The sequence below is a fragment of the Lutjanus erythropterus genome, chromosome 14 (genome assembly GCF_056507025.1).
Source record: "Lutjanus erythropterus isolate fLutEry1 chromosome 14, fLutEry1.hap2, whole genome shotgun sequence".
Taxonomy (NCBI): Eukaryota; Metazoa; Chordata; class Actinopteri; order Lutjaniformes; family Lutjanidae; genus Lutjanus; species Lutjanus erythropterus.
In genome coordinates, this window is record NC_139330.1 from 35,123,051 (window position 1) to 35,195,139 (window position 72,089).

At 39.1% G+C, this 72,089-nt stretch overlaps 1 protein-coding gene across 1 annotated transcript; it reads right to left on the minus strand.

Annotated features, from left to right (window-relative positions):
* Positions 1-15,598: 15,598 nt before the first annotated feature.
* Positions 15,599-54,383, minus strand: slc2a15a (solute carrier family 2 member 15a). The gene is made up of 12 exons (XM_084736222.1): positions 54,155-54,383; positions 46,796-46,894; positions 38,282-38,442; positions 36,625-36,749; positions 34,594-34,739; positions 33,060-33,192; positions 31,522-31,709; positions 22,038-22,148; positions 21,193-21,294; positions 20,547-20,622; positions 17,091-17,218; positions 15,599-16,203 (listed from the first exon to the last, which is right to left on the minus strand). Exons 1-12 carry the CDS (start codon positions 54,197-54,199, stop codon positions 15,955-15,957), a joined length of 1,563 nt encoding a protein of 520 aa, XP_084592348.1. The 5' UTR covers positions 54,200-54,383; the 3' UTR covers positions 15,599-15,954.
* Positions 54,384-72,089: the final 17,706 nt, after the last annotated feature.

The window sequence follows — 72,089 nt, forward strand, 5'->3', positions numbered from 1 at the left end:
TTTAGACAGACATTTCTTCGAGCTAATTGCACTAAATCTGATTCTCAACCATATGAATCATATGTGCAAATCAGCTTACTGTCAGATGACTGAAAAAATAAAGCCTGACAAAAATTATTCAAGCCTAAAAAATACAGTCCTTGAATTTGAACTTGTGTTGCTAGTTTAAATTTTAGATGTAATGGTAGAGCTATAATGTGCTAAGTCCATGTTCCATTGTTTTACCATGTGAGGAAAAAGTTAACGCCAGCTTCCTAGTTTTCCTAGTTTCTTTGAAACTGGGTGCAGTTCTTCATTGTAAACCCACCTGTGATGTAGTATAAAGAGTGATAAAGAGTGGTTGGATGGATGGGTCAATCAAACACAGGAATCTGACCCAAAAGGCTGGGGGTCATGTCCTGTGTGAAACCAAAAGTTGTTATTATCTAAAGTTTATGAAGTTTTCTAAAGTTACGTAACATTATGTGCATCACGTGACTTACAAGTCTGACTTACTTTAACAATGCGTCATGCCCCCTGGAAGAGTGCCAAACTTTGAAACCAATTGCACCTAGTGGTCAACTGTGTAATGACAACATCACGTGATGCTCTACAGCTAAAAAACACCTTTTCTCCATAGATTTACAAGTGAAAGAAGTATCTATAAAATGGTGGTGGATACATTTGTCACAACCTCAGTGAAGTGACTTTTAGTCCAATAACATTTGGAAAGTCTTGCAGAGCAGCACAATCATTTAATCCCATTCAAGTTAGTGGAAAACAGGAAGTTTTCCCTTCTGCTGAAGGAAGACTCTCATTTTCTCTATGGGCCACACAATACAGAAGCATATGTGGAAGCACCAATTCAGCAGTTGGCTTCATGAGCCACAGACCATGTCTCATAGGAATGAGCAGAGGCCCACCTCCAGCACTGTGACCAGTTCTTCCATTGGTTAAAAGGGCTTTCTGGCAGTGTCTCGTACAGAGGATTAAGAATATTGTGTGCATAAGATTTCTGACAGCTCTCTTCAAGAAGTGGGCTGCACAATATGGAAGTATATGTGGAAGCTCCGACATGGAAGCCACAGAGTTTTTCTAAACCTACCAAGTAGTTTTGGTGCATAAACATAACCAAACTGCAACAATTTCCTAACATTAATCACATGATAACAAGGTTTTCTTGCAGCGCCTCACACTAAAGACACTAAAGGGTACCTTTAGTGTGAACAACCTGGTGAAATGGATGCTAAGCAATCATTGCTGGCAGTTACAGGTAAATACAATCTCATGTGATCTCTAATATAGCTGTTTCAGCTAATCAAAAAGGTGTGACTGTTTGTATCTGGTTTCACTTGTTATGAACTGCCAGAAACACAGTTGTGAAAAGAGCTATCAGGTTTCCTATTCCCACTTCCACCTCTGTTTCCATTAGCATGTACACTTTCTTTTGTGTTTGATACTTGCTGCTTGATATAAGCACCAGTATTTATGATATTAACTTGCTACGTTTCCCCACTTGCCATTTTCAGTGTACCAGTTAATTTTAGACAGGAAAATGGCTGATTATTTTTTATTTTTAAGGCCTCCAAAGCAGCTCTGCTTGAGAGATGCTCGAGCATCTTACAATGAAACCAAAAAGGCCATGATTAATGTGAAGCAGCATAGTTTCTCCCTGCATCAGCATGAAAGAAACATACCATCGGCATATTGATGAAATATCTGCATGTCTGCTCTCAGCACCACTATGGTTTTGTTTATTGCTGAATCAAAGACTTGACTGAGACGTCATATCAGATGTGAATACACAAGATGTCTGCAGATGCAGACTGACTCAACCAGTCTGCAGGATGACCCTACTGAAGGTACTACACTGTTCATGGATTAGAGTGGTGGTGCATACATTTTGAAAGAAATGATTACAGTCTACTTTGTATTTTTTTTTCTCAACTGAGAATTTTGCTATGCTGTTATCATTTGCTTCACAAACTTATCATAATACTATACAGACACTGGCAAAGAATGTCAAGTCCTAGTCATGACAGCAAGGTGTCTAAAGCTATGGTCAGGTCTGATGCACTGGATGCTGCTTGGCCTGCTTCCCACATCTGATGTTACACACTTTTCACAGGCAACTTAGTTCAGTTCAGTTCAATTTTAATTGTATAGCACCATATCGTAATGTAACGTATCGTAACGTAACGTAACGTAACGTAACGTAACGTAAAAAATACTTAATTACTGTACTTACGTAGATTTTTCAGGTATCTGCAAGAGTATTTCCTTTTCTTAAAACTTGTTACTTTTACCCCCTACATTTGAATACATACATCTGTACTTTCGACTCCTACATTTTCAAAACAGGCTCATTACTTCAGTTTTAATGCAAGACAAAAACAATGTAAAAAGGCGTAACAAGACAATAAAACACAAAAATGATACAAAAGACGTAACAAGACAGAAATGACATAAACGACGTAACAAGACTAAAACAATGTCATAATACATAACAAGACGTGAAATAAAATAAATATAGCACAACAAAACAAGACAAAAATGACGCAACATGACATAATACAAAAACAGCGTAAAAAGGCATAACGATGAAAACAACATAAAAGACTTAACAAGACGAAAACAGCATAAAAGTTTCCACAAGGTGAGTATGTTGTAACAAGATTTAACAAGATGAACATGACATAATGGATATAACAAGACAAAAAGAATGTAGCAATACATAACAAGAACACAATAACACAAAGGCTGTAACAAGATGAAGTAGAAGGTGCAACAAGACGCTAACGACATAACAAGACAGCAACAGTATAAATGACATAAGAAGACAAAAATCATGTACATACATGCATAACATGCATAACACGACCAAAAAAACATAAAATGTAGCAAGATGAATGTAAAGAGATGAAAATTATGCAATAATACATAACTAACCAAAAAAACAACAACAACCAAACAAGACATAACAACATGAAAACGATGTAACAAGACAAAAATTATGTAGAAGGTGCAACAAGAAGAAGATTATGTAAAATATGATACAAGATGAAAACAACATAAAAGATATAAGATAAATTAGATGAAGAGGGAGACTCAATCTTGGACGAAAGGTGAGGTCCAGTTAGCTTTGCACAGAAGCAGTCAGTAGAGATGTCGAGAGAACTTTTTACTTTTATACCTTGAGTACATTTCAGAGCCTGTACTTTTTCACTTTTACTACAGTAAAGAAGTTGAATTAGTACTTATACTTTTACCAGAGTTTTTAAAACAAGTATCTGAACTTCTACTTGAGTAAGGAATGTGTGTATTTTTGCCACCTTTGGCAGGTCAAGGCCATACTCAATAGTTCCCACCAAGAGTGAGCACTGAGGCAACTGTGGCAAGGAAAAACTTCCTTCCTGCAGAAACCTCGAACAGAACCAGACTGTGTTTTAATGGTGAGCGGCCATCTGCCGGAACCAGAGAGAGAGAGAAGGAGGGAGGGCGGGAGGAAAGACAGAATACAGTAGCACAATACACCTCACACAGAGGCGACAAGTGTTCAGTAAAAGGTTTAAGACAGGCTCCAGGGCTAAAAGTTGACCTAGGTCAACCTCACAGATCAGATCTGTGTCTTCCGGGCCAGGTCCAGAATGTGGCCGCTGCTGAAATCACAGGTTACAGATGGTCAGTTTGTGCTCGGCTCTACGTGGACCGAGCTCCACCCAGAGAGGGTGGAAAACACCTCTGACCACAGCTCCCGTGGCCAAGCACAGTCAAACCCAGGCGTTATCACCTTGGCTGCGCCCTCTGACAAACCAAAATGTTTCTGTGAAACCTCAATTAATTCACACACTGTAGGACTCCTGTAAACCTGAAAATCTTTTTTGGAAGCTTGTGGAAATAATGTTGTCCTCATGATTATTTGCTAGTTAATGTGTTCTAGGAGTTAAGCTGTCATGAAGTGCTGCAGATAATTGATTTGGTTCGTCCACTTCCCCTCAACCTGATTGGACTACATCCATTCCAGTCAGTGGTTTCCAGTTTCCCAGTATGACCTGCATCCTGGCTTAAAACACAACAATGCTTTGCAGCTGTCATACATTCTAGTTTCCCGAGTGAACTATCAGTGGAGAAAATTGATACCTCTTTTTTTTTCATGCCTCTCTCTGCCTGGAGAGTGAACAGGCAGATTCCTGACATCACTTCCAGTCTAGCCGCTGTTTTGCTGGCTTGTGTAATTAAAATCAATCTGTCACTCAGGGTTTCATCTCTCCGTCTGAAAAAGGGAAACTATACATACAATTTTCATGATAAGAGAATATCAACAACTGAGCTGCTTTGAAGCTAGGGAAGTGGATCAGGGCCCCATTGAAAATTGTTAACTTCAGAATTCTGACTTTATTCAACTTTGATCTTAAGAACTCTGAGTTTAAACTGAACTGAACTGAACTTCATTCTCTGAATGATGAGATTAACCTCAGAATTCTGAAAATCAATTCAACTTTGATCTTATAAGTTTTTCTCAAAATCCTGACTATATGTCAGTCTGACTTGATGTCAGAATTCAGATTTTAATAACAGAATTCTGACTTTAAGAATTCTGATTTAGATGTCAGAATCCTTATGTTATTCAGCTTTAATCTCAGATATTCTGACTTTAAACTCAGAATTCATACTTTATTCAGCTTTAATCTCAGAATTCCAACTTTATTCGACTTTATTCTCAGAATTCTGTCTCCAGTCTCAGAATTCTGACTTTATTTGATTTTCGAATACATTCAAGTACATTGTTTCATTCAGAGTGTGACGTAAAACACACACACTGATCCAAACTACTTTGAAACCCATCTGATCATCAAAGCCCAGTTACAACTTAGTCCTTTCTGGACAATTAGTTCCAACATGCACTTGTGGTAACCTAACCACTATTAACACCCCATCAAACTGCTATTGAGCTTCACGAAACCCAAAGAGCTGATTGTGTTTTTACACCCTGGCTCAAGTCACAGCTCGGCCAATCATTGGAGCATCTGGAGAAGCTGCTATTGTTGTGTTTCGTGTATTAGTGACCATAAAGAGTCTTCATAGGGCCCAATAGACCCACTGTGGGATCCCAAGGACCAAACACAGGGGCCACAACTGGGAAACAGTTGTATTGTTATTCGTAGAGGCAGACACTCTCCCTTTTGAGCGCTGTTGGGGGATCCAGCATTACAGGTAGTTGCGAACTGTCGCTACTTGTTGAGATGAGGACACGCTACACAATGAGCTGCTGCTGGGTACAATGACTTCAAATAGGTTTCAAGGTAAACTGCCCTCTGCACAACAGAAGAAGAAGCCACAGACACTGAGGGCCACCTTGCGTATTGAGCCGCGTATTGGTGATTTGTTGCTTTTGGGGTTTTGAGAGTCGTAAATGAACTGAGTAATAACATGTCTGTGTCACGTTTGCCAGTGAAAGGACGGTGAATGGAGGAGGGCCCGGGTGATGTTGTTGTGACCCCGCAGAGCAATAATGCTGTGATCAAACAGAGGGAAGGTGCACGAGAGCCAGGGCCCACGCTGACTCAGGGTCTGCACAGACTCACAGTCTGACTGAAGCTGTTATTACACATACTGTACATCTCTATTCCACCTGCTATTCTCTACTAGTCCTGTATGATGAAGAGACAGACAGGTTTGAATGCATCACTGGTGTCCTCTAGTGGCACTTTGCGTAAAGTGCAGTCCAGGACAAACTCAAAAACCTCGAAAATCTGCCCTGATCTGCCCTTTAAACTGCAGCAACAAAAACTTGGGCACAAGGAACAACATCCAACATCTGTTTTTGTAAAGCTCATTTGATTTGCAGATGATGTTTCTGTCATCTCTAATTTTGCAAAGAAAGTGACTTGTTCCTTTTAGTAATACATTCACTGTTCCATATACAAGAACTAATATAGAACAAATACATACAGTCACTGACTTATATTTAAATTGTTAAGAGCTGTTGAGAGCATGTGATTCAACACTGTAACTGTAACAAAAAAAGCTTGCACTAGTGTCCTTGAAGGACAAAAATATCAGTGTTAAAAATGTCACAAAAATATTCTTTGTTGGGGATTTATCACAGTCTAGAACATGTCAGCAGGGGCGCCGCCAGGGGGGGAAAAGTTAGGACGATTCTAAGGGCCCAGGCCTGACAGGGGGCCCTTTGAGGGCTATCAATATTATTTTAATAGTATTATCTATCTAATCTTTCAGGGAGCCCAGGGATTTCTGGCAGCGTCCCTGCATGTCAGTGAATAGAAACAAGACTGATTTTTATTCATTTTATGTATTTTTGTGCAGTTTCAGATTTAAAAAGAAACTTGCATTTGGGTTGTTGGAGGACAAACTGTCTCCTCTCTAAAACTGCTATAAAACATTCTAAATTCAGCCCTGTATAAAAAGAATACATCAGGATTTCAGAAGAAATTGAAATATTATTTCTGACTGACCTCTAGTTTAAGCTTGTTTTAGAGATATGAATGTCAGAAGTTCTGTTTAAATTGAATAGAACTTTTAGAGTTTCTGTTTGTGGCTTATTTCACCTGTTTTTTGATCACAGGGATGAATTTTGTATCTTCAGATCATTTCATCTTTTGTGTAATGTGTTGAAACATGAATGATGTTTAAGTGATTCTTTATGAAAACAGCTTTCACTGCTTTAATCTGGGAATGTTACCATGTTAATAAAGTGCTTCACCACATGCACCTCAGTTTAGTTAGGACACTATTAAATGGTTAATTATTAACCTTTGACCCTGACAATAGCCTTACATTTCCACTTTCCACACACACACAGACATACACACACACACTGCTCATCCACATCAAAGCCAGCAGGTGGAAAAACGCCCTAACACATCCACATTGAGGAATGAAAGGCTGCAATCAACATGTGAGTGTCTTTAATGATGTGGGAGAATAAACATGTGAGCGGAGGAGCGGTCGACAGAAACCAGCTCAGCTCTGGAAACTGCAAGGATGCTTATTGGCCCTCCACGTTAGCATTCAAGCTTCTGTGGCCATGTCTGTAGCCCTGGGGCAAGGCAGTGGTGATTAGCATTAAAACAGGCCTGGGACCCCCCCACCCCCCCCAATGCAACAAAGTTATTTGTGCACTGACATGTTTTTTTCTACTTTTAAAACTTTATTTTATTTTGTTTTGTTTGTTTTTTATTTCAAGCATCATATTTCACTACATTTCAAGTCACATCCATTACACTGTGAAGACAAAAGTGAGATGAAACAAGAGGAAGGTTTGTAACAATGCATTCTGTAATACCTCAACAAAATCGTATACATTTTTACATTATAATCTAATGACACCCAAATTTTGTAATAATCTGTTGCATTTTGTAATAAAAAGCCTGAACCAAAATTATAATTAAATTTCTCCATATTTTATAGTCCTATACATCTAAGGCCCAGCAGTTCTCTGTGGTGGACATGACACTGAGGCCTTTATTTCCAACACCATGCATGAAGTTTATTTGAGTCCTCATGTCCTTTAAAAAGCTGGTCCTGGGCTTTCTGGTGATGCAACGCTTGTGGGCGTGGCCAGCAGAGCATGTCTGACTATTTTTGGTAGTCAGGGAATTAAGAGATGAAACTTATAAAGACATATTGTTCTTGTCTTCATTGTTTATTTATATGTCAGTCTTAACTATAGAGGATTTTATAATTTCATGTCAATTTTAAGCCTTTTGATAAACACATTTGAACTTATGTTTTTTGTGGGGGACAGGAAGACGTGCTGCTTCTCATTTTCAACCATTTTCTACACTTTTGGTTGGTTTTATTACATAATCAAGGTAGTGAGGGATATTTTAAAAATGTATTCCAATATAGTTACTGATTACCTGTTAAAATGTAGTTGGTAACCTAATCCAAGTATCACAATAGTAAAGTAATGTAACTTGATTTTGGATCACTACTACTTATCATTGGACAACATATGGAACAGGTCAGTGTAATATAATGCTTTATGCTGGGCTGTGTAATGGGAAGAATCTGGCAATATGATATGTATCATGATACAGGGGTTATCATTCAATATATTGTGATACAATCACGATATACTGTGATAAGATGATATATTATTTCTTTTTAAATTTAATTTTAGGAAAATTATAATAGCACGAAGAGCACACCACCATATGCATAAAATCTTAGTTTTACTTTTTTATGCAATCGGAACAGTGAAATAGACAACAACACTGCTATCTAGTGGTTGTGGTGTTAAACACAACAGAAAGTCAACCACTGCCATGCATCACAATATCATGATACAGCCACTTAAGAATCAATACACAAAACATAATCTCACGATAATCAAGTGGTTCAATATTTTCTTATACCCTTACTTTTATGTTTCTTGTTTGTCTAGACATTTCTCCCTCTGTTCAGCACAAAATCACATCTAGTTTAACAGCAGTAATTATGCACATGTAAATGTATTTATGTTGATATGATTTTCACACTTCACACTCACTTCAAGTAACTCACCATGAACTTGTGCATATTATTCTTTATTTTAAAATCCTGATAAATAACATAATCCATTTTTACCATTTGTATTTGTAATCTCGTTACATCTTTTTTTCTGTAATTGTAATTTTGTAATAACCACAATATATAATAAAGTGTTACAAAATGTGTGGAAATGTATTACTTATTGTGTCAATAATGAAGTTAAAACATATAAGTCAGGATATTATGTAATGTGGTGTTACAACCAGCAGCTTCATCAGAGAAGAAGCTGTTAGTGAGTCTGCGGCTGCAGGGGGGCAGAGCTGCACAGAGGAGATGCTCTGCACTCAGCTGGAAAATATACATGTTCAGTGTGGATGTTAACTGGCTAAAAAGTGGTTGCAGAAAAATGCACATAGCAGCAAAATGATCAGCATTGTACCCTAGCATATTTAACAAAAGGTTGCATCATTTAATGCACCAACCGTGGAGCACGCTTAGTGATCCAAATCAAACACACACTGTTGAGTGACCAGCAGGTGCATGCTGGGTCTAAATACTAATGCTGAAATGCTCATGGTTGATCCTCCAGCAGTGACTTCCATGTTCACTGGTGGAACATTTACCTTTAGTGAGGTGTGTGTGAGGCCTTTCTGCTGACAGTAATCCCTGATGTGACCGCAGAGTCTCATTCAGCTCAGCTCAGCTCAGTTTTGAGTGTATTAGGACAGTGAGGCAGAGTGGACTGGTTATAGGCTTATATTAGCTTTCAAAATCCTCTATTGCTTCTTTACTGCAGCATCAGCATGTCCAGTCACAGCACTCGCCAGAGAAGAGAGGTAAAACTACAGATACAAGAGCAGAACAGAACAGAGGGGAACTCTGCACACTGGCAGCTGCATTAAATAATTCACATTTTGTATGAAATAAGAAGGATTTATCCTAAATCTTTGACACTTAAAACATAAATAAAATGATCAAGCAGAAGTTGAAGTGACTGCAGCTTCACTGACTCTCAGAGGATCCTCAGTCTGGTGTGTTTGTTGTGAGGGGGAGAACACGGCCACAGAGCTGCTGGTGTGGCAGCACGGTGCTAAAGCATCAACAATAGGCTGAGCACATCGTAAGACACTCAGAAACACTTACAGCCTCTAACAGACAAGTGCCACATCTGCCAGGTATCTGCCAGAGCAGTTACACACCCAGTAGTAAAGGATTTATACGACATGAACCCACAAATCAAACCACTGAATGCTAACCAAAATGCATGCATTCAAATTGGAAACATTAAGTTAACATCATAATGGATTCTTTGCTTTGTGCATTTCCCCAGCATCAAATCAGATACATACAAATATCTGGAAACCTGATTTCACAGCCAGATATCAATGTCCAAGAACTATTGTGTCAAGGATCACTGTCAAGTCCAACTGCTTTTGATTTATGCAGATGATCTTTTTTTAAAAAAAATGCCTTTAATTTATAGGACAGCTGAAGATATGACATCGAGGGAGGAGAGAGAGTCGGGGAGTGACATGCAACAAAGGGCTGCAGGCGGGAGTTGAACTCATGGTCGCTGCTGTTGCCTGATTCAAATGATCAGCTGATCATCAAGCCTCTGCAGAAGCCTGATAACAACCTGATCATTTGAATCAGGTGTGTTGGAGCAGGTAAACATCTAAAACATGCAGGACAGTGAGCCTTGAGGACCAGGGTTGGGAAACACTGCTGTAGAGGACACACAGCCTCAGAACAAGGGGTGAACGCTCTACTGGTTACTCCTGGTTTCTCAGTTTCCCTACCAAAGGCTGTCTTGTTGCAGGATGTTTTGCCACTCAGTCCGACTGAGGGGGCATGTCCCACTTGTTCAGAGGCCAATGCAGATGCCAGCGTACCTTCTCATCCCAGATGAAAGGAGTAGATAGCCTGACGGTCTGTGATGAAGCTGCAAAACTAAATAATTCCTCCACAAGATGGAGTAACACTACTGAAGCATGAGTGAGCATTTTTGCTGAACACATTCTGCAGTGTAATGTTGTTAATTGTGCTATTTTTGTGTCTCCATCTTATTCTTTTTCTGTGATGTATCCCATCTCCATGTTACTGTAGCCCTGTCTTCTTCCTCTGTGCTTTAATTAGAGCAGCTGTGAGTGTCTGTGGTGGAGCTGCTGCTGCGCCATCATCCATCTAGTTTTATTACTCAGTGACGCTGTCTGCACTCTGTCAGAGGCCTTGTTCCATGATAACAGACATTTGTCTCTGTCCACTGCCTCCCTGCTCTAATGCTATCAGCACCACTGACAGCAGCTTGGCAAGGAAAACACACACACACACACACACACACACACACACACACACACACACACACACACACACACACACACACACAGGCTTGTATGTCCACAGGGGAACACACTGCAATAAAGATCACCAGAATGCTTATTAGGGACACAGGCACTGCCATTAATTACAATCCAGGGACGGGAGGTGGCGTGTGTGTGTGTGTGTGTGTGTGTGTGTGTGTGTGTGTCAGAGAGAGAGAGAGAGGAGGCAACATGGACCACAGACAGATGAAATGTTTTGTTCTAAATTACTCAGATTGTAACTTCATCATCCAGATCATATCTGTAACACATCAAGAGCATCTTGAGCACTTTTAAGGGTGCGTTCACATGCAACCAGGCAGTAGGCACGTCCCACATCATTACAAGGCAACACACAGTTCTTATGGGAATGGTTGAGTTTTTTTTTTTTTTTTTCGATCGCACATTTTCCAAAATCCATCCATCCAAACTCTTTTCTCATTCGGACTCCAACACCTGAAAAACACTGTAGATCTGCAGCATGTTTTTCCATTTCTAACACACTGCTTTCAAAATGGTTACAAAAAATATTCAAAACAGAATGAAATATATAAATATCTAGTAAATCTTAGAATATTTACAGTAAAATGAAATAATCATTCCAGACACAGCTGGTTGCATTTTCAGTTGAAAGTCTACCCAGGTGTCGTGTTTCATTACCAAACAGACAAAAGAGGATGATGGTACACAATAACATAACAGTGATGTCATTATATTTCCTTTTTTTGCTAATTATGATTTGACAATTATAAAGAGTTAAATATATATATATATATATATATATTAAACCAGTTGTTTTTCACAAGAAAATTGCTATATGCAAAAATGAAATGACTATATTTAAAGATAAAATTACTTATTTTTATTTTTTATATTTATACTTACTACTTAATTATATTAATGATAAAACTGACAGGAAAGAGATGCCACTGAAGGGAACTGCTGCATTTCTGGTTCAGTCTTCTTACATATACTTTAGTACAGTGTACTCTTAAAAGGCTTTATTTCATTATAATACTGATTTTTGAGGTAGGGATTTAACTATATCCTTTATCAGAGTGGCTTTATATCCGCCCTCGCCTCACACCGATTCATTTTGAAGGAGCAAAGGCCAATAGGAAGACTTCTACTTTGCTGATGCGCCAGTGGTTGAACTTTATCAGTCAGTCATTCAGTCACTGACACAATTTGTAGGGCTGGTCCAGCCGAAAATGTTAGCTGACAGAAACGGTGATCAGCTCAGTCTGTACAGTCGGCTTACATTCCTCTAGATAACTCAGTTTAATGACTTTATTATAATTGCATTACTCTTCAGCCCCTGACCCTCTGTCATCTGATTAGAACTGTAATCCTGTGGCTGATCTGACTCATCTGTAATTTTAGGTAGAAAAAATTAATTAAGAAAACAGTGAAGCATCTGATCTCGAGCTGTGTGTGTGTGTGTGTGTGTGTGTGTGTGTGTGTGTGTGTGTGTGTGTGAGTGTGGAAAAAAAACGCCCTCATTAATCAAGTGTGTCTCAGTAAGACAGGACAAGACACTCCCCTTTTTGACCACTGAGGGTCAGAAGTGAGTTAGGGTTGGTGCTTGTCAATTGATGAGATATCATTGGCTGGGAAGAGTTAATCAGAATGTAATTGTGATTGTCTATTATTAGCTGATACAATATATGAGTCATCAGCTACTTCTTCTATATTATACAAACAAATGATAAAATAACCTTAATTATAGCATTACTAATAATTAATAAACATCATTAATCATTATTACATTGTTTGTTAACAGTGAAATAATTACTAACTAAAGTTTAATTAGATATCAATTAAGAATTTTTAAATGATGGTTATTATAAAGTATTATCTAGAGACCTCTGCCTCAACATCACCATGAACTTTGATTTTTCTTTTGAACTCTGTGGAGAATCAAGCTGTTGTAGAAATGATGTGAATCAAGCACAAGTCAACTAAAAGAGTTCCATGAAACAGTCCATCATTTAAATTTCTAACATCCAAAACAAGCTGTGAAGTAAATATTTTGTTTTCTGACAGATATTTGAGGATGAAAGCTGTCAGTTCATAGTTTTCTCATTAAAGGAGCTTGATGCTGGAGGCAGTCATTAAAACACACAGTGATGCAGGTTTAAATTATTATTTCATTTATGTAGTTGTCTTTCAACAATTCAAAAATGCTTTTACATATTTCCATAAATCAGACAAACTGGATTTTTGCTCTTTGTACAAAAAACGTTGCAGCTCACTTCACTGCTCAGCTCAGATAGTACAGAGAATCTGATACAGTCTGTAAAATGACTGTGTATGAAGAGCTGGTAGAGGGACTTACAAGTGATACAATATTAACAAGTAATAAAACTTTACAATAAAAGGATGACATGCATAAATATTGGGACGTCACATCATAGAAGATTTTTAGTGCAATATACAGAAGATTAAAAAACGTAAATGGTTAATTTCAGTCACACAAGCTGCTCTACGTCCACATTTTGTTGAGTTGTTTGTTGTATAACATGTTTTATTTACTGTCGCCACACCGACATATGAGACGCTCATCTATACAACTGAAGCACAGCCTGCGTCCAAACAATAGAAACAGGTATGTGATGGCCTGCAGCTAGCAGTGCCTTGTACTACAAACACTACAAAAAGTGACATGGCATTTTTTATTAAAGTGCCATAATAGACACCCCACCCCCACCCCCAACCCCTTAATGCTGACTCATTAAGTGTCTGCTGATGAAAAGCTGCGGTTCATAACCCCTGAATATCATGGTGGACTTCAAGGAAAACTGTTTATTATTTGTTTATTATGAATTGAATTTGATTTTTTCAGTTCTGACCATCTGTGGTGTTATTCTTACTACTCAGTATTATTACCACTCAAACTGTGCGCCTTAAACATCCATTACACCTCGATTCCACTGGGCATGTTGTGCCTGTGACACAGTTTTGATCTGTCTTCTATAGAGCTTCATGTCCCACCAGCAGTGTTTCAGGAGCAGAATGTTTTACCTGCTTGATTTTGTTGACTTGCTCAGATCAGATTTTGCTGATTTGGCAATTCTTCCTTGATTTTTGCGCTTTTCTGTCTATTTTTACAATCGGGAGCCTGCACTGAGTCTTTTATTTTGAAAATTGATCTTTATGCGATTCCTGTGACTTTCTGCCCGCACTGATCTGTGCAGCTTAGAGTGTCATCCGTCAAAAACAGACTCGGTGGATGTTCTCCACTGAGCAGAGTGGAGAGCCACTTTTGTGACATGCTGAGGTGCCTCTGGTGGAGCCACAGGTTTAGTCTAGAATGGCTGTGATCAGCTCCAGGGGCTGCAGTCAAACAGTCAGAAGCTGTTAAAGCAGTTAGCTTCCTAGCTATGTAGAAGATGGTGTCATTCTTAATCCCGCCATGGTTTTTTACCCAAATGATCCATTTTTAGTGAGGTCTTCATGTTCTGAGATCTTGACAGTCACCTTGATGAGTGCACTGTTACTAAAGTTTTTCTCATTTGCTTTGGCTCAATTCTCAAATGAGAATTATGTTTTTCAAAGCAGTGAGCACAAATCTCTGAACAATTACTTTGTTGTTCACATCATACTTTCTCATTCATTCAAGCAAAGTGCACGTCTTTGCACATGTGTGCAGAAGAGTCAGTACATTTGTCTATAATTTGCACAATAACCACTTTCACTGATCAAAACTGATGAGCTGATTCTCTGTGAAACAGTCAGACAAATTCTAAACATTCTTTCATCATATGAGCTGTCACATGCAAAATGATACATTCACTTATCAATACCTGTCAAACAGACGTGTATATTCCATAAATATCCACAAAATGTTACGTTTCTAAGTTGGCAAATGACCTCCCAGGTGACATTCATGAACTACAAATCACATGGATGTCATTTTGTAACCAGGTAACCAGGGGTAACCAGGGGTGCGGTTGAGGGAAAACACAAGTAGACTGATCACCTCTTTGAAATGAGGTTGAGATTTTATTTGTCTATTTTCAGATCAACTGGATCAGTTCTAGAAACTACAGTTCTACCTTTTGCAAACATGCAATGTCCCATTAAACAGTTGTGATAATTGCACTTACAGTTTAGAGAGTGTTAAGACTGTTTCGAAAAATAAGACAAAAAGATTGAGATAATCTGTATTACCTCCACCAAGGAGATTATGTTTTAGGTGGCGTTTGCTTGTCTGTTTGTCTGTTTGTCCACAGGAATACAGAAAAACTACTGGCCTGATTTTCATGAAACTTAGTGGACGGGTGTAGCATGGGCCAAGGAAGAACCCATGAAATGTTGGAATGGGTCTGAATTGTAGGTTGGATTTTTTTTCATTTTTGTTAACATTGTGAGATAGTGAATTTGTCCTTGGCCTAGGTCTGCAACTGCCCTTCAGGTTACTGATGAAAACAACGGCTAGAACTACAAAAATAAAAGCCAAGTTGTTGGGAAGCAGAGTTTTCCCATACTTTTCTTGCACAGAGAGCTTGTTTTGATAGGTTATTAAAACATAATTCTGATTCATTACAATTTAGGTCTCATAGTCAGCAGTTTGTCCATCAGTCCTAACAGTTATGACAGTATTGTGCTCAGATCTGGGAACATAAATCTGTACAAACAAATTAACTAACAGTTCATTTTGATTATTGAAACCATGTTATTTGGATGTCAAACTGAAAATGAGAGCACCTTAAATGTTGATAATAATCCCTCATTGAGCATGAATACTCATACTCGTGTGTGTGTGTGTGTGTGTGTGTGTGTGTGTGTGTGTACAACAGTACAGTACATGTAGCAGGGATAGTTTTTTTAACAGGTTTGTTTCCAACTTGTCAGATGGTCCCAGATCTCAACTTATTGGCAAATACAATGTTATTAGTACTGATAAGAAGAACTGCCAAACCTGTGGAAGTGCGACCAAACTTAACTGGAACTTTCCTTTAATGATAACAGACTGAAGCAGTGTGATCCAAGTAAAAAGTTGCTGAGTGCAGCTGAGGTGGTGTTTGGTCAATGTGTGCACATCAGAACAGCAGAACGGAGCAGAGGAAGTACTGGATGGATGGTTTTTCAGTCCAAGTGAGAACCTGATGCTCAGTTAAGAAGAACAGCTGTCGAACTCCAATGAAGCATGTTCAACACCACCATATCCGTTCATCTTCTTCAGTTTCAGCTGGTCTGCGTGGATCAGGCCCTGGGTCTCCAGGACCGCCTCCTTCTTAGAGAACATCCGGCTGATCTCCATGAAGGTCTTGTTTTTGGTCTCTGGGATCACGGCGTAGACGTAGAAGGCCACGGATAGACAGATGCTGGCAAACACCAAGTAGCAGTATGACCCTGCTGACATCTGATGGTCAGATGCGGCAGGTGGACGGACGATCATTGGGAGGATGGAGAAATGAAGATGGAAAATTAAGATTACAACCAACTAACACCATGCTTGTTCTCTAGAACTCATATCAGTCTGCAAATAGTCATGACACAAGTAATGGAAGGGTGAAGAATTCCTCCTGTTCTAGGTTAACAGAGAGTGGACATGATGCAGCGTGAGGTTAGATCAACAACCAAACATCATGCCAACCTTTCTGATTTTCCCAGAAAATTCATGGCTTTCATTGCCTTCTTCCATTTTTTACCTCTACAGCTCTGAAAGTCTACCATTTTAACCTGGAAAACAAAACAATACAATACTAATTCTTCATAATGTATCTATGGCTTACGTCTGCTATGATTTGCAAAACTCACATGAGATTTGTACACATTGTTTGGGTTAAAATCATCACTCACGCAGGTCTGGGGTTTCCTTCTAGACACAACTATGAGTGGAGAGTACTAAGAGAAAGAAAGCAAATTTAAGACATCCTGGAAAAAAGCCAATTCAAAAAGTTTTAAAGGGAAAGAGCACTAATGCACCCTTAGAAAAAAATGTTAGATATCAATAAACATGTTGAGGTCCCATAATGTTTTCCAGGTGGTAAGTGTGAGTTATAGGTCATCTGCTGGTGTCTGTTTGCCTAAAAAATGTGTATGTATTTGTGTACATACTTCTCTGGTTTCCAATCCTCCCTATTTTTGAGGTCTCAAGGACGGCAAGTATGATCCAAGTTGTAATCATCAGTCATGGGAAATGCTCAATATATCCAACTTAAAGAGTCATAATATTAAAAAGCCTGATCATCCCTCATGTTGGTAACATTTAGGATAGAGAAAAACACCATAGTGTATAGTTTTCACCTGTAAGAAGGGGAAGACGAAGCCCACAGTGAAGTTGGACAGCCAGTTGAGTGATCCTCCTACGATATAGGCCGCTGGGCGGTGGGACTGTTTGAACAGCTCTGCTGTAATCAGGAAGGGAACCCCCGCTGGAACCAGATCGATGCAAAGGATATAAAGACATCAATACAAATCATACACATGCTGTTTGTGCTGAGTTCATTGAAAGAGGCATGTGAGTAATTTCGGTTTGGACTTTGATGAAGTGAGACTGTTTGTAAGAGACAGATTAAACAAGAACAGACACAGTGTGCTCAGCAGAGGCTGAGACATCCTAACTGTCCCTCGTACGGATGAAGCTCCAAAAACTCTTGATCCTACATTTGCCACAATGTAACTCATTACAGCCACATCTTTCAAAGTCAACACCTCCCATATGTTAGAAATGTATCGTCTCCCATGACAAACTGGGATAACCCTGCTGACATCACTATGACAACATCAAAGCTATTTTCCCATAGAAGTGCAGAAGTTATGATCCCTGTGTTTTCACATGCTGACTAGTATTCACTATGATGAGTAGTACTAAATACCTTTGAGGTACTGACAGAAATAACCCAAGACCAAGTCGCATTCAAACTTGTTCAGTCAAAAGATACATGCATTCAATCCTATTTGTACCCAGATCTAAAGAAAATTACTATTTGTTGGGTTTTGCATCACAGTCAAAATGTGACGTATGAATAGCCCACTACTGCAGCAGCCACAACAGGGTTGGTGGTTTTACAAAAAAAGGTATCAAATTAAGTACTCTATTGGTATCTGAATCACTTTAAGGACACTAGTATTTGTACTGGTTTCATAGTATTTAAAAAAAAATACCCAGGCCTAATATTGAGTAAACTGATCTTATGTGTAATCTCAATAGTCTTTTTAAATCTGCACAGTAACCAAATGAAAAAAAATCATATTTGTTATCATTTGTTATGCATCTATACATACAGTATGTATGTATTTATAATTATGCAACCTAGTATCACACCAAAGCGTGTAATAGATCCATCAGTCAACTCTGTTTTGCCTCAACAACGTGTGAATTGTCACTTTCATTCCTCTTTTAAGTTAGAAATAATACACAAAATCTGGTCAGACTTTCAAAATAAAGTTTGCTGAGAAACATTTCAGGTGACGATCAGAGTTTGAGAAGGTTTTAGCATCAAAGGTACTTGGTTAGGTTTAGGATACGATGATTTGGGTTGAAATTTAGAAGTGATTTTTGACAGTGATCTGACTTTTGAGAAGCAGTTAAAGAAAGTTGTGCAGTCTTGCTTCTTCCAACTCAGAAATGTATCTAAAATCAAATCATTTCTGTCTTGTGCTGATGTATAGACGGTAATTCATGCTTTTATTTAAAGATACTACAGTGAGTTTTTAACTGGTTATGAAACAGTCTCAATTTAAAACTGATGACTTCATATAACCTACACAAGTTAACAAGACCATCAGCGAGAGGATTGGCTCATTCTCTACAGTTACTCTTAACGTCTGCCACCGGGTCAGATGACTGTGTCTGGGTTTACATTTTGACTGGAGAAGTTACAGTTAGTGGTACGTTAGCCAGTTAAAAAGGAGCAGGAGATTTTATTTAGATAATTTTATTTTTGATGTTATATATTGCATTTATTATAGTGGAAACACTGGCACTTGTGTACAAAGTGACCTCCAAATCAACAAAACATAAAGGTTCTGTGTAGTAGCTTTAATTTCATTTAAACTATTGCAATGTGTTCTATACCTGCTGCAGTCAAAAATCAATCTCAAGTCTCCAGCTTGTTCAGAGTGCTGCAGCCTGAATTTTGACAGGCACTAAAAGAATTAAGTCACACCACTCCAGTCTTAGCACATCTGCACTGACATAGTGGATGGGCAGATCTATTACAGGCTTTGCTGTGAGACTGGGCTCAACTATAATACACATAGTTACACTATAAATTATAAATTACACCACAACAGAGCTTGTGCCTGTGGTCATATTCTGTACAGGTTGATAGTATTAGTTGTGGAATGTTAATTAAACATTATTTTATGTCTCTGCAGCACTTATCAAAAATGCCTTTTTGTAAGATTGAACATCATGTTGCCTCATATGAGGAACTGTTCTTGAGCCATGTGATGGTAGAAGAAGAGTTTTCATACTTTAATTTTAAGCAGTACATTTTGTTTCCACAAATCCTTTTATAAAAAGAAAGTAAAGGAGATGACTCCTAACAAGATATATCTGGGCAGGCATGCAAGATTTTCCTTATATGTAAAATATTATTTATGCTCATGATTTGATTATTTATGTTCATTCATCATCTTTCTCACCAATAATAAAAGGCTAATTAGAGATAAAACAGAATGAGCCGATTGGCTGAGAGCCAGGCCAGCATGTGGACGGGAGGGTCATATATCAAAGAATGCATATTACTAATATTTTATTATTATAGTCTATCATTAAACCTGCATTATTTGTCTCTCTTATACATAGAACATGGGTTTGTCACAACATGCATAATTGCAGAGAGAAAAATAAATAGGCATATTTATCACTTAATGTAAGATGGTGTGGAGAGCAGAGGCAGGTTAAAAAAATAACACAACATCACTTACATTTTTAAGTTTAGAGTGATATGGCTATTTAAAATTGTAAATATTGTTAATCAACTATCAAGATTTTACTATATGAAGCTTAATGGCTTGAAATGGTCTAAGTGTGACAATCTTAGACCCTTCAAAATGTTACAGTCTGACCTGCAGAGGGAGCCATTTAATAAGAGAAAGAACCTCTACAGACTAACCAAGTCAGTACTGTTTATCACCTGGACAGTGGACAGGTCAAACAGAAAGATAAAAATAAAACCATCCCTTGTCATTTGCAGATTACTTACACATATATCCTCTCTTCTGTCTTGTGGTATCTTTTCATGCAGTTAGTATTGGTTCTATTTGCCTACATTTGAAGGTGTCTGTCTCAGACATGTCTGCCTCAACTACAATATAATGAAGAACAACTGAAATAACTTATTTACATTTGAAAAGGCAGAATCAGTGTCCTGATTACTTTGGATCTTCCACAGACACACATTGTGGAGAGTCTATGTTGGAGCTAAAATGATATGACAATTAATTGATTACTGAATTCACAGGAAATTAAAGTTTAACAATGTCTTGTTTACAGTATGGGAGGATATAAGTAGTGTGTAGTCCAAACCTCAACATTGTTAAGAATAAATTAAAATGAGTAAAGTAATTAATTTACCAGCACTTGGCAGATAAAAGGTTAATGTTAGACATTGTGTGTAGAAATACAGGCGATTCCTGTGCTGCACAGCTTGAATTAGGTCTTCATCAGCACAAGGAGTGAACAAGAAAATATGTTGTTTTTTTCTACTTTGTCTGATCCATTCATTTAACATACAGTATAGAGGTACTTGCCTGGACCGATACAGAAGCCAGCGATGATGCCGACCACACAGCAGACACTGATGTAGCGCATGAACGATAAGTGAGTCTGCAGGGAGAAGAAACAGCACAACATGAAGATGAGTCAGTCTGATCACATTTAGTTATTTTCTCTGATCGGAATCAGTGCAAGCTGGGACAATACATCTTTTTCACAACAGATGTATTGATATGAAATAGTATGATAAGCACAGGTGTTACCAATGATACTAATTAAGGTCCTGTTCCATTTAGTGTAGCAGAGCCTTCCCAGTGAGCCAACATGCACAAAAGCAGCACCCAGACTCTGTTTCACCCGAATGGAACGGGACCTTAATTAGCATCACTGACTCGTGCTTACACTATTTCATTTTGAAAAGTTAATGTTTTAAGTATGAAAAAGTCATCACACACAGCTGTGAGGGCAGCAGAATGTTCTTGTTAACCAGAAATGTAATGGGTGCAAATGACCATATGTCATTTTTTCAGATTCAGAGTCATGATGCCACTTTGGATTGCTGAGATGACAGCTTACTTGCTGTCTCTTTTGCCATTTACTCACATCTCCCTGTACTGGAAAGGTGTGGATTACAAGACTTCAAGAGAACACACACACACACACACACACACACACACACACCTGCCAAATGAGGGCTAATGTGATTCCAGCGCTGCAGATGCCCATCACAGTAAAACCCCCGATCATGAGAGGCCTCCTGCCCAGCTTCTCTATGGTAAAACACTGCAGGAGGAGACACACAGCTCATGTCAGACACTGTTACATTAATACACACTACAGATGCAAGAACATGCACCTCAGTGAGCTTTAATGTATCTGGTTTGACTCATTCTTAGGCAAATAAACTTTTTTGCTTTCTTACTGAGAGTGAAACGAGAAGACAGATATTAATCTCATGTCTCTGTGTTAAAGGTGCAGTGTGTCAGATTTATTGGGGGGATTAATTAGCAGAATGTAGCATAAAGGGAACATGTAAGTATGTTTTCATTAGTGTAAAATCATGGACAAAGATTTGGTTTTTCATGTTTTTGTGAATTTTGCTGCCACCATATAGGTTCTCCACCATGCTTGGAAAGGTGAGGTATTTGCAATCTGCAAGCCCACCACTAGATGCCACTAAATCCCACAGACTGGTCCTTTAAATACAGAGCTGTCATTTTTACATTTTTGTTTGTGTATGCATAAAAAATAGATAGTGTGTATTAATTTGTGAGCTTAAGAGGTGTTAGTAGGTGTATTTTTATACCTTGGATACAACCAGGCGAGCAGTTTCCATCTGCTCCCAGTCTTTAAGCTAAGCTAAGATAACCATGTCCTGACTCAAGCTCTGTAACACACAGACATGAGGTTGATATCCATCTTGTTGTCTTATTTCATCTCAATCAATCAATTATAAACAACAATAATAAAAAAAAATAACATCATCAGCCACAGTTCAATTCCAGTTTACTAATTTGCAACTTTACCCCAATAAGTCCAGCGATGATCTCTATGATCCCTGTTCCTGCTGTGGTGTACTGGATCTCTGGTGCTGGGATCCCTGCGTTCTCAAAGATGTTATTGGTGTAAAACCAGATCTGTGAGAGAAAAGATTAAAAGTCATCACGAATTATCAGTGAGGTCAAACCCAATCAATCGGTCTTGATGATGAGAATACAAACATTAATTTGATAGGCAACTTTTTTGGTCTGTCTGCCATGTTATGATGTCATGACATGTTGGGGACTATTACCTAACTTTGTAGCTTCTGTGGCCTCAAAGAATACATGATTCTATCCCATCACTTCCTCCCACTGTACAAAAATGAAGCCAAAATATCCTGCGTATGAACACTGACATCTTGTTCTGGTGACGTCATTTGAAACCTGCACAGCAGTGATCAGCGTTGGAGCTGCGCTTTCAAGGTCCTGCCCATTTAGCTATCTGACTCAAACACGAGCAGAGCTCAGCTGTCAATCATGATGTGAAACACCCTTTTTATAGCATCAGATAACTAATTAAAACCAAACTGATCATAAAAACAAACTGCTGAACATGGATCCTCATGATAAGAACTAACTTAAATGGCAGAAACCATATGAGAAAAAGATTAGTAGATGTTTATGATCGCTGCTGCAGCCAGCCACTAGGGGGTGATCCAGATGTTTAACTTTCACTTTCGGGGAGCTGTCATATCATCCATCTTTATGTTCATGACGCACTGACAGTTTGTTAATCCTGTGGACTTTCCCTCAGAAGAAACTTGTTTTTTTTTGTTTTTTTTTTGTTTTTTTTCAATTTAATTATTTTAAAGTTTAATTTAATAAAAATGTGCTGTATTACTTGTAAATTGCTGACAATCTTGGAGTGAAATAACTGCATTGTAAATATTATCCCAATAATCATCCACAGATACAGTAAATGTTTTGTTTGCAGGGGAACCACAAACAGTCTCTATCACATCATATTGTTCACTGCAGAAGGAACAGATACCTGCTGCCTCTTTAATCTCCATGGCCAGCATTGATGCTGAAATTGGGATAAAAAATTTTTTTTGGTGTGATCATGTCAGCTAGTTGAAAAATGTGGACTATAAGGAAACAGAATGGGAAAGAAAAGGAAAGAGGTTTGCGTGATTTCAGAGAGGTTAACCAAAAGGTTACCACAGTATTACAGGAGAAAGCTGCTCTGAGCTGTTGACCTACTCTGAAGCTGGCTGAACAAGATTGCAGTGTGCTGCTGGATTGGCATCGTCCTACGCACATGGACAACCAGATACAAACCCACAGTACTCGAGGAAATAAAACCTCAGTGCCTCAGTTTGTCAACCCGCCCACCTCTATTTTAAGTTTAAGTGAGTTTAACAGATAAAACATGAGACAAAATGCACATGTGAGTTTTCAACCTTCTGCAAACATCAAGTGACATCCTAATCATCCAGGTGGCGAGCAATGATGTCAGCCACACCATGTGTTTTTTGATATGACTGTTGGGGGGATGAACATCAGACATGCTCCAGATCAGAAACATACCAACTTTAATCTCTGGCCACCACCCAAGGAAGTTACATTTAAGGATTGAAATAATCAGTTGAATTTAAATGTAATTATAACATCTTTCAATTATTCTTTTCTTTGTCATAATTACTATGGCTATCAGAGTATGCTGCCTAACAGCAAATGTAGATATGGGTTGTAATAAACTGCTTGTAAAACCAAAAAAAAAACAAAAACAAAAAAAAACCTCATCAAGCCTCTGCAGAGGCCTGATAACATATTCATAACAAATTTCTAAACTTGCTCAAAAAATCACAACTTTAAACAATGACAAAAATGTGTTTAAAAGCCTTCAAAATCTTCTGGGTCCTTCTAAATCTTCTAAAAATAACAATACCTTTGATATAAATGAAAATGTTGGCTCTTTAAAGTTGTGTCCAAGATTTCCATCAACTCTTTCAGATTTTTTCTTTTTACAAAAACATGATTTAATCAGGCATACAAAGGGTTAGCTATACTCTTTGAACCCCTGTCTCATTTCTTGGTTTAAAAAGGCGGGAATACTGCTCAAGCACTAGTAAACTTTAATTCATTGATAAAATATTGCTATCAGATGTGTCTCAACCATAACACATATACTCTGTATTTCTTCTAAATCAAAGCTAAATAAGAATTATGGTTTAAAAATGTGTATTTTGATTAACATTAACAGAACTCTGAGGAATTTTAAAAAGTAAAATAGCTGTTCACTATGACTATGTTGTGAAATGAAAAAAAAAAAGACTTTTTGACACAAAAACATTTGTCAGCTCCATAAGACTTGAGCCACACTGCATATGACATAGCTACAGTTTAACACAGGACATAACTAACTAGTCACAAGTCACCTTTTGGCTGAAAAGCAGCAGTAAAACATTTCTCCCCATAACGTGACATATGCCTCGAAGAAGAAAACACAATGGTGTAAAAAATAAATGAGGAGGGAGGCAGACATTTAGGACTTGCGGGCTGCACAGGTGGTACAACATCACCACAGAGAGACTGCACACATTTACTCACATTCAATTCTATTCAATTTGAGGCTTTAGGGGGAGCAGGACAGGACAGGAGGTGTATTAACTGGAGACAGCAGACGGTGATGATGGTTAGAGGACCAGGTAGACATGTACACACACACACACACACACACACACACACACACACACACACACACACACACACACACACACAGAGTCCTGCAGTGTGCCAGGAACTGTGCCAAGGCTCGCCAACTGTCACATGCACTTACGACTAAATATCACCTCAAGCATCTGCCACATCACAGTAACCATTACTATCATCATCATCATCATCATCATCATCATCATCATCACCACATCAGTGTACTCAGGAACATCATCGACACAATCATAATTATTGTTTGTCACTGTCATCAGTGTTAATAATATCATCTCCACCACAGTCATTATCAACATGAGGGATGAATGTCAGCAGCATCATCATGAACTATAACCACCACAATCACTGTCGTCTTCGTCATCATCACCATCATTACTGTACTCACTATCATCATTGTTGTTGTTGTCATTAACAAACACAGTAAACAATCTTCATCACCATCACAATCTCTGTTAACACTGTCGTCATGGTCACCGAAATCACCTTCATCCTCATGATCATTCAATTACTGCAATTATTATGATGATAAATAGATATTATCATCCTCAATCTCTTAATTAGTTGTTTTCCTCACCAACATCATTTTCATCACCATCATGGTCATCACATCACCATCACCACTTTTTCTCCTCCACATCATCATCATCACCATCATTATCATCATCATAATGACCATCTTCATCATCGTGATCATCACCATTATTAACATCATCATCATCATCATCATCATAATCCTGCATCATCATTATGGCCATCATCACCACCCTGACCATCATTGTCATCGTCAGCTTCATCACTGTGATCATCATCATCTTTATCATCATGACCATCAACATCAGCATCATCATCATCACCATCCTGACCATCATCTTCATCATCATGATCGTCACCATCATCATCATTCGATTGTAATCATCATGATTATAATCATCGTCATCAACATCATCATAATCATCATCATCATCATCATCATCATAGTTGTCATTGTCAGGTACAGTAATCATCTTACTGGTCACCTCTGTTATGACCATCCTCATTATTATGGTCACCAATATCACCTTCATCCTCATCACTGTCATCATCATCATTGATTGATTCATTTTCATTTTCATGATTTCGTTAAACTGTCATACATCATCCTTCCCACTGTAGTACTGCTGCTTTCATCATTATCACATCACAGTAACCCTCCTCATCCTCAGTGCTGCTCTCAGTATGTGCATGTTTCAGCACTGCTCCACTTTGTTTAGGTAGAGCTAATTAGCAGCTAAAAATACAGCCTGGAGAAGGGTGTGCTAATGAGTTCAGCCCCGGTGCTTACAGTGTGCACTTTCTGGCCCGGCCGCCCCGGTAATCATTTGAATAATTAATGAATCTCCGGGGCAACATTCAGGGGGAGAATTTGGCTAATCGTATCGGTAGAAAAATGATGACATCGGCTTTTGGCTTTATTCACGAGACCACGCGAGGCTTATAAAACAATGAGGGATCATTTAGGCTCATTTTCATCTCAGTGTCTTTGTCTAATAAGCTAGATCAATCAGATGAGGGAGCTGTAGGAACAGGGGGAGTGGTTGAGATGGAGATAAAAAAATTTAGTGAGGGGGATAAAGACAAAACCAACTCAAACCATCTGATGCGGTTTCATCAGGAGTTTGTGCCAGTTTGTGCTGCTTGTCACTGTAGCCTAAAGACTCAATTTACCAGACACCATTTGGCAGCCGACAGCTGATGGTAAGCAAGCAAGGGGGGGTAGAGACAAAACTTGTTTGTTGATATGGTTTTAAAGCAAACACCTGCTCAACCTTGCAATTCCCTCTGGGAGATAACATGACTTTATATAACTGAGGTGTTTTGGCCCCATTGTCAAGGTTCAAGGTTCATTTTTTTAACCTTTCTACAACACAGAGGTGCACCACAAAATTCAAGATGTAGCTCCATTATACTACACAGGCAACAAGCAGCAGTCTCACAGCCTGAGGGAAGAAGTTACTCTTTAGTCTGGAAGTACAGCAGTGGATACTTCTGTATGTCTTGCCAGATGGCAGCAGGGTGAAGAGACTGTGGTTGGGGTAGATGTTGTCTTTTAGTATCTTTTGGAATCTTCACTAATCAGACATATGAATTGTGTACAATAGTACTTGTGTTGTATGTTTTATGTAAATGTATCTTTGTTCTGGAGGCATGTGTGATACACTATGGCAGCCATTCCAAAACTTAAGAATGCCGAGGAAAATCGGAGAATTTTCTGTGGTCCACCCAGACCTTTAATCAGAACTTGGATCAACACACAAGACTAAGAACCTATAGATTTCATATTTCATAAACAGAACAATTAACTTATGTGAACATGGGCACATAGCAAGGTAGTGATAATTGATCCCCATACATTTAACAATCTGTAAACTTGTATATTGTTCCATTTGAACTCTTACAATGATGAGTTAGTCTTGAACTATGATTCTGCCACTGTCAAGATATAAGACATTCTGGTGTTAATATGAGGGGTCACCCAATATTGTGTAAAGCCAGATAAAATAGGTCACGTAAATGAAAAACCACACTTAGGTTGAATCCCACAGCTTTGTTTTATTAGTTCTGGTTACATTTTTTGAATGTTACTATTTAATGCTATATATTTTATAGTAATTTTATAGTAACAAAACTGAAAATTAAAACTTTTTGTTTTATGGGTTAGGCACGGGCCACCTGCAGTACCTTCATGGCCCACCAGGGGGCTGCAGCCAACACTTTGGGCATCACTGCTGTATGGAAACAAATTTGTCTTTTAAAATTTATCTATGAAATCTGTGAGTCCTTGACTGTTTGAAACCTTGTCAGCACGGTAACAAAATATTAAACATCTTTAAAAATCACTTAGAGCCTGACTGATATATGGATTGATTGATACATCGAGACGATATTTGTGGATCACAGCTATTGGTTTTGGCTTATACAGTATCTCACAAAAGTAGGTACACCCCTCACATTTCTGCAAATATTTAATTATATCTTTTCATGGGACAACACAGAACAAATGACACTTTGATACAATGTAAAGTAGTCAGTGTACAGCTTGTATAACAGTGTAAATTTACTGTCCCCTCAAAATAACTCAATAAAATAACTGACATCACAGAGCTGGTGGATGTTAGAGACCTTGCACTCCTCCACCTTCTGTTTGAGGATTTCCCACAGATGCTCAATAGGGTTTAGGTCTGGAGACATGCTTGGCCAGTCCATCACCTTTACACTCAGCTTCTTTAGCAAGGCAGTGATTGTCTTGGAGGTGTGTTTAGGGTTGTTATCTTGTTGGAATACTGGCATGTGGCCCAGTTTCTGAAGGGAGTGAATCATACTCTGCTTCAGTATGTCACAGTACATGTTGGCATTCATGGTTCCCTCAATGAACTGTAGCTCCCCAGTGCTGGCAGCAGTCATGCAGCCTCCAACCATGATACTCTCACCACCATGCTTGACTGTAGGCAAGACACACTTGTCTTTGTACTCCTCACACTGGGTGTTGGCAATCTTCTTATAGCCTTGGCCATCTTTATGTAGAGCAACAATTCTTTTTTTCAGATCCCCAGAGAGTTCTTTGCCATGAGGTGCCATGTTGAACTTCCAGTGACCAGTATGAGAGAGTGAGAGCGATAACACCAAATTTAACAGACCTGCTCCCAATTCACACCTGAGACCCTGTAACACTAACGAGTCACATGATACTGGGGAGGGAAAATGGCTAATTGGGCCCAATTTGGACATTTTCACCTAGGGGTGTACTCACTTTTGTTGCCAGTGGTTTAGACATTAATGGCTCTGTGTTGAGTTATTTTGAGGGTACAGTAAATTTACACTGTTATACAAGCTGTACACTGACTACTTCACATTGTATCACAGTATCATTTCTTCAGTGTTGTCCCATGAAAAGATATAATGAAATATTTGCAGAAATATGAGGGGTGTACTCACTTTTGTGAGATACTGTATACTGTCCAATATGTGCTAATATGAAAACATTCTAATTTTAACAGAATGTAATGCAGATTGTGTTTATTTGTTAGCCTTATAGACTGTAGTTTAGATATATTTTATCTTTAAGTTAGTATAGTATAATATAATGTTAGTATAAAAGTATAATAATATTTGGCTCTATTTGTGTGTGTGTGTGTGTGTGTGTGTGTGTGTGTGTGCGTGTTTTATTTATTTGTAACTATTAAAAATATGAAAGTTTACTGTTTCAGTGCTGTGATATTATTATTGACAATAACGTTTATTGTTATCCTGCCTCCATTACATATCTTTATCACCACTATATTCAGCATAAAGAATACTGGCCAATATATCGATATCAGGATTTTTTTACCCTCTAACATTAACATCATCACTCCCACAAATCCAATAGCTGTCTGACCCTAATATCAGTTAACATCCTTAAATTGCCAACATTCCTGAACTTGTTCAGGACTTCTAAAGAAACTTGAGGACTCGGGACTGGTTGGTCTTATTTGGGATTTGTCTTGGACTGATCAGTCTTCACTTAAGATTTCATAGACACTTGTAGCTTGCTAAACAATGACTTTGTCCTGCCTCTAACAGATGGATGGTTTGAGGAGCGGAGCAGCCATCCCACTGAGTCACATTGCTGGTCACATAGTTCTCAAAACACGCTGTCACTTATCTGGCATCTGTTCAGCCTGCTGTAATGAAATTACCTGCTAAAAATACTCTAGACATTGTTTAGTCAAATATTTTCTATGGATCAAATATTGTGTGTCATGTGAAAGAGGTCGCTCATAGTGACAAACCGACCGATAATTATCCCCGACTCTGCAGGTCTCCTCAGCTCTACAGAGGTTTTTAGCCTATTTTAGCCTATTTTTATTTTTTTTGGTTTTTTCTGGCCAACAAATTACACACAAAGACAAGCAGCTGTTCTGTTTTCAGTGAGAAAGAAGCACTGCATGCCCGGCACCACACACCAGACAAACAGCAACTATCTGGTGAACATATGGAGCACAGAGTGCTGCAGGGATGACTTATTTTTGTGAGCCAACAAAAAGCCAAACAAAAGGCAAAGGGATTTTTCCACTGGATTTTGGATTCATGCAGAAAATTAACTCTGTGGTAAACAAAAGTTTATGATACTCACATATTTTGTTCACACAATCTTCACAAATGATCACCACATCTATGATTTTTGAAGCATGAATCCAATTGGCAGAAGTAAGTGTGGGTATTAAAACAATAGCAAAATCTATTGGCGATAGACATGTCATCACTAACAACAAGAAGATGGTTTAATAAAATGTCCGATAGTTTTAAATCTTAATAGCTGAAAAGTCTTAAAGTTTTAAGTCTTAAATGCACTAAATTCAAACCCTCCATGAAAGCACATGACATATACACCCCAGCTCATAGACAGCCTATCATATCCCATAATAACGCAGCATGCTACGAGTGACATACCAACAGCCAATCATTTAACAGACAGAGTTATTTTTATGTTTTAGGACACTATCCTGCAGCACTCTATTTAGCAGGTAAAGAGTCAGATATTTCCCCTCAGCAGTTGGTAGAGACCAAACCAGAGTTAAAAGACAGTGAATAGTGGACATAAACACATTTAAATTAATGCTGATGTTACTTTGTGTGTAACTGTTTGCTAACAACATAGCCATAATAACTTAATAAGTTCAGATGTGTCATATGTAAAATGTTGTGCTTTTCTCAGCTTTAATGTCATTATCATTTTATAATATTTCATACATCTTACATTTGCTATTTTATCTAATTATTTCAATGTACAAACAATTCTGTGCCCACTGACCCTCTTGCGACTGAAACATTGCTTGATGGGTGCGTGGACATTTAATTAGAGTTTGTCGAATGAACTCCTTGGGAGAGCACCTTAAACTCTGTTTAAAATGTTGAACATTTTACTAAATACTAGTGATAGTGTAAGAGATTTATTTTTGTGAAGATTTATTTTGTAGATTACCTTATTTTTCTCAGGTTCATTATTTAGAATTTACATATTTTAATTGATGGTAACTGAATACTGTATACAGTATACATATTGTATTGATTTCGATCTGGAACTACATAATACGGTGCACCTTGCCTATAATGGTAGTGATGATTAAGACTGGTGGAGTGATACGATTTAACAAGTGATGAGCCACTATTGTTGATAGTATTCAGTTCTCCTACGATTGATTTGGACATTAAAGTAACTGAAGTTACACAGAAGAAGCTGTCCCTATGCGCTTGCTTTACCCACATCCCTGAACTTTTGTAATTGTATAGCTCAGGGCTTAACAATAAGCCTTGCCTGGGGCTAGTAAAATACCATGTCGGGCAAGTAAAACTGGCAACTCAGTTGCCTGACCCGGCAAGTGGTAAAAAAAGAGATAAACTATTAAATGATTTTGATAATCAATCAATCAATTAAGTAATTTTTCATACATAAATAGCAGAAAATTCTGTTTTCAGCCTCTTAAATATGAAGAATTCCTGATTTCCTTCATTTCTTATCATATTAAAGAAATATCTCTGACATTTCATAGACATTGCAGCCCAAGATTAAGTCACTGTTGTTATTTAATAACTACTAATAAATAAAACAATGTGAATAGGGGCAAGGAAAAAGTGTATTTGGGCAAGTAGATTTCTGACCCACTTGTTGAGCCCTGTAGTTAAGGTTAAGAGAAACCTGCCTTACAATATTATCAAAAAAGACATGCTGACCCCCTCTTCTTCTATGTACATTAGTGTGTTGTTAAAGAGTCCTTACAGCATCGATGCCAGACAGCTGCATGCCGATGTTGATGACCACCACGCTGAGCACCTGCCGGCGGACTGAGTCATCCAGCAGCAGGTTCCATACCGACAGGGTCTCCACTGACGACAGGGAGCGCTGCTCCTCCTGCATCTCTTCAATCTCAGCCTGGATGTTACACTTGGCTCTGTACCACTTCAGGGCTGAGAGACAGGACAGGAAGCAGCGAGGTTATAGCACATCATGGAAACATACAAGACATCTGAAGCATAAATCATTACTGGTACAGTAGCTGGTGCATTTGAGGAGATTTAAATTTTATGCTTGGGAAGTCAGACAAGTCAACTAGCCAACCAAGACAACAGTAGTGTGGTTATAGAATTTGTCCTTGCTAAGTATGGTGACATCAGTCAGTCAGAGAGTCAGTCCACCAGCAGAGGTGGGGACTTAAGTAGGACTTAACTCACAAATTTGGGGACTTGCTTGACTAACATTGATAAAAAGATTCAACTTGACTTTGACTTGGCATTTATGACTCATGACTTAACTTGAAGCAGATGACTTGACAGGACTTGAAATATTACATAATGAAATATTTGCATTTTTCTCTGAGAACTTCTGTTTTCTTTTTCAAACATGATTGGGTAATTTCTAGTGCAATGTAGCCTATGCAAACCTGGCAACCTGGTAGGACACAGCAGACAGCAGAGGCCAGGAGAAACATCATGGAGGGAGCTTGTCCAAAAATAATTGTATTTAAGGATGACAATAGTATGCAGAGTCTGTGCTCAAAAATAAGTGACACAACCACCTCAACATCAACTTCATCCATCAATACGAAAGCCTCACACACAGATTCATGAATGTTTTTTTATGAGCTAACTTACTGGCTGGTCAAACATTAGCTAGGAAGCAAACATTAAGTCTCAGCTACATTCAAATTATAGACTTCAAATTGATTGTCTTTTTCATTGATGATATGTCTTCTCAATAAAATCCCAAACTATACAGGCACTAACTTGAAACTGGGGTAAGTCATCAGAATTTGGTATGACTTGACATTTGACTTGCTTGACTTACAGCAGGGACTCGACTTGACTTGCTTGATTCCCACCACAGTAACTTGGGACTTACTTGAGACTTGAGGCTGAAGACTTGTGCATGTGTAACTTACTTCCACCTCTGTCCACCTGTCATCAGCGGCTTTTAATTTGTGGTATGCCACAAGGATTAATTCTTGGTCCCATGTTATTCTTTTTCTATGCTCTGCATATAATTTGTCACACTGATATCTCTGATCATTCCATGAGTATTGACACAACTATATCTCACTTTAAATAGTAATTATTCCTGTGAAGCTGCCACAATGCAATAAAAGCATGCATGTCTCCAAAATATATTACAACTAAACTGTGACTAAACAGAAATTCTTTATCTATTAGGCCAGTTATGCACAATTACCCTGATGCAACTGGCCTATTTTCCCAACATGTTAAACCCAGTATTCTCCTCTTCCTGTAAAGGATGATGTGCAGCAGTGCCACAACACTGACCTGTGATGGTTGCGTGGACGTTGTGCTTTTCAATCAGCAGGTACCTGGGGCTCTCTGGGAACCATGGCAACAGCATCAACTGGATAAAGGTGGGTACCACCACCACTGAAAGAAAAAGGGGCCAATGCTCCTCCTGTAACAGTTACAACATGTCTCATCAGGTCAAAGGATGGCACTGATGACATATTTAGAAGCACAGTGTATAAAGATGGATGATGCATCCCCACTTCCTCCGACTGTATAGAAATGAAGCCAAAATTATGTTGCCTTGGTGATGTCCCCTTCCCCAATACTGAGTCTGATGCCCCTGTACCTGACCAACTTTAACATGAGCAGAACTCAGCTGTTAATAATGACGTGAACCTCCCTACTATAGCATCAAATAACTAATTAAAACTGATGAGAAAAATTAATACTTGAACAATCAGCAGTTTAACAGCTACAGGTAATGCTTCAATTTCCAGGTTCCATAATTTCATGGCAAATAGGTGGTAATTACCGTGTAATATATGTGAGATTTCTTAGAAATTACCTACAGATTTCATGGTTAATTATGTGATAAGTAGCAAATACCATTTCCATGTAGAAGGTGGAATTACCCAGTAATGTGTTTGAAATAGCTCACACATCACCCCCAGATTTCATGGTAAAGTATATGATAATTCAGAAGTGTTTTTTTATGCAAGTAGGTGGTAATTCCCATTTCACACATTTGAACTTTCTTTGAAACAGATTCCAAATTTAATATGTTACTTGGTAATTAGCACCCACTACATGAAAACGGTACTTGTAAAGGAACACGTAATTAATTTCTAAGAAATTTCAAATATATTACTTGGTAATTACCACCGATTTACCATGAAATTATGGGACCTGGAAATTTAAGAGTTACCAAACTACCTAAAATAACAGAAAAAATCTTTGGGAGAAATTTATTTGATGAGTACTTGCTGGTTTTAGTTTGTGTAGCTTGGTGTCTCTTCTGCTGACATGGAGGGGGTGAGGTTTATGACCTGCACTACAGGTGATTTATACAATCAATAATTAGAATACATATCATAATAATACCAATGTAATGCAATTTTATTAAAAAAGAATCAGAATGTTATATGATGGATATACTGTATTGTGGTTGATGAAATTTATTGTGCAGTTAAAGACTACACTAGTTTGTCTACGGGAAGCACATTATGTGAATAAATACTAATGTATGGTGGCCACCTCAGGACATTCCAGGTCACACTTGGGTCAACTTTAATTGTCCAAATGCCAGGATTTTTAGCACACATTTAACATAAACTGTGCATCAGTACTGTTCTTTGGTCACCACGTCCTTGTCTTTTGCATTAATAGTTGATGTTTAAATGACAAAAATATACACAAAATTCCAAGTTGCAAATAATAGAGATGTGTGAGGACCTTGTGAGCTGATTTAGAGCCAAACTGTTGCTCCACACAGTAACCACACAGTCACATGAATTTTGCTACAATCCTCTGAACACCCTGGCCGTTGTTAGAAAGTGCTGTTGACTACCTTTCCTAGAAGCTCGTGCAGGCCGAGGATTTGGGCAGCGAACACTCCGGTGCCAATAAATATACTCGGCACAAGACCCAGGAAGCCTCGCAGGTTCTTTGGTGCTATCTCACCCAGGTACATTGGTACGACACTCAGAGAGATGCCTGCAGAAACAAAAGCAAAGGGGAAGATCTATGTAACAGTGCACTGATTTACTCTGATAAAATGGTATAATTCATCTGTATGTGAACAATCAAACAAAACAAGATGCCTGAAATTAATTCTGAAACAACCAGGGCAGAACATTTCACATTTTCACTCTGTGCACTCTGACATGAAATGCATGTTTTAAATTTAAGTTATTAAGTTAAAGAATATAACATGGCACCAGCCCATCCAACTGGCTGAGTTGCTGAGCTGTTTTAGTGCTAAATGGTTAGTCAGTTAACTCCATAGTTGTTCATCAGAAGATTAATTGCCAATGATTTTGTTAATCAATTAATAACATTTTCATCTATTCAGCAACAATGTCAAATCTTTGCTGGTCTCATCATTCCTAAATGTGAGGATTTGCTACTTGTTAATGAAATATCTTTGGCTTTTAAACTGTAGGTTGGACAAAACAAGTCATTTGAAGAACACATGACATGAGCTCTTGGAAATGTCATTGTTTTCATTTATCTGACATTTTTTAGACTAAGTGATAAATCAAAAGAATAATGCAGATGAATTGATTAAGTGCTCAGTGTCACTGCTTAACTCTGTGTCCCTTTCTTTCATGCCATAATTTCCTCCTCAACTACCAATCTCTCTCTAGTCTTTTGTCTGCACTTGACAATGGTATGTTTTAGTACAACATCCACTGTCCACATCACTTAGTGTTCATCATATGACGTAGGACATACGGAATACAGTACAGACAGAAGTACAGTCAGATTAACATTAACCAGAGTATGAGAGAATGTGATCAAATTCCTGTTTCTATGGAGGGTTTGTATGCATGAAGAAGAGTGCATTTACATGTGCATGAGTATCCTGGTTTTGATCATATTCAGGATATGATGTTCACATGGGACATGAAAAACCTTGTTATTCATATGCTTGTATGTATGATTACAACACTATCCAGGTTTCTGATCTGTGGGTAGTTATGTGATACCAGACAATCACAGATCTTGCAGCATACTGATTGTTGATTTCTAAATACAAAACGGTTGATTGAATGGCTGCTAACAAGCCCAGACTCTTTTTTCTCCCTCTCCTCAGTAGTGAGAACACAACTTAGCCATGTCACTGCTCCAATGTGAGGGGCATCCCTTTGGATTAGTTTTTGTTTCCAACCACTTTTAGCAACAAAAACTGAGAGTTTGTCCTCAGTCTCTACTGAATTAAGCTTTTAGAGACTGGTGTGTAAGTATAGCGGGCACCTGCACTTACTTTCTTGAGTTCTTGCTGTCTCCACCACTCTGTTCTGTGTGCCCAGAAACCAGGATAAGGTGCTTACATGCCACAGTTCAGGAGACCTCCACTTAACATTTCCACATTTCCACACCAAGATATGATGTTTGCATGCACAAATCATAACCAGGACGCTCGTAACCAATTGTACCCAGGTGCATGTACACACACTCCATGTTTCTTCAGATTGACACAATATGATTGCCATATTTTTTATTGGAAACGGTGAATTTTATCTGTAATCATGTGATTCCTGGCACCATAGTTAATGTGCTGCTATAAAAGCCTCCAGTCTTTCCAGCAGATGTTGAACCTGCTGCAGGGATTTGGCCATAAGACCTTTAGTGAGGTCAACACTGGCATTGGGTGATACGGTTTGGCTCACAGTCAGAGGTCCAGTTCATCCCAAAGGTGCTGGATGAGGTTGAGGTCAGTCAAGTTCTCTCACAACAAACTGGGAAAAGTATTTCTTCATGGAACACTGGAGTCTGCCTGCATTTGGTCGGTTAGTTTACATGCCCTGCTCCACTGTATGCAGCAGTATATGTGTGCAGCACAGTGTGCAGTGGATGCAGAGGTGAGTGTGTTTACCTGAGTGAATTCCTGTGATAAAGCGACCAAAGATGACCATCTCAGGTGAATTACAAATCCTGCTGAAGCCCATGAGTGAGCCAGCAATAAACACCAGCACTGATGTCTTTACCACTGTGCCTTTCCTGTAGAAACACATACACACACACACACACACACACACACACACACACACACACAGACAGCAGACATTATGAATCTACATAAAAGCATATGATGCAGAGGTTTATGAAACAGTGAGGACAGCAGCAGTATATGACCCTCCTCTGATATACACACAGTCATAATGATAGACATGTGTGCCTGTGTAAGTCCTGATTAACCATAAAACGCTAACACAGCTCACAAGGTTGGTCATAAGCTGTGATTAGCCATAAAACACTGCTGTGTGGAGAAACTGATCTGCCTGTAAATGGGATTATAAATTGCTGGCTTTTCATTTGCATTTAAATGTCCACTAAAATTCCATGAAATGGTGGAGATGGATGGAGCTTTGAGCTGATTCGAACTGAATATAAAAGAACTTTCCTCTGCACTTTGAGGACTAGTTCACTTCTGAAGGGCAGAGGGGACGAGACGACGCTGGTGCACTCTGAAGGACGACGGGGCACCAGGGGAGGGGGGGGGGTGTTATCTGTAGCTTGGAATACACAGGACAGAGGCATGATTGATAGAAGGCCCTGATCTAGTGCTTTTTGTGCCAGTGTTTAAGTGTGTTTGTGTGTTTCTGTAACTGGATTCCTTATTTCCTCATCTTACATCATGCCACTTAATTTTATTTCACTTAAGTATATGATACATTACATATCTGACCATGTTTACTTTATATGATTTTCAGAAAAGAATATTGTATGTTCTTTGCTGTGACTGTGTATAAGCAGTGTGTGTGTGTGTGTGTGTGTGTGTGTGTGTGTGTGTGTGTGTGTGTGTGTGTGTGTGTTCAGGTGTTCAGGTTGGTGGCAGCACCAGATGCCGCTGAGTGTCTCTCAGGCTGCTATTGCCAACTGGCCACTCTCCACTCACCTGGTTGGACGGTCTTGGGGGGTTATTGGGTGAGGTAGGTGTCAGGACGGAGCAGAAACACTTTCCAAATACAACTCACTCATTCTTGAGAATTGGGACAAACCTGTACTTTGAGGGGGTTTTGATTTTTACTCTTTAATTATGCTGGAAAATATATTTTAAAAGATTAATTAAGCCCCCTATTAAACCTTGTAACGGGCCAACATGTCTGCTTTAATTTTTTTAATTTATAAACTTGCTCTGTGCCAGAAAACAGCCCTGTCCCAGACAGAATTCACAAATTCAAACAATTTGAAAATGTATTAAAGGCCTTCAGAATCTAAAACTAACAAAATCTGCTGAACATAGGTATAGAAATATGCTATTATGATCATCTTTCTCTTAAAATTAGGAAAATGTTGGCTGATGCTATCATACCTTTATTTCACTAACTAAGTGTGAGGTGGGAAGGGCTGAACTTTTTTGGCACTTGAAGTGGGGCATGCCAAAAAAAATAAAAATATTGACCTATAAGGATAACCAGTGTTTGGAGTATATCACAGCCTTAAAACTGCTACTACTACGTTTTAAAGTTTGCGAATGATTGCGTTCATGGTTAAAATAACCCAACACTGACTGCTGACGAATGCCTCACCTGCCGAATCGAGTGACCAGCATGCCCACGATGAGGGAGCCCAGCAGACCTCCAATAGCGAAGACAGACACAGTGAGAGAGTACATGAGGGTCAGGGTCTCCCCGCTGAGTCCTGTTCCATTACGACTCAGCACTGTCTTGTTGTAGAAGTCCTTAATGTACTGAGAGGACAGTAGAAACAGAATGGTCAGAGGAGGAACTGGCAGTGAAAATACAATAATTACAGCTATACCAAAGCTTCGACTTCAGTTTTAAGATGGTGTCATGTCAGACTCATGGTTAAAAGACAGACGTCAGCTGTCGGTAATGACTGTAGGAAATGAACAGCAGTTTCATGTCTCCCTAACAATGTCATGCTTGCACTCTCTTTGCTTTTGACAGACATAATTCAATGGTCATAATTCCCACAGCCTGTGAGCCACTTGTCCCTTAATGATGGACATGGGTCTTTTTTTTTGGCATTTGAATGATTAATCCTGTCATTTTCTTGGGAGGACAGTAATGAAAGAATTAATCACAGAATAATGTGATGTGACGTGAAAAATTTAACTGTAATTCAAATTGATTGCGTGTTGTTCTTGCAAGTTGAAGTAGTCAGAGTATTAGTCTTCTGTTGAAAATGTATATTGGTTCAAGTCAAATTCTAGTAATCTGATTTTTGTTTTTGTCTATTTTTATTAAGTGAGATTTTAGACTAATTCTTGTCATGTATTTTTAACTTGTTGTGTCTTCTACACAGATTCAAGCTGACACTGACAAAAAGACAGGACTGAGAGAGTCATAATTACTAATTTGTTTGCTACTTCAGCACCACAGCACACAACACAGTAATGCTGCTGATATTTCAGATCCATTGTCAGGGCAATAGATTCTCAATTGCACAAACTTCAGCCAGATAAAGGATCAAGACTAGACTAACAACTAACCAACCCCTCCGCCCCTGCACTCTCTCTGATACTGAGGGATAGAAAAGGAGGTTGGCAGTTTAAAAAGGGGGATTCATCATTTTCCTACCAAGGGGGATGGAATCTCCCATCATGCTCTGTCAAATCACCTGCTTCTATGCTTAGTTGTTGTTTTGTAAAGTTACTACTGTTACAGGTGTTACGCAGTGACACATATCACAAGTGGACAGGATCACAGCTCCTTAAAAGCATCTTGGACACCCCCTGGTGGGTGGTTGCAGGACAGGTCATACATCCCGCCTCCCAATGTTAATAGATAGCACATGAGCCAAACTGAAACATCAAAGTACATCTCAAATAAATGTTTCCCAAAGATGGTTAGGTAGTTCTTATCATGCTGATGTTGTTGTTGTTGTTCAAGTGTTCATTTTTTTCTGATCAGTTTGGTTTTAATTGGATATTTGATTATATAAAAATGGGATTTTATGCCGTGATTGACAGCTGAGCTCTGCTTGCCATTGAGTCAGCTGGCTGTGTGGGCGGGAGCATAATACCATGGCTCCAACACTGATCACTACTTTACAGACTCTGGCTCCAAATGATGTCACCAGCACAAGAAGACAGCAATTGCATTTTATTGGATATTTTGGCTTCTCTTTTGGTACAGTGGGATGAAATGAAGTTGCGGCATCCCTCTTCATTTACAGTCGCTGGTGGCTCATGGAAAAGGCAGCTTTTGCTTGTTTGCACAAACAGTGTCCATGTCACTCTGCTCTGCAGTATTATACTGTACTGACTCTCCTCAGCTGGAAGAAAGGTTCTTATTTCACAGTTCACAGTTTACAAGATAGGGTGGGGATAGGTTTAGGTACAGAAAGCACTTAGTAGGAGTTAGGGAAAGATCATGATCACTCTCACAAGATCTTTGGCAGGTCTGGGGTTCCCTTGTAAACACAACCCTGCATACACAGAACTGCTCACTCTCTCTGTGGTTCCTGCTCACCTGCCATAACAGCAGTTACCTGTACTCTCACCTGCAGAGCAGCAAATCATTCAGAAGCTGAATTTTACAGAAATACTCTTTATTGTCTAGGTTTAGTCCCAGTTTATGCCTCTCATCTATTAACATCCATGGGGATCACAGAGATAACAATCAGTTTTGTCTAAAAGATAACTAACTGGTCAACTAACTGCTGTTCTGAACAAATTCCAAGAATCATTAAAGACCCTTCAAACTATCTGGATGAAAAAATATTCTGTGTGATGCATGATATAAAAAGATTTTTAATCCCTTTCCCAAATTGTCCTCTTGTGTCCTATCCAATTATCTTGCAGGCTGCCATCTTTGTTGTAACTGACTGAAAAACATCAGTGCCTCTTTCCATAAATCATGACTCACTCAAGCTTATCCACACACCTTGTTGTGAAGAGTTTCATGTAGGTAGATTCTAACATAGAGATAAAGTATCTCATGATACTGCTCAACCGTTTCAAAGACATTGTTGTTGAGTTTTTCAAATGTATTTTTGGTGCTTTGAGCACCACAAGTCTGCCTTCTCTCCATTATCTTGGAGAGAAGGCAGACATCTCTACAGGTGATATCTCCAGAACTCTTCAACTCACCAAAAACATCAAGATGGATAAATAGCACCACAGGCCAGGGGAAAATTAATATGATTCGCTTTTGGGGTGAGCTGTCCCTTTAAACATAGGGTTAATATTGTGAAATGGTTGCAGTTTGGTTAGGTTCAGGTTCCAGGAGTACTTGGTTACACTGTAAATCTTTGATGTAAATTTACAGTGAAACCTGAGCAGTATTCTGCTGTATTGTTGTCAGACAGTATAATACTGTAAACTGCAAAGCAGCCTGAGAGAAAAATAACCTGAATACAGAACCACACAGACAATACTATTATTTACAAGGATTTACTGTAAAAAGAAAAGTGTGGGAAAATTGAAAAATTGACTGATTAGCTTTGGAGCACATCTGCGAGCCAGTCAGTCTTTGTCACCACAAAGACACAACCACACTACAGCCTGCTCAGCTTCACTGCATTATTAAAGCAACCTTCATTGAGTAATGCGAGTAACCAAATTTATTCTGCCTCAAGAATCAAAATATCAAGGAAATAAAACAATAATATCTGTGAGTCTTTCTCCAATTCAGGTAAATTTTCTGCCATCTAAGTTAGAACAACAAAGCTGTTGAAAATCTTCATATTTGCAGTGTTGTAGCTTGATAAAACTAGCACATGTCAGCATTGTGTCTTGGTTTAGTCTACATCAACATTAAAACAACACTGCTGCTTTTGCTGGAAGATAATTTAACTTTGAGGTAGTAAGTCAACCCCAGTGATTCATGTTTTCCACACTGGCTGGTAACTATGCTGTAAAAAGCATCTAAATAATTTCTCATCAGTAAAGACCAACAAAAATGTTTCTGACTGTTATAGTCTCAAACTACAACTGTAGTATTGTATATGAAGCAATAAAACCGGTCAAACATGCTCTTTTCTTATTTTATCAGATTCAAATTTGAAGTACCTGACTTGTCATACATTGTCATAACACATTCATACAGAAGAGATTGGTTCTACTATTATGTGTTGCACTGGTGACATTTGTATTTTAATAAATATTTTTCTTGTCTGTCATTATTAGTGGCATTCTACATAATAACATTAAATAGAGGATATCACTGTAGATTCAAATATATACTGTAAATATACAGTAATTTACTGAAAAATTTATTCTGTTGTAAATTTGCTAGAATACAGTAATGAACTACACATTTATTACTAGTTATACAAGAGTAAAGAGCAGATGTTTTTACTGTAAGAAACTGTAAAAACTACAGTACTTTGCAGGTGAAGCTACTGCCAGTTAATAATTTACAGTGAAAAGTTTAACAGTATAAGTTTAGGAAAGATCATGGTTTAGGTTAAAATAAGTATTAACATAAAATAGTATATAACATTAAGTCATGTGTCATGTAAGTCACACACATAAACTTAATAACTTCAGTAACCTAAACTTTAAAGTAAGTTTGATGCAGGACCCAGGTGTCCTAGGTAAACATGTTTTTAATTGGCCCATTCATTCATCCCGACCTCCTCCACATGCAAACGTTGTTGCTTTTTATACTCCGTCAGCTGACCTATGACCACTAGAGGTCACCACCTAACAACAGACATAAATATAGGTCATAATAAGCTGCTTGGACAGACGACTTTTTCAACTGTTTTTCTGTTGAGAGCAAGCTGCTGGCGTGTCCATTCCACTGTCTCTGTGTCAAAAAACACATGGACGCTCAGTGTAGTAGCTTTACTGGACATGTCCAGACATGTTTGAGCCAGCAGAGCCAGAGGATGGTGACAGGATGGTATGTGTTTTTCTTCTGTGTCAGGTTGTTGGAACTGAAGTGAGCTGAAGTGAACTGCTGAGCTGATTTGGACTGACAGAGTTGCTGAAGGTACGTTTGTAACTTAAGGTTAATGAGGGTGTTTAGGAACCATAGCTCTGGCACGTCTCCAAGCCATGTTTCCAGTCCGAACAAAAAGTCCTGATTAAGCCAACTCAAATATTTTCAGCAAATGCAACTCTCTCATTGCAATAAGGTAACAAGAACTGAATTAATTAGTATGATGTGGTATAAAGTATATATAGTATATAGTATTAGTATATATAATAAGTATATTCACAATAAGTAAACTCAGTTTCTATAGGGTCCTCACACCGACTTTGGTACTTGGGCCCTAATAAATAAAATATAGATTTTCTTTTTTTAAATTTATTTCTTACTTAAAATATTTGTGTTTTAATTACCTTATTTCCCCATTAATTGAAAATTATGAGTTTAAACGCAAAAAAGAAAATTCTACTGGCACATTTTTATGTTATTACAACCTCTACACCTAATTAAAGGTTTCACTATTTACGACAAATAACTAATTTGAACATTTGGTTTTACGGTGTACATCCAGAACACTTGGTGATGTTACCTGTTTTTGATTAAATGAACAGTGCTTGAATACAGTTTCAGTGACTAAAGGTTTTTTGTTCTAATCCACAGATCAAATTGGAAAACATGTAATACTGAATAACTCATCCCCTCACCTCCAACTGCTAAAGTGAACTTAACACTCCAGATCAGATGCAGAGAACATTTGGTCATTCCCACCTACTTGAGCCAATCAGAGGGCATTCCTTCCTGACAAGAGAGGAAACCTTGTCTTTGTGTCATGTGGCCGAAGTATCCTGCTCACGAGACCAACAACAACACACTCCTTTTTTATCTCTTTCTCTTTTTTCACCCTAACATTTTCAGCTCCCTGTCTAATCAAATCCCAAAGTCTTTTTTTGACCTCAGTCTCATAATCAGTTTACCATGTGATGGCACGAGTTGTTGGACCGGCATCAATTCCCCAAACTGCAGGAGGAAGACGGGAAAAGTTACAGATAAAAGTTAATGGGAACTGTAGTTTATTATGCTAACGAATAAATCATTGTTTTATACAAATTCTGAAAGGCTCAGTTGGACTCAGTAGCTTTTATTATATTTTAAAACTAAATTTTCCCATCTGCTTAAGTTGATTTGAACAGTTGGTTGAATGTCTGCTTAAGTACAATCTCAGGTTCAGTATTAAAACTTAAGGTGGATATTTCAGTCCTGAACAGTAGCCTTCACTGTACACTCATTCTCAGTGACTGGGCCAGAAGCTGCATTCCTTCTGATAAAGTCCAGTATGTCACGCGGTTCACATTCCTCAGAAACAGTAGTTACCTGGATATAACTCCAGTTCTATGAATATGTGCAAAGCCCTGTTGGTAAATACCAGAGATGAAGGGCTTTAGGGAAGTGATGTACTGAACTGCTGACCAAACCACACACCTTCAAGTTTGAAGTCGAACATAAACTGCGTGGAAATTCAAACCGAGTGTGAGACGACACAAAGGTTGAGATAGCAGACAAAGAACTCCCATGAAGTTGTGCCATCACAGCATCATTCACAGGACATAGTGCTAGAGACTGTATAAAACATGGATGTAGTCTCTGTGATGTCACTCAGAGGTTTGCAAACACCATTGTGAAGCTGTCGCCATCTTGGAAGTAGCTGACTCCACTCACTCTCTGTTAATGTGAAAATGGGCAAAGAGGTTGGAGCATGGATGGAGCCGAGGCAGGACAAATGAAGCAGCTACCAAGGGTCTAGCCATCTGTGATGGTGCCCACCTGTCACTCAAAGTGGACATGCCCCTAATTACATAATGTTAATTCTCCATAATTCTCATTAATGAAATCCTTAATGTAAGGTGAGTTATACAGCAATTCACCCACCATCAAGTTGGCATGAATAGTGAACTTAGCTATACACAGCGACAAAAAAGTTTCTTTGTAAAAATGTTTATTTTTGCTGTAAAGTCTAAATAAACATTTTAATATGGGGGGCTTTGAACTGACTTCCTTTTGGAGCCAGAGCAAAGACCCTTACATTCCCTCATCCAGTGTGAAGGGGGAAAATGATCCCCAGTGAACAACTTTTTAGGTTCAATAGAGTCAATAGGATTTGCCCGAGCTTTTCCTGTACCCATCAGGACATGAAACACATGGACATGGACATGTGGGCATGGACTCTGCAGATACAGCCACCACAAACCTCTACTGGATTAGAAGTGATGACTGAAAGTTTTCATTTGGGGAATGTTGCTGACTGTATATTTAAGGCAAATGCAACAACCTTGGGTTCAAAGTTCCTAACTCTTGTCATAACCACAGCTCTACTGACACATAAGCAGCGGGGGGGAATATCATGGAGAGATGCTCTGCCCTCTAGTTGTGAAAAGGAGCTAAAACTGCTGCTGTCTAGGACAAAACACCCTGGCTTGCCTCGTCCAAGGCCTAAAGGGCCTTAGAGACCATCTGCAGATCCTACTAGGAAACAGGTAGAAGGCCATGGTCTGCAAACTTTCCATGATATTACACGGTGGATATCATTTAGATGTCAAAGCTGCCATGGCCAGCTGCGATCACTGCCACGAACACTCCTAAGCCATGACACTTGTCAAACAGAGATCGGTCCTGCTGGAGGCAAGAATGCTGGTCAATGGCACTGTCCTCACATCAATCTGTGACCTACATTCAAAATGTTCCATATGCCCTTGGAATGGTGTAAATTCATGTGTTTCAGTAGAACAGTTGCATTTGCAAGACCTAAGCTGTTCAGTTTCTCCATCTCAGTCAAAGGAATGAGGCAAAGGTGTAGAATAGGGCCACATCCCTGCTTGAAACAGTCCCAAGGGCAGGTCTTGTGCCCCAAACGCAATGAAAGCACCTCATATGACCTGCATCAATTGATGCAATGGAGCACTGCAGGCATCAGATTGGAAATTCCAACAAAACAGAACCAGTTTCAAGCTTTTAGGACACACATAACATCGCACTTTGGTGATGCAACCCTCTGTGACCTTGTGTGGACTGGGGTAGATGTATCACCCATGTGGGAGCCTGGTTGTGTGCTCCTCTGAAGCTGGTAAAGTCAGGGTCGAGGATATTAATGAATGCTTGCGTGGCAGCTGTCGTAGTGCATTGTGAGACCTGTAGTATGAGTGGTGGAAGTGCTATTTACCAACGGGCCGTTCATAATAGACACATGAAATTATCTCGCGGGCCATATATAATTGAATCGTGGGGCAGAGGTTGACAGGTTGTGTTGCAATTTATAAAGCAACAGTTAACTCCTTTAACACTTTTGTATAATAACCAGATTCCAGTTACCAGTTTGATAGCGCCAGCCTAGACTTTCCCATCTGTTTTATTTTCTGCTGGATTATGTGTAAAGTATATCCATAAATCATCACGTCTTTTCTGTCCACCAAGCCCTTGTGCTGATGTTGCCACCATGGTCCATGTGTGACTGGCCCGGTGTGCACTGTGTATGCCCAGCGGTGGCCGTGACCAAACAAGGATGGAAATCAGGTGCATTGCTGATATCTTCAGCATTTGGCAGACAGATTATATGCACAGTTGGAGGAAATGCATTTTGATAGTCCTATAGCCAACCCACTAACATTTCCATCTTGTCTCCTCTCGTCAATGAAAACAACAGATACGTCTCGTCATATTTTTGTCATCAAAGACCTATTTTTAGCTCGTCGCTGTCTCATTTTAGTCATGAAAAAAAAGGTACATTAACGAAATCATTTCGTTATCGTTAACGAAAACAACACTGCTATAAACATCTACTGCTTCTACAAGATTAGTAATGATTTCTTATGACTCATAAACAGACACTAAGTCATGGTGAAAATTCAGCATTAATGTGAACTCTAATTAATGAGAAACGGACATACCAAACAGTTATTCTGATCAGGCATAGGGATTCAAAGGGGGACACTGTGGCTGCAGTGCTCATGTCAAGTGAAACCAGTATTTCAACACATTTCCTTGATCTCAAAGTAAATATATTACAGATTTTTCCTTCAACAATACCAATTAATTAAATTACCAATAATCACATGATATGTAGAAAAACTGGGACTGACTTCTGGGGCCCTTGGGAATCTAGGGTCCCTTGGCAGCTATCCACTTGTGTGTATGTATGTGTCTTACCACAGCAGGAGAGTTGACCACAGCCAGATTGTAGCCATAGAGCATGGAGCTCCCAAAGGAGGTAAGGAATGCCACCGCCAACAAAGAGCCAGTCAGCTGCTGCAGACAGAGGGAGAGAGATGAGTTAGGAAGTGAATGTAGGTTTCATCCAGAGAATGGTGGAAGTGATTCCTTGTTATAAGTAAAACAAATGAGAAAGTGCTGAAGAAATGCTGATGTTTCTCCAAAAGAGGCTAAATTTTGTCCCCTTGAATAAATATTATAACTTTGCTCAAACAGATGTGCATTGGCATTAATGTCACCATGTCCTGTAGAATAACACCCCAACAACAGAGCCCTCTCTCTGGTTGTCTGAGTGTTATATACCACCACTCAGTGTGAAAACAAACTACATGCCCCATACAATTGTTGGTTTATTTATTTTATTATTCATTCATTTGTCTGATTACAGTACTGATAGTGGGGCAATAGTTAGAGGAACAGTTCAACCCATTATTAAAAATAAATTTTTTCCTCTGGCCTGTAGTGCTATTTATCCATCTATACAGTTTTGGTGTGAGCTGCAGAATTGTGGTGATATAGGCCTTACTGCCTCCTCTCCAGTATAATGGAACTAAATGCTAGTAGTCTCAAAGCACCAAAAAATGCATTTGAAAAACTCAACAATGTCTCTCTCCAGAAATCATGACCCAATTGCTCAAAATAATCCACAGATCTTGTTTTGAGCAGTTTCAGGTAGGAACTACTTTCTGTCTGTAATATAATCTATCGGAACTACTTTAGAATCTACTGGAACTACTTTCTTTCAAAAGGAAAGAACTACTTTCTTTCATAGGAAAGTAGTCCCTAAATGAAACTGCCCACAGCAAGGTCAATATTTTTGGAAGGAGACACTGGCTTTGAATTTTTCAGATGAATTTTTGGGGCATTTTGGGCACCACAGTACAAGTGTCATTTACTTCCATTATATTGGAAAGAAGGCAGACATCTCTACAACCGATATCTCCAAAAACCTGCAAGTCAAAACGCTTGAAACTAGATGGATAAATAGCAGTACAGGCCAGGGGAAATATATGTCTTTTTGATTTTGAGGTGAACTATCTCTTTAAGAGTGTTAATAATGTTCCCAATAAGTGATGACACTAATTAAAGCATACAGTAGGGTTAGTTTGGGCATTGCACTGAAGTCATGCTTGTATTGACTGACTGGCATCAGTTATTAACAATAAGCTTTGCAATTATGGGCTCATTCCCAGCAAGTGACATCCAATCATATTCATGCATTCATACTTCTTTAACAGAAGAGGTTTAGTTTGTAAGTGTGACCACATCTGAAGCAACAGTGTTTCTAGCTCTTCTAAATGAACACAGCAGAAGGTTGGACAGAAAGCCTGTCCTCATAGAGAGAGGCAAGACACGATGCATCATACAAATGAAGATAATGGCACTTTTATGATGTTGCACTTGTGCAAGTACTTGTGCAACCCCCATGATTGCAATATCAGAAAAGGGGTTTCAGATGGAACAAGCACACTGAAGCCCTCAGCTCCCTGATAAGAAATCCCAGTGCTTCTTTTCAGCTACTGTGCTTGTTTAAACCATGTGCTTACAGGCACATTTTAAGAGAAAACAGCAGTTGCTGTTAAACAGTGGAGGTCTTAATTTGGAATGAAGCTCTTGCAACGTAATTCTCTCGTCTAATTAGGGGGCCAAGCCCGCGGGGACTGGGGAACGCGGATGCAAGCATACGCGTTTCCCAGTACCAGCGGTGCTGGGAACCCTATTGTAATTGTTCAGATTTTTATTATTATTTTCTATTTTTATTCTTCCGTTGATAAAAGTCATACTGCAGGCTAAACCGTGCAAGGTAGGGCGGTGCAATTTGGAGGGCTGGCCCACACCCCCGCACGTACCTCAGACGCAAAAAACTGCACACGTCCGCCTGCAGGGGGCGCTATAAGCAAGGACAACGCGTTTTGGCCTATAACTCCCACACCGTATGTCGCACATTCAAAAACCTTATATCTCCATATTCCTTGAATGGAGCTGAGTCACTTTGTAATTGGCCACGCCCACTTCCGCCTAAATAATTTTTTCGCAAAATCGCGAAAACTGGCAAACCTGCTTTTTCGAACTCCTCCTAGGGATTTTGTCCGATCTGCACGAAAATTGGCCCGTACGCTCTTCTGCTCCTCCTGAGCTAAAGTTATCAAAAGATTTTTTTTGGCTTGAAAATTCTGCGAATTATTAACGAACAAATTTCCGTAGCTAGCCGTATAAAATGGAAAATGTTGCATATCTCGGTCAAAGTAAATGCTATCGTCACCAAATCAGAGATCCTTGGTTGGCATGAGACTGGGAGCCTATGAGCTGAATTTGGCGAATGTTGGCCCATAGGGGGCGCTAGAGATATGGGAAGTTTATATCTCTAGAACGGCTGCACCGATTTCTACCAAATTTGGTCCGTACGACGTAGGGCCGGTCCTGAGGCCATATCTTCAAGGGGGTCATGACAGGTCAATGTGGGCGGGGCTTATTACAAGATAAACAAAAAAAATTAATTTCTGCCAAAGTATAATACTTAGGGTTTTGAAATTTTATGGCTACATGTAGAATAGGACTCAGATCCCGCCTACCGAAAATCGCGTTTGTGCTCCACTAGGGGGCGCTATAACGCATTTTGGCCTATAACTTCCACATTTTAAATGACACATTGAAAAATGTTACATTGCCATATTCCCTGAATAGCGCTGGATTTTCTGACGTAGGCCCCGCCCACTTTCGCCGAAAATTCCCGTCGCTAAGTCGCCATGGGTCCGAAACCTACTTTTTCGAACTCCTCCTACAGTTTAAGCACTATCTGCGCCAAACTTTGCACATACGATGTCTAGATGTGTCTGATCTAAAGTTATCAAAAGAATTGTTGCACGACAAAAAATGCGCTAATTATAACCGAACAATTTTTTGGCTAGCTTAAAAAACACATGTTGTGTCATATTTCGGTCAAACTACAGTCTTTTGACTTCAAACTTAAGACGCTCGTTCCAGAGGTCATCCGCAGACTCTGTGCCAAATTTGGTATGGATCGGCCGATAGGGGGCGCTACAAACCCAAAAACATCAAGTTGCTCAGATTTGTATTAAATTCGCTGTGCATGATGTGGGTTCCCTCCATTTTTGCCTATAACTTCCACATTTTAAATGAGACGTTGAAAAATCTCACATTGCCTTGTTCCCTGAAAAGCGCTGGATTTTCTGACGTAGGCCACGCCCACTTTGGCCGCAAATTGCCGTCGCTAATTTACCACATGTCCAAAACCTACTTTTTCGAACTCCTCCTACAGTTTAAGCGCCATCTGCGCCAAACTTTGCACATACGATGTCTAAACGTGTCTGACGAAAAGTTATCAAAAGAATTGTTGCCCGCCAAAAAATGCGCTAATTATAACCGAATGATTTTTTTGGCTAGCTCAAAAAACGCATGTTGTGTCATATTTAGGTCAAACTAAAGTCTTTTGACTCCAAACTTAACACGCTCGTTCCAGAGGTCATCCACAGACGCTGTGCCAAATTTGGTGCAGATCGGCCAATAGGGGGCGCTACAAACCCAAAAACATCAGGTTTCCCAAAAGTTGCTCAGAGTCGTCCTAAATTCGCTGCGCATGATGTGGGTTCCCTCCTGAGGCCGACCGCAAAGTTACCTAATGATTGGTCATGAATACCGCGGCTCGGACGACGGCGCGCGTCCCCGCGATCGCCCCGAGCCCCGCGTCCCTCGGGGCCCGCGGCGGCGGGTTCCGAGGGCCGCGGGGACCGGCTCGCGCGGGGAGGCTTGGCCCCCGTTCATAACTGCTTGCAGTTCTAGTTTCTTGTTGGGATTGTTCACATTCCTCACTGCAACCAAACCAAAGGGCATGGCTGACAGCCAGCTGTGAGGAAGCTGAAAGGCAAAGACAGAAACTTTTTCCCCTCAGTGTGACCAGTGTCTGCTGATGAAAGAAATGTCCAGCTAAACTTTAAAATGTCAAGATAAAGCTCCTGCACTGGAAAAATATGAGAATTCTAGCCAGAAAGGTGATGCAGGGCAGAAAAAGACTGGCCCAAATATTGAAACACAACCAAGAGGGACATGACATGAAACCTGGTCCATTTTAATATAGTGTTATACAGTTAAATTTTAGTTTTATTTACAAAAACTGCCATGTAAGGTTATTTACATTTTACTTCAGAGCTATTGTTTTTATGTTCTAACATTTAATGTAATACTAGTTTGATTTTCTGTAGAAAAAACAAGATTTTTTCTAAAAACTCCCACATATGACTTGACACAACAGAATACAAATTGTCTCCTTACTAAAAGATGAGCAGCCCAGTATCTCAATTACTATGTCCTGAGCTAAACGTGAGGGTGAGGTCAGGGTGGTGTTTGGGTGTGAAGCCTGTCAGACTTTTCTGCAGGAGACCAGCTTTAATGGCCTGTACAGCCCTGCAGTTAATGTTCACCTTTTTCTTAACACATAACCATGATCAAGTGTTTCTGCTGCATTTATATTGGGCTTTTATCCATTCACACACATTTACTCATACCAGGGGCAGCAGGCTACCCACCAAGGTGCTGTCCTGACCACTGGGAGCAATCTGAGGTTCAGTGTCTTGCTCAGGGACACTTTGACATGTGGACAGGAGAATCTGGGGCAGGTTTGTGATTACTTCTCTCTCAGTCACAGCCATTTTGGTTGCCTAAACTTAACCATAGCTTAATAACTATGCACAGGTTTTTATCCAGAACAAAAATGTAAAAAATGTTGTCATTGAACGCAAACTTCTAGTATTGACATTCTTGTCTGGTGACAGTTTGTTTGTGTCTTCCAAAATACATGACTGTAATGAATACCACCACTGTGGTTTGGTTTGATATAGGCTCAAAACCTACTTGGTTAGGATACTGGAGTAAGATGACTGTGGGTTAAAAAAGTAAATGTTATTACGTATTTTTAATGCCATACTGCTGTTTTTAATGTTTTACTCTGATTTTATGTTATTATTGTGATTTTATGTATTTCTGTCTTGGGTGTTTTTACCTATGTTGTCATTTTTAATGCCACATTGTAAAGCACTTTGAGTTGCATGTTATGTATGAAAGGTGCTATATAAATAAAGTTATTTTTATTATTATTATTATTATTATTATTATTATTATTATTATTATTATTATCATTCTTAGGGAATAATTGTCATCATAGTTAAAAAAAAACAAACAACAACAAAAAAAAACCCAACAAACTGTTAACAAGACTAATAAAGTTTTACACCAAAATTAGAACATATATGCATTTTATTAAACGTGGCTAAACCCGCTTAAAATAGGCAACTGACCATTTTCCCTTTGCCAGTAGACAAATTTTGGATTTTTTTTTCTGATATAAGCTGGAAAGCTAAGACTCAGCTCATATGTGCAGGAGAGCAGAGAGAAAGATCTTTTTGAAACTCTTCGTGTTCTCAGCTCTCAGTACTTTTGTGGCTGCTAACTGAATCTCTGTGATTTAAAGTTTAGTTTCTCTCCTGGGTTGTTTGATGTTCAGGTATCTGCTTTATTTTATCGTTTGCTTGCAGCTGATATGATTTGCATTAAGTTCCTGCTGATGAAAACCCGACATTTCCTGATTTTGCTGCTTCATAATCTTTTAGATTCCAAAAGAATGAGGTACTTTTATTGTGAGGAATTTACATGAAATAAGGTGTTTATTCACCATTCAGATGTGCACTTAAGACGAGCACTTTATCGGTAAATACACAGCTTCAATTGGATGGAAACTCTGCTGTGCCGGGCTACAGCAGAGTCAAGTCAAGTTACCGATGGAGGTGACAAGCCTTCACTACCTCTGCTTGAAAAAGGGTGAAAATGATGAAAAAAAATGATGTTCACTCAGGTGTCACGTTTACATCACTGCTGATTGGAGCTGGAGCCGATAAACAACTGTGACCACTGCAGAGTCATGTGACCCAGGAATGATACTGATTGTCCCCCTTTCCCACTGAAGACAAAAGCCAGATATTATGACGTGTTAGTGGGTTAGTTGTCCATGTAAAAGGAGATTAAGAGTCTAAAGCCAGGCTTGCCATAAACAAACCCAAACTACAATCTTTTCTATGATTTGTTGCTCATTTACTCAGTGTGTTACTTTGGCCTACAGTCTAGACTGTTTACTCTGAAAGTTGCCATTTTGAACCATCCAGCATGACTGCACTTGTATCCATGGGGATCTTCACTACTTCTATCACACATCACCTGCTAGACTATAGATGGCACCAAAGGGCTGTAAACAATAGGATAATAAGTTTTTAGTCTATGGAGAACTTAGCTTGATACCCCATGAATATCTGCCACACAGCAACAACAATATGAAAGATGATGATTTATCTGAAGAAGAACTTCAACACACACACGGACTAATAAACAGCGATGTGATCAGTGCCTGAATGAAAGTAGTAGAGTTGGGGGTACACAGGTCAGGGCCAATCAAGGTGACTCAAAAACTGTACACACACATGCACGCACACACACAAAGTTACAAATATCATCTTGCCTGTGATCTATGATCTAACATCCACAGTCCACAGACTTAAAATATCTTGATACAATATGCTGTAACATACTGATGTTTCTGCAGCCTGGCGTGGTTATAGCATCACTCGAACTGCTAAAATGAGGCCAAAACATAATCTGCTGGCTGTAACAGTAACACACTCAGCAAGAATGGTGTCAGGCAGCCTGAGCTCCAAACACTTAGAACTAATCAACCTACCCTGAACCCTGGTCCAGACACATACCAGTCCATCTGTGATTATAAATGAGTCGATGTGTTTGACATAAAATGAGTTGATGTTGACATTATGATTACATTATGATTTGTAAAAGTATGATATGTGTTAATGTTAACAAAGACTCAAATAGATATAATTCCATATACAGAAAACAAGAGCAGGTAAACATATTGAAAACTTAGAGTTGCTAAGTTTCTAAATGTAATGAAGTCTGATGTGATTAATATGTTGATTTAATTGAAGTTGATTCAAAGAAGTTCATCAAAGTTCTCAAAATGGCTGGAGAATGTTCCCTCATATTTACAATCAAAGTTTTGCTTCTCATTACAAATTTAAGGATTTTTAAAGTTTGGTGATCTGCTTCAAATATCTCAGTGCTGCCACTGATCTACTCTGTCCCAAGAACTACAAGTTTGAAAGTTGGTAGTAAATGCTATTAGCTGCTGGGACTCTATGTCTTAAACAATATGGGATCAGTCAGGTGACGGCCCTGGCTCCGGATCTGACCCAGTTCATGCAGTCAGTCTGGACTTACCGATGAGATTTTCCCCGACGATGGAATTAAAACCTCTTCAGCCATTTAAAATCTCTGTCACCGGGTCCCAAACAGCAAAGAGCAGCAGGGTTCCTCTCTACACTGCACAGGAGCTCATGGCTGTAGTAGCAGGCGTGGTCACACGAGGTCTACACAGGCATCTGCAGGTTTAGTTCATGTGCAGCGTGCCAGGGCCTCTCCTCCAACACAGCAGCAGTCCACAGGCCCCCGATAACAAGCCCACACAGTGTCATCACATGACGGAGAGCAGCGTGACGGACTGAGAGAAAAGCCTGCTGGAAGCAATTAACTCTATAAGTGAATTTACAAAAAGAGACAGAGGAGAGAAGAGAGGAGGAGAGGAGAGGAGGAAACAGAGGAGAGGAGGGGAGAGGAAAGGCAAGGAGAGGATGAGAGGGGAAAAGAAAGGTACAGGAGAGAAGGAAAATGAGCAAAAATGGAGAAGAAGAGGAAAGAAAAGGAAGGAAAAATTTTGAGGGGAGAGGAGGAAAGTAGATGAAGAAAAGAGAGCCAATGAAGTAAAGAAATTATGAGATTAGTAGAGAATAGATTCATTTATTTGTACCACAAATATCTGTACTGTTGACTAATTTTTCTGTACTTTCTACTACATTTTCAAACCTCGTTACTCGTTTCTTTTTTTTATGTAAAATATGTAACAAGACAAAGAACAAGAAGATGACATAAAAGACGGAACAAGATGTAAAAAATGTAACAAGATGAAAAACAATGTAACAACACATAAAATATGTAACAATACATAAAATACATAACAAGACATAGAAAGCATAACAAGATAACATAAAAGAGATAACAAGATCTAAAAGACGTAAAATGATGTAACAAGACAAAGACGATGTAACAAGATAAGGTAAAAGATGTGACAAGACATAAAAGAGGTAACAAGGTGTGAAAGATGTAATAAGATGTTAAAACTACATAACAAGACATAATAGATGTAACAACACAAAGAAGGTGTAACAAGATGATGTGAAAGAGGTAACAAGACATATGAAATGTAACAAGATGAAAAATATGTAACAGATGTGTGTACAGAAACAGACAGTAGAAATATTCTTCAAATGGTAATCTGTTATACGTGGGTACATTTCAGATCCTGTACTTTTTCCCTTTTACTTGAGTAAAGAAGTTGAATCAATACATGAATCTGTACTTCTACTTGAGTAGAGACTGTATACTCTTGCCTCGTCTGGGAGAAGGGAAGTGAGGAGTTGAATGAAATGGGATTAGAGCAGTGGAGAACAGGGGGAGGTGACAGGTTCATGTAATACACAAATGAATGGAAACCAATAGATGTCAAGAAAAATACATTCTAAAAATCTAAAACACATCAGAGTGGTTTGTGAAATAGTTAACTGTGAGGCATGATTAGCTAACAATCAACCACCAAGCAATTCACATTTCTTAATCCTATGACTTCACCGCCATGGCTACTGCATGAAAGGCTTTTTTGTTCAGAAACTCCTGCTCTTTGGCACTAACATTCTCTCTGTTAGCATACAATTCATCACACTATACTCTGTTATTATGACAGAGACAGAAAATTAGTCAATTCCAGCTGTCCTGAGACATGCAATACTGTATGTCATGAGCACAAGGTAATTAGATTCAGTTTTTCTCATGTGACGTGGATTCATTTTGGTGAACATAAGGACATGACCTACAGGAAAACCCAAAACATTTCCAACCTAATGTCTTATTTAAAGGAGAAATCTGTAATATTTTTACAGTAATAAATCATAAAACTACCACAATGTGTCATCAGAGATCAAGAAAACATGTTTAGTTGAAATTCTCACTCCACTTGACATCAGAGACAACAGAGAGAGATCTGCTCAGAAATAGTGGCTTGTTATGCGCACAGTTGACTTTTCAAACTCTCAATAGAGAAGAAAATGTCCAAGGACTTCGACATAGAAGAGGAACATCATTTCTTTGCTGCAGCTTCGTCACTTGGGTGAGAGCCTGTGTACCCACTTCAGGTGTGATTACACCACACAAGCAGTATGGAGACATCTTGTCAGGTTTTTTGTGTTCTTTTTTTACATTTTAAAAGTGGTCACCATTCACTTCAGTGGTACTGGATTTGGCTCTGGGAGTGTTTAGTGAACTGGAGATCTTCACCCATCCTCACATCAGCACAGGGGTGAGTAGATATTGGGTGAAATTTCATTTTTGGGTGAACTATCGCTTTAACTTATTGTCCAGAGTGTGTTATTTCAGAGCAGTGGGCTTTTGATTTCAGGGTAACAGGCTTAACTTTATATTGACAGGCAACTGACACTTATAAACAGCTGATCAACCTACAGCAGGGGACTTTCTGACAATTGTGCAATTCATCACAACAACTACAAATTGTTTTTGGATATATAATCGACCCTTTTCTAAGCCCGTTCTCCAACCAGTCACTAATAACAGATTAGCAGGTGGATGTTCAGCAGGATTGAGGTGCAGCTTCACAGCCAGTGTGGGTCAGCTTGCCTCTCCTCTCCCTTGCTCCTTCCCACCGGCTCCTGCTTCAGGATCTTCAGCCAGCGGAGCTGCATAATAATGATAATGATAATAATAATGAATTATAAAATACAATATCATTTGTAGGTGCTTCTGTGTAAAACATAACCAGTTATATAGCATGACATTTACAGTTCATGTATTGCATTATTTTTTGCAGGTGTTAATGTAAAATAAACTTTAACTTCTTGAACCAGGAGATCTGTCTCCTTGCTTGAAAATTTGTTTCCTTCTGGTAAATCTGCCATCATGCTGCCAACACTCGCACTCCTGGCGCGCCTGCTTTTTGAAGGTAATGAGAGCTGACTTTCTGATTGGTTTATTGCACTGTACGCTGCTGGTGCAAGGGGTGGAACAGGGCAGGACACCTGCACCCCCGGCAAGTGAGACTGCTTTTAAAAAGCTTATATTCATAGATAGTTTGAGAACCAGCTGTGTAGGGAGGATAGTAGGTTTATGTTTACTCTCTTGTCTGCTAAACTATCTGTAACATTAAATGACTTTTTTTGGGTAGGCCTATGATACCTGTGTAAGGCAGTAATAGAAACACTTACAGAGGAAACAATGTATGAATGAAAGAACTGTTGATTTACAGCTTAAAGTATTGGCAACCCTTGCAACATGTGCCATATTACTACATCACCTAGGGCCTTGCAAAAAGGGAAAATAATAGCGTTTTATAACATTAAGAGGCTTATCCTTTGAGAGGCTTATTCGCTTAATATGGCTTATACTATTCTGTTGTATGAGGTGACATATTTTGTTACATGATTATAAGTTGGTTATTTTGTGCAACATTTGGATGCACAGGATGTGTCTGGGCAGAGAATCTGCACTGTACATTCACTTTACACTTTACAGCTATAGAAATACTGTAGTAATTATGCAGATTTTGATACTATGACTCTATGGATCATACCAAATTTGCAGGCATCTCCTTCTCAGTCTGATAATAATCTTGTCACCTTTCTCTTTCCTTTCCCATGAACCTATCACTCATTTTCAGCTCTGATTGATTAAGAACAAGCTGGACTCAATGAAAGGTTGGTATGATGGTTGGGTGCAGTTGGCTTGAGTTAGCTAAACAAGAGCCACACTGCTTCCAATTCAATCTGTCTACTACTAATGATTAACCTGGAGCTAAACTCATGGGAAGAAGGAGATTGTGGAATGAATAAAGGACAAGTGAGGACGCTGCACACACACTCGCACATGATCCCAGGATCCAGTAGACTGGAAGTGCTCAGGCATCAGCCGCATTTAGAGTTACTACTGTTACTGCTGATGCTTTTCCACCCTGAATATAACACACTAATTACACACACAAACACATACATCTACAGCAGTTGTGTATCACACAATGTAAAAAAAAATTGGGGGGGGGGAAAAAACAGTTTTTTGGGGTGCATGATTCTTGATTTACCAAAAAGAATCAATCATGACCAGACTTCTTGAAATATTCTCATGTGGCAGGAGACTGTGGTCCATCAAGAGCCTGAAAAGACTCGAGCCTGACAAAATTCTGTCCGAACCCAACCTGAACCCATCCCTCATTAGAATATTTCAGCCAGAACCCAATTACAGCCTGACATTCTTCTTAACAAGCTTCCATCTATACACCAAACAGTAAGAGTTGGCAGTGACAGAGACAATATATGGGGGGGATTTGAATTGGCAACAACAAAAATGGGGAGAATTACTACTACTACTACTACTGGTAATAATGATAATGATACTAATAATGAAGTCCAAACCCAATGTAAGCCCATGAAATATGTGATAAATATGATTGTCTCGTCCTAGCAGGTCCCATCAGGTTTGGACACAGATCTCAAGCTCCAACTGTGACCACAAATTAACTACAAAACTATGATATAAGTAGTTTTTGTGCCTAAACCTAACCAAATTGTAACCATAGTATTGTCACATTTTAAAACTACTTCATATTTCACTGCAGAGAGTACCCCCTCATCGTAAGCAGGCGACGCAGAATGAAACTGCCCCTTCATTTCTTGTTTCTTCATCTCATATGAAGCGTCTTGTACCTTCAAGAAAGCCACTGTTAGTGACCCATGTGAAACCCTGGATTATAATCTCATGGACAAGTAAACAGACAACAGGAGACACCATGGATGTGTAGTAGTTCTGTTTAGCACGTTCCAAATATGCCACACCAAGTCTATGCATACAGAGTCTGGTGATGAAATTCATATTATTTTTTGTGCACTTTTATATGCAGAAAGTATAATACTGGCTTAAGTCAACACTGACTTAGCTCAGAGTAAATCCATTCAGAAAGACTTTATGCCTCATTCATCTCTAAATGTCTTTCTCTCCCCCTCTCTCAACCCACTTATTCTCAATCACTTATCCATGGGTGTTCACTCTTTAAGCCAACCAACCACATTTAGCTGCAATCTCCATCAGCCAATCGTGTTGTTGTGTCAAAACTTTAAATCTGTTCTCCTCTCTGCCACTTTCAGCTGACATTTCTGCACAGAAATGTTGCACCCCATTCTCCTCCAGTTCTTCTAATTCAGTGACCCAATTAAGCTCATCAGAAGTCCAGTCCTCATCTCATCCAGATCTTCAGCCATCCCTTCACCACCACCACCAGAGTCTAGACTCCATCAGGGGTTTCCTTTACTAATCACAGCTTCATTACCCCGTTTATAATCGCCAAATACATTTCACATTTCTTATTTCAGTTGTGTTCATGTGAAATATATATATATAGTACACTCATAACAAAGTGTCTCCTGAAATTATTTTGACCCAAAGAGTGATTTTTTCCTAAACCAACTGAGTAGTTTGGATGTCTAAACCTAACCCCACTGCGACTGAAAACTGAAATAAATAAGTTAAAAATAATAATAATAAGTCAGTTAAGTCTGAATAAAAGTAAATAAATAAAAAAGTGAACACTGACATTTGGCTTTCACGACTGGCCCATTCATCCACCATGATCTTTTTTCTCATTGGACACTTTTGTTTTGTTCACCATGAACGTGTTATCCTCCCTACACAGCTGGATCTCAAACTATACATAAATATCTGCTTTTAAAAGCAGTCTCACTGCATTTCTTTCTTTCCACGTGGTTTGTACAGCTTTGATTCGACACATTTTATAGGTACAGTTGACACTTTTTTTCTGTTTAATACTGCTCATTTACTCTGTTCACTCTCTTCTTTAGTCTCCCTCGCTGCTTCCTGACACACACACGCGCACACACACACACACACACACACACACACACACACACACACACACACACACACACACACACACACAGACACACACACAGTATGACAATTGTAAGTGTGCCCAGGTTAGATCATGGAGGCCCCCTGGTGGTCATGTTATTGGCCTGTGTGACAGGGAGGCTGGGTGTCCTCTGTCAAATAGAAGGGCTTAATAAGGACAGCTAGTCTGGCTGAAGACCTGTGGGTACGGTGGCCCTGAAAGCTCAGTGCACTGTGTTTTCTAACTTTGCAGCATTTTTTCTAAATTCTGTGCATGTGAATCAGTGAAGACATTTTCCTAATTTTCATGTCTTTTCTTAAGCTCCAGTGTTGATCTCTCAGGGCCACCGTAGATGTGGCTGTGGACACACACATCCATCACACTGCTAAATAAGACCTGTGTAAGAGGACGGAGCTGAAGCAGCTGAAGCAGCACTGTTTGAAGAAGCAGTAGTCTAAACTTTACTGAACTTTAATTAAAAAAAAAGAGTAAACAATGGCATTATGGAAATTTACAACATTACATCAGTAACAGTAGTTATATCAGTGGTATAAGTACCGGCAGCAGCACTTTTGTTATCCTCATAAGTAATAGTATAAGCTAAAACTGGAAGAGGTCAAGTGGTGAAGCACCTACTGCAATGTCACCACAACTGCCATATGCAACCAGCAGAGATTTGCAAATTTCCACCAACATCAACATGACATCCAAATATGTTGTCCTGAGTTGAAAAAAAAAAAAGATTTCAAACTGAAGCAGTTGTTGATCACTTGCAGCCCCTAGTGACTGGTTAAGAAGAGTGAGAAGTCAGCTGTTATTGGTCATATTTGTGTGTTTAGTGAGGTCACTGTGACCTTTTTACCTTTGACCACCAAAATGTAATCAGTTTATCCTTGAGTCCTAGTACTTATTTGTGCCATTTTTTAAAAAATCCCTGAATCCCCTGAGATATTGAGGCCACAGTGACCTTGACTTGGACTTTTTGCTTCCAAACATGAATCATTTCATCTTTGAGTCCAAGTGAACATTTGTGCCAAGTTTGAAGAAATTTCCTCAAGACACCTTTGGTCATAAAAATATAAAATCATAAAAGTCATTTAAAAAAGTTTTTTTTTGGTGCACCAAAAAAAAAAAAAAAAAGCTGATAAGTTCAGTACTATTCAAGACGAGCTACGGACAAGATGCAGGTCCAATGATCACCCATCCACCCACTCACTCACTCACTCACTCACTCACTCACATGATCAGACTTATACCTGGTGGGAATAATAAACTTAATTGAATGATAAACCTTTTGTCACTGTATTTTACTGAGTTTTGTCCACCTCAGTCTGTTCTCCCATGGACAGTGTGGCTTCACAGTGTGTGTTGCTACATACTCAAGTAAAAATTAGAGTGTGAACATGAAAAACAATTTGAACACACTGATGTGAATGACAGATGTGTTGATATGTCTCATTAGAACAGAATTTAAAACAGCAGTTTCTCATGTCAGTGCCATCAAAGGGAAAAAATCTGAGTGGACTGACTGTTTCTAACAAAACACTGTTCACGGGAACCTGTGATCACGTCACGTCAATTACAAGTGTCAGTTAAAATTTCATCTTTATCATATCGATAATTTAAGCTAATCAACTTCTTTTAAAGGTAAAATGTAGTAGGCTACACCTGCCATTGGTCGCTTGCTTCGAGCAGCATCGCGGTGTCCACTATCTGTGTCTTCAATGCCCCCGGGAAGCAAGAGCAACCTCCTAGTTGCAACCTACACGCCAAAAACGGAAAATTAACACCTGGGACGACTATAAACAAGTTAAAAGCTGTTTCCTTTTCTTTTGCAGGGATGTAGCCATTTTAATAAAGGAGCTTGCCTGCTGATGTGCAAACGCCGTTGTAATGATAGTAGTTTTGCAGTAACAGTAGTATAGTAATAGTGATAGGTGTAGCAGTTGTAGTAGTAGCAGTACTAAGTAGTTGTAGCAGTTGTAATGGCTGTAGTTGTAGCAGTAGGTCCTATAGTATTTTTGGTAGGTGTAGTAGTTGTAAGCCCTCACTCCCCCTTAAACTTTCCCCATCCTCCGCCCTCAGCACTGCTGTTCCATTGGCTGATGCTCTCCCAGCAGGTCGCCAGACGGTCGTTAGGGGGAGGGGCCAGCTGCCAGGAAGGAAATGGATGGCTCTCATTTGTTCTCATTATTATCGTAACAGCCATAATGCTCAGACAGACACACACACGCCGCTCGCTGTCACCACCATGAAACACTCCCATTAGTTATGCTGGGAGACAGCCTGAGTGCATGTGAGTGTGTGTGTGTGTGTGTGTGTGTGTGTGTGTGTGTGTGTGTGTGTGTGTGTGTGTGTGTGTGTATGTGTGTGTGTTTTAATCAGGAGGCTCCCAGGCCTCTCAGTGCAGTGATATAGCATCTCATTATTCCTGCAGTATGGAGAATGAGAGTAAAGAGCATTCATCTGTTTGTAGATGCTTCACAGAAGGACAGGCTTCTTCGCTCACACACAACAGAGACGTGATGGATGCTGACACACACATTCAGTCCGTCTTAAAGCCTGGAGCTCCCTCAACCTGCTGAGAGTGTTTCAGCAAGAGAGACACACTGAGTGGGATCGAGTTAGACTGATATATGGACTCAAACAGGCCTTAGTCAGATAGCACCTCTGATAGGATAGATATGATGCAGTTTGATTGAGATTGGAGATTACACTGGTGTCTGAGAAGAGTCAGTTTCCCATGATGCTCTAAGTGCTGTTTTAGAGGCTTCATCCCTGACAAACAATTTAGACAAAAACAAAATCATGTTTAGGTACTACTAATAATAAAGTTGCTAAAATGGGAAAGCAGAACAAGAAGAAAATGTTCTGAGAAACAGTTCACATTGCTCCAGACAAACAAGTCAGACTCAGGAATATATAAACGCTAAATTAAAGGGCTTTTTCCCTGCAATCATGTGGTGATGGAAAAATTGGAAAAATGAGTTTCCAGCTGGGACAATTCCTGTGAACACACCCTGAAGTTGGAATAAAAACTTGGTAAGGAAAGTCTGCAAAAATGATGGCACTTGCTGGGTTGTTGACATCATACATGCAAAAACATGTCAAATGAAAGAGAATGTTGATCATAATAAACGTATTGCATATCAACTGTTTGCTCACATTAAGTTTGTACTATGGTTGTAGCTGTTAGTTGCTGTCCACGTAGAGAGACGTAGACTAGTTAGAAAGATTCTTTATCAACATTAACTCTGATAACATGTCAGGTGGGGCAATATAGTGGGGAATGTGGAGAATATACTGATACAAAAACAAGTCTGGGACAAAATCAATTTGTCATTTAAAGGTTCAAACTGTTAGACAGCAACAAGAATCTTCACTGAGACACTAGTCCTATTCAACCAAATGCTACAACAAGTACAACAACACTGCCTTACTTGCTGTTAGTGTGTGAGCCAGGACCACAAATTTGGGCAACAGGTACCATCTGGCAGAAAAAAATTCTCATTGTAGTTTTTAGCAACGTACACACCCGCAGTGATAGAGAATATGTGAAAGCATTGCAGTGCTGATCGGTGTGTTATAACCCCTTGTCAAAACACACTTTTCAAACATATCATACCTAGAGTAGAATAAAGAATTCTATTTCAAACCGATGGTTCTTATTATTGAACCTTTTTCTTTGAAAATTGGTATAATTAGTAATACAGCTCAGACTATATGTTTTTCTGAAAAGTTGTTAAAATTAGCATCTATACAGATATTATCTATTACTGGCAGTGACAACACAGTGACTATATATTACGTAAGACTTCTGTTTTCATGAACAGTGCAACACAAAATGTTACTCTGTACATAAGTCCCAATAATTTATTGTTTATTACAGGGCTATCCTGCTAGAGTTACCCCTTTTATAACTTAGCCTTTAGCCCTTATTAATTATTAGTTATAAATTATTAATTATGACTCTCATATATCTATTTTGTTTATTGCCATCTATTCAATAAATGTGCAACTAAGATAAGAGACACTAATTTCATGTGGTTATTTCAAATTACAGCAAAACAAAAGAGTTACTCTGTAGTTATACTATCATGAACCTAAAATTTGTTTGTCCAATAAAGAGTGGCCATACCATGTCAATGACCTTTCCATTTGATTCCTGGTGTCAATATTATATGAAAAAGTGGATTCATTGATCTTTGTATGCTGTCTGCTTTTTTCCCCAGTGGCCACTCATGGTATTGCAGCAAAAAAGTCCCCACCGATCCAAAAAGCATTTCCCTCCATAGGCCACCATTATGAAAGAAATGTCTTTAAAACTGTTGACAGGACACGCTGAATGGCAAACAAGGTCATATATGACTTTTTCTATTATGACTTTTAGATGCATGGAGCTATTATATTTATAAAACTTTCCTTGTGCCAAAAAAAAGCAATTTAAAAAACTGTAACGTCATCCAATTTAAAGTCTATGGGCCAAGTGGGAAACACTACTGTACATATTCAGTGGGCCTTATAACCAGGAAGTAAATGGCCACCATCTTAGCATTCATTATTTAGTTCATTATATATATCTATGAACAAACCCCACATGACATTAGTTGATCTTGCAACGTCCAAAAAAATTCTAAACCAGACAGCATTAGGGTTCTGAAAATACAGGTTACAAAAAATGCCATTTAAGTGAATGGAAACCTGTTTCTTCTACTCTGCTGGACTATATACTATAAATGCAGGACAGCACACATAAAGCTACCACTGGTGCAATGCTATCACATATTTTCTGACTATAGAGACATTATATATACATGCATTATTTTCCACAGATGGTACGGACCAACACTACTGGCTCATGGAATAATAGCACCCATGCTGTTTTCATATTACAACTTAAATACTCATGAACACTGAAGTTAGAAGAAGGATTTCCCAGCTCTGGAAATGGGACCAGCCAGGGACAGGTGTGTGGGTGTGACCAATGAATTATAAATATTAAAATTTGAATCAGTGTTAAAATAATCAGTGATAAATTTAAAAAAAAAGAACAGCAAGGGAAAAACTAAATACATATGAAAGGTGCCATGAAAATGCCCTTTTAGCTTGCAATGATGATAAGATGGTCTGAATGGAAATAAACGTCATTTCATGCCAAAATGCAATGTGCTCCCTTATCTGAATAAACACAGCCAACGTGTCTGAAGCTGAGCCTTGAAACTCTATAGAGTGAGAAGAACAAATGGAGGGAGGAGGGGAACCTGATAGGCTTGGGACAGCCTCTAAGGAAGTCATAGAATTTATTCTTCGGGACAGACAGGAGTCAGTAACATTTAAGCAAGTGGTTTTAGACACTTAACCTAAATTATCTCCACCAAGGAGGTTATGTTTTCAGCGTTGTTGTCTGTTTGTCTGTCAGCAGGATTATAGAAAATCTGCCACCCCAGTTTTCATGAAACTTGATGGAAGAGTGTTGTATGGGCCATGAAAGAGCCGATTACATTTTGGAGAAGATCCAAATCAGGGGATGGATACGCAAATTACTTTCCACTTCTGTTAATACTGCAAGACAAGGCATTTCACCATGGATCAGTAACTAAAATAAAATGTCATCACAAAGCTTTTTTTCTCAAACTGAGGTGTTTCCATACAAACATAAATACACATGCAACTTCACTTACATCCAAATATGAATGGTCTGTCAGATATTACAGAAAAAACTACATTTCACAAGAACAAACAACAATATTGGACCTCACGCAAAAACATTTTTGTATTCTTATCTTAAACTTCTCGTGCTCGTACGAACACACCACGTCAGATTCAACAAACAACAGTGTAAATGATCCACCTGTGAGTGTCTGACTGCACGTACACAAGACTTGTAAATGAGCATAATTAATGCCTCAGTAATACCATATAAGGCTGTGCTTCCTGCTCATATGTCAGGAAATGTTAATTCACGAAAATGGTGTCAAAAAGAAAAAAGAACTTTACGAGTTTGGAGTTTGACGTTCTGCTTTCAGATATCCATGAAGGAAAATCTGTCATGATAACAGCGTCAGCAGTCAAATTAAAAGACCTGCTAATGCAAAGAAACGGGAGAAGTGAGTGCTGGTAATGCTGTGTTACTGGAGGGTCGAACTGTCACAGAAATAAAGAGGACATGTCTCCATATGAAAGTGACTTCAGAGAAAAAAAAACAACACGCTGCAGCAACAGTAAGGGGCGATTGATGACTGCAGTGAGAGGAGACGGTTAAGGAGAGGTCTTCATCACAGAGATAGAGGACAGAATAAGTGAGGATGTCCACCTGGACAAACCTGCATGTGCAGATATATGACCAATACACCTGACAGCAGGTAATAATAGATCATAGATAGATAAAACCTCAATGGTTCAAAAATTCATAATAGAAAGAGTCATAACTGAGCTTGTTTGCAGTTTGAGCTGTCCTGTTACAGAAGTCTCTTTTATAATAGTGGCTTATGGGGGAAAATGCTATTTGGCCAGTGGGGATTTTTTTTTTGCTGCAATACTGTGAGTGGCCACCAGGAAAAATTAGTGGCAAGACTGAGTGGCAAAGCTGTGTTCTATTATGAGTCTACGGGGACTCCATGGAAGAGGACCTGCTCCCTCTGTGGCTATAAAGGGCTCATTGTAAGGTAAAGAAAACACAGCTATCCTTATTTTCAGGTGATTATACATTAATGAGAACATACTTATGAATATTATATTCAGTTTCTGCCACTCTGCCATTAAATCCCACTAAATCTGAACCTTTAAGTGGTGTTGACTGCAGCTGCGACTGAAACATGCATTGCAGTCTGTTGTATGGCTCATCCATATCTGAGGTGCAAACACACCAGTAACTACAAGGACACCAGTAGAACTGAGTGTATTTTCAAAAGAAATGACTGAGACCCTGAGCTGTTTTTCTTTTTTCACTTTGGTGTTTGATTGACAGCTCAGAAGGGTCAGTCCACTCTCTGTTTCTATCCAGCCTGGAAATGTCACACAGAGAGGAGGGGGAGGCCCGCAGGCCTTAATACACTTTAGGTTGTATGTTTTTTATGTCTGTGTGTGTGAGTTTGTTAAGGGGCTAGTGAGTGTGTTGTCAATGAGGGTCCTCGCAAGTATAGAAGACAAGTGTGTGTGTGTGTGTAGCCTCCAGGGCCTCAATGAAAGCTGCTTTCTAAAATGGAAACACTGATTGGATTAGAGTGCTGAGTTCAAATGTTAGTCCACAGTTCATTCACATACACAGCTTAGACTCTAAAGAGTAAAATCCATCAATATTACCTGTAATAAATTACCTCACAGAGCGCTGATACACTCCTCTGTCACAGTACAATTTGATAACGTTATAGATTCAAACAAACTCTGACCTGCCCTTTTATTTCACCACAATAACATTTTAGGCAGCAAGAAAACAGCCACACAAGTCATTTCTTATTCCTTTATGAATTAACTCAAAGCTACCTCAAAGAATATATCAAACCAAGATAGGACCAGGCTCTTCTTGTGGACTGTTCATGTTCATGGGCCACATTTAACCCAATTTGATCTCCAGTTGGCCAGACCAATAAAACTATAGCACAATAACAATAAATGATGAATAACAATACCTGCAGATTTTCCCTTTTTTTGTGGAAAGAAGTAACATTCTGAAAATATTCACATGGTCAGGGTTTACAAAACTGATGCTCAGCCTGAGAAGTCTTTAGAAAAATAAGTGCAATTTTAACAATATAAATCAGGAATGACAGTGCATTTTGTTAAAATATATGTATATGATTTATGACTTCTCTGTAATGTTCACACTTTGCAAAGTCATCCAGTGGGTTGGAGGGGCCCAGGAAAATGGCACTGAAAACATATTTTATCCATACTTTGTAACCTAGGTGTTCCACAGCCAGAGATCAGCTCACTCTGTTCCAGTTTCATCCCACTGACTCTCCCTTCACTTCATCCAACAGTTGGTAAGCAAAATACAGGGACTTCTTGGACTTTTTCTGCAGTGTTTTCATGGGTAAACTGTACATATACTGCCACTAGAAAACTCTACTGCTAAACTTTAAACCCTCTGCTCTGATTGCTAACGCCTGTCTGCTCTGAGCACAGCCACTGGCACTCTCTCTTTCTCTTTTCTCTCTTTTGCTCATCTACACCCACTGCACTCAAATACACACACACACACACACACACACACACACACACACACACACACACTACAGTGTTTATGCATCCTGTTGATGGAAAATAGATCAGGAATATTTACACATATCAAAAGAAAACTGTACTTTTGAGTTGACATTACAGAAGAGGATTCGGGCCAAGCATTAAAAATTTGAGTTTTGCGTTTGAAGTTAGAATTCTGAAAATAAAGAAGTTTTTAAGTCAGAATTCTTAGTCTGGCACTGACAGACTGATTTGCAAATTTCACTTATCTGCCAGAGCAAGTGAAAACATGAGCTTTATAGATTTGTCTGCTTCCCAGTCTACAGAGTTCTGAGATTAAATTCAGATTTCTAAATTCAATCTCAGAATTGTGAAAATTCTGACTCAAAAGTCAGACTTTGGAGTCAGATTTCTGAGAATAAAGTCAGAGTTATAACTTAAATGTCAGAATCCTCATAATTCTGACCTTAGTCTCACAATTCTGACTTAAAACTCAGAAATCAATATAATATTTATATATTTTTAATATTTCACAAGGCCCTATTCCTCTTCTATATGACATGGCATCTTCCAGAACAAGTTCAAGCTTTCTGAGTTTCTGCCAATGGAAAATAGTGGAAGAAAGAAAAATGTTATCCTTCTTAATAAAAATAAATCTATGAGTTCAAATGAAAATTTTATTTAGAAAAACACAGCAGCAAGTAATGTCACTAATGTGATAGAAAAGGCTGACTTTTATATCTATCACACTAGTGTTTGTTGTTTTGTTGTAGAATCATACAAATCAATCAAAAATCACTGGAGAATATAGTTTACCGAGAGCTCAAGTAACATGGAGGTCAATCAAACAGGCCGCCTGACAGGTCTGTCCTCAACAAAACACACCTCCTTTATGTCAGCCTCAACAAGCCAGACTACAAGGAGAGAAGTGTATTATTAGTAGCAGCACATGTTTGTACACTCATAAAATACAATGGTGTGATTATGGTGGTTATGGCGATTATGATGTGTGTGCTGTGGGCTTCTGCCAGCCCATTCACCCAGTTCTATGAACAACACACCCTCCATTCAGTCCGATCATATGAAAGCATCTGACAAAGAGCAGAGAGTGAGCTCCTGGGACGAGGCCCGGCTCCCTGCTGCAGGATTCTGCTCTTCACAGACACTACATGAGTGCATACAAGGTCATGTGTGTTAAAAGGTGGTAATAAAGGTTTATTTAAGCCTGTACCAATTAACATCAGAATGATGAATGAAGTGGTTCAGAGTGTGTGTCTGTTTGTTGACAGACTCAGCTGCTCATCAGGGACGAAGCTGGTCCTCCCACCATTAATGATACAGTCTGCACACACATACACACACACAGTGCACACACACATTGAAGCTGTCAGACTGTGATCAGTCAAAGCTGATCCAGACAAAAGAATCACACGTTCTGGACAATAAACTGCTGCATTAGCATAGAAACTGAGTGTAGAGGCTGACAGAGGACGGCTGCCTGGGACTGATCTATTAAGAGGGCTATAGAAACTGATTCCACCCCCCAGTGTATGACTGCACCCCCTCCACACACACACACACACACACACACACACACACACACACACACACACACACACACTTAAGAGCATTTATTATAATACTGAAATACTATCAGAGGTGGAAAGTATGGATACTTTGCTGCTGTACTCAAGTAGATTTTTCAGGTATCAGTTATTTTATTTTGTGTCATTGCGCACTGCCTTACCATCAAGATTGATTTTTACCTGATTAGAACAGGTAAATTGGAACAATAACATACAAAAGATGATTCCTCTATGAATTCATCAGTGAATATCTCGCATGACAGCTGTAACAAGACGAAGAGTATGCAAAAATATAAGAGATGTAAGAAGACAAAGAAGACATAATACAAAAAAATGCCAAATGAAACATGACGAAAAGTGACATGAAAGATGTAACAAGACCAACCAAAAATGACATATTAAGACGAAAAAGACATAGCAAAACCAAAACAATGTAAGAAAATGACAAAATATGTAAAAGATGTAACAAGATGAAACAGACTAGAGAGGGAGACTTGACTGTCAAGAAAAGATGAAGTTTCATTAGCTTTGAATGGAAATGCCTGGTAGAAACTACTACTACTTTTTACTTTTATACTATAGTAAATTACCATATTCTTTTTGCATATACTTTATCAATCAATTTCCTTCTGTTTATCTTAGGTCATGGTGGCAGCAGGCTAAGCAGGACACTCAGATGTCTGTCTCCCCAGCAACACTTTCCAGCTCTTCCTGGAGATCCAGAGTACAGATGTAATCCCTCCAGTGAGTTCTGGGTCTACCCCAGGGTCTCCTCCGACTAGGATGTGTCTAGAAAACCTCCAGAAGAAGGCATCCAAGTTGCATCCTAATCAGATGCCTGAACCACCTCAGCTGGCTCCTTTTGAGGCAAAGTAGCAGGTTTACTCTGATCTTCCTTTGGATGTCTGAGCTCCTCACCGTACAAAGGGAATTCATTTTACCCACTTGTATCCGTGATCTCATTCTTTCAGTCACTACCTAAAGCTCATGACCATAGGTGAGGTTTGGAACATAGATTAACGGATAAATTGAAAGCTTTGCTTCAGCTTCGCTCAGCTCACTGTTCATCACAATAGTCCGGCAAGACTCCGAGATACTTGAACTCCTTTGCTTTGGACAACAACTCACTCCCCACATGGACATGTGCATGCTGAATGTCACAGCCTGTTGAAGCCAACAGAACCACATCATCTGTAAAAAGCAAAGATACAATTCTTAGGTTCCCAGATCAGACACTCTCCTCAGCCCAGCTGTGCCTAGAGATTATGTACATGAACATCACAAACAGGATCAGAGACAAAGGGCAACCTTTGCAGTCCAACATCCACTATGACTTTGTGCCAAGGATAAGGACACAGCTCTCATTTTGGGATATCAGGATCATTGCTATCCGGTCATCTGGTCCTTGTATAACTATATTGCCGCAGTAACTCCCACAGGACACACAGTTTAAGCTTTCTGTAACTCCACCAAACACATGTAGCCCTCCCCCCCACCCAAGGACAACATCCCCATTACTTCTCCTGAATATGGGGTTGGACTGGAGTGTCCTTTTCAGCACCAAGGAGTAGACAGAACCAGTATTCTGCTACTTCACAGGCACTGAAGAGGCATATGGACACTCTTTAATATGGGTGAGGCTTCCACACAGTCAACTCTGCCTCCTCCACAGAAGACGTGTTGGTTGGGTTCAGGAGTTCCTCAGAGTGTTCCTTCTATCACCTGCTAATATCCCCAGCCCAGGGACTGAACATAATCCAGGCAATAGTTTAGTTTGTCAAAAACTTGTTGCGCAAACCAAAGTCATATAAATATAATTTCTAGGGGACAGGTTGGAAAGAAGGAATAAAATATATGTATTCTGACACATATAAATCAAATTCACATTTTCTGTGTCACTTACCATCGGGGCTCTGCCTCAAGGGGTTGTCTGTTGACAGTGTTTTTTGTACAACTTCTGGACATACACAACACACAAGGAACAACAAGAGCGCAAAAAAAAACAACATACAAAAGATGAGAAGACACAGGAGCACTATTTACAGGTTTGCATTAGTTAATTCCAAGACCTTTTTTGTGATTTTGAAATTGAGATTGAGGAGTGCAAGCAAGATTGGGTTTCTGACAGAATAGGTGACAGTGATGCACAGATCAGGGTTTTTTAAGACCTACCCCAACCCGACCCATCACGAGAGCCAATCTGCCCTGTCCAACCCACAAAAATTTGTGTTAATCAATGACCTCAACCCAACCCCAGCACAATCCAATGGGCTAATCCAGCAGCTGGAGCAGAGAAGCTGTCAGAATGTCTCTTTCTCAACAGTGCACAATAGTGGGAAGATCTGTGCTATTAAATTGACAAACAACAAGT

Bases quoted from the DNA above. Each gene is read 5' to 3' on its own strand.
- slc2a15a (XM_084736222.1), bottom strand. From the start codon at position 54,199: ATGGCTGAAGAGGTTTTAATTCCATCGTCGGGGAAAATCTCATCG. The intron at 31,710-33,059 runs GTCAGTGTTGTG...CCTGTCTCTCAG, and splicing joins CGTCCACGCAACCATCACAG to CCCTGAAGTGGTACAGAGCC. The intron at 20,623-21,192 runs GTGTGTGTGTGT...TTCTCCCTGCAG, and splicing joins CATTAGCCCTCATTTGGCAG to ACTCACTTATCGTTCATGCG.